Source organism: Thalia democratica, chromosome 5 (genome assembly GCF_965202585.1).
Source record: "Thalia democratica chromosome 5, ktThaDemo2.hap1.1, whole genome shotgun sequence".
Lineage (NCBI taxonomy): Eukaryota > Metazoa > Chordata > Thaliacea > Salpida > Salpidae > Thalia > Thalia democratica.
In genome coordinates this window covers 28,483,694-28,555,782 of record NC_139169.1, presented here as the reverse complement: position 1 = coordinate 28,555,782, position 72,089 = coordinate 28,483,694, and positions in this window count along the sequence as shown.

Here is a 72,089-nt window from a genome sequence, read left to right as displayed (position 1 = left end):
TTTGTTAGAGGTTGGTGCAGATTGACATTGTCAAGTTTAATAAACCATAAGTTAAATTTTTTTTTTAAATAATAATGATATTGTTAAGAAAAAAACTCATTTTTGAGAAAAGAAAGCTTTAATTATTTTCGTAATTAAAAAAAGTTTAATTAAAAAAACATTTATATAATTAAATATATTTTACCTGTATACATCATCATTAATAAAATTGTTGAATAGCATTCAGCCTGATTGATAAGTAGTAGTTTTTATAAATTAATACGCTTAAAGTTTTGTAATACAAGAACTTATTAGAATTCAATAAAGTACTAAAAGATAAAGTTTTAGATAGCTCAGTTTAAATAGTTAAGCTGTTAACAAATATATTTTTTATGCAACTTAGTAGAATAATTTTAGGATTGCTTAGTAATTAATTGATAATAAAGTAAAGAAGTCTTTAAGAAGTTAATAGATATCAAAATATCTCTGCCGGATTATAAAATAGTAAGATTTCTATTTTTTAGTGACGTCATTAGATGCACAAAAGCTCTGCATTACAAAACTGATTTACAGTTAAATGCTATCAGCGTTCATTAATTCTCATTAACTTAATAGACAAAAACATATAATTTTTAAGAGCCGTTGCAAAACGCTCAAAAGAAAACTTACAGTTTAAATTTTTAAGAATTATATAAGACCCTTAAACTATGTCTAACAAAGTTTATGTTTAAGTTTCAGTTACTGATTACATAAGTGATTAGCACTATTTTAACGTGATCTTTTTGTTAGAGAGTGCTGCAGATTGACATTGTCAAGTTAAAAAAACTACTAGTTTAAAATTTCTAAACAAAATAATAATGGTATACTTACGAAATAGAATTTTTTTTGATAAAAAAACATTAATTATTTTTAGATATAAAATAAAGATAAAGAAAAAAAAAAATGGATATTTATATAAATAAAATATCTTGTAATTTGATTCATCATCATTAAATAAACCGTTAAATAGCATTAGGCTTGATTTATAATTAGGACTTTTTATAAATTATTACGTTTAAAGTTTTGTAATACAAGAACTAATTAGATTTTAATAAAGTATTAAAAGTGTTGAGGTTTTGGTAGCTCAGTTTAAAATTTCTATCTATTGCGAATATTTATTTTATTTAAACTTCAAAATTTTTATACTTAAAGTTTTGTAAGACAAGAACTAATTAGACCTCAATAAAGTACTAAACAGATTGTGTTTTTGATAGCGCAGTTTAAATATTTATGCTGTTAAAAATATCTTTTTTATGCAACTTGGTAAATAGTTTTTAGGATTGCTTAGTAAGTAATTAATAAAAAAAAAAAGAAGTCTTTGAGAAGTTAATAGATTTCAAAAGTCTATTTGCAGGATTGGAAAAAAGTACAATTTCTATTTAGTGGTGACGGCATTAAAAGACACACAAGCTCTGCATTGCAAAACTGATTTAAGTTTAAATGAAATCAACCTACTTTAATGCTTATTAATTTGATACAAAAAATTTTTTATTTTGAAGAGTCGTTGCAAAACGCTCAATAAAAACTTAACGTTAAAACTTTCTAGAAATTATATAAAACCATTAAATTATATCAAATTAAATTATTTTTAGGATTGTTTATTCAGTTATTTATGATTAAAACAAGTCTTAATGTAGTTAATAGTTTCTAAAAATCTCTTTGCAGGAGTAAAAAAAAAAGACATTAACTATTTTTAGTGACGGCATGAGATGCCCGCAAGCTCTGCATTACAAAACTGATTTATTATTAAATGCTATGAACGTAGATTTATTCTCATTAGTTTGGTACACCAAAATATCTAATTTTAAATAGTCGTTGCAAAACGCTCAATAAAAACTTACAGTTTAAACTTTTAAAAAATTATATATATCCCTTAAGTTATATCTAACAAAGTTAAGGTTTTAGTTTTAGTCACTTATTGCATTAGTTATTCGCTTTGTTGTCACGTGGTCTTTTTGTTGGAGGGTGGTGCAGATTGACATTGTCAAGTTTAATAAACTAATAGTTAATTTTTTTGATTAAAATCATAATGGTTATATAAGGAAAAAAGCTAACATTGAGAAAAGAAGTTTTTAATTATTTTTATAATTAAATTATAGATAAATTTAAAAATATATATATGTGTATAAATTATTTTGTAGCTGTATACATCATCATCAAATATACCGTTTAAAAGCATTCAGCTTGATTTATAATTGGTAATTTTTATAAATTATTACGCTTAAAACTTTATAATACAGAACTAATTAGATATCAATATAGTACTAAAAAGATTGTGTTATTAATAGATCAGTATAAAAATTTAATCTTTTAACATAAATAGTTGTTATGCAAATTGGTAAAATAATTTTTTATTGCTTAATATCTAATTGATAAAAAAACAAACAAGTCTTAAAAAGTTAATAGCTTTTAAAATTAAAAATGCACATTAAAAACTTACAGTTTAAACTTTCAAAAATATTATAAAACCATTAAGTTATATCTAACAAATTTTAGGTTTTAGTTTTAGTCACTTATTTCGTTAGTTATTAGCAGTGTTGTTACGTTGTCTTTTTGTTAGAGGGTGGTGCAGATTGCCATTGTCAAGTCAAAAATTCCACTAGTTCGAAATGTTTAAATAAAATAATAGTAATATTATTACGAAAAAGACTAATTTTTGAAAAAAGAAAGCTTTAACTAATTTTAAAAATAAAATATAGATAAGTTAAAATTATATATATATATATAACTAAAATATCTTGTACCTTAAAATATTTTCATTTTATAAACCGTTAAATAGCATTCAGCTTGAATTTATAAGTAGTAATTTTTATAAATTATTACGCTTAAAGTTTTTTATACAAGAACTAATTAGATCCTAAATAAGTACCAAAAGTATTGAGTTTTTTATAGCTCAGTTTAAAAATTTAATCTGTTAACAAATATCTTTTCAATACAACTTGGTAAAATAACTTTTCGAATTACATAGTAAGTAATTGATGAAAAACAAACGAGAAATTAAGAAGTTAACAGTTTTCAAAAATATCTTTGCAGGAATTAATAAGATTACAATTTCTATTTATTGGTGACGCCACTGAAATGCACACAAGCTCTGCTTTATAAAATTGATTCATAGAAAAAACCTATCAGCTTACCCTAATTATTGTTAATTTAATACACATTAATATCTAATTTTTAAGAACCGTTGCAAAAAGCTGAATAAAAACTTACAGTTTAAATTTTTAAGAAATTATATAATATCGTTAAGATATATCTAACAAAATTAAGGTTTTACTTACTTTTTGCATTAGTAATTATCAGTGGTTTCGCAAGGTATTTTTTTTAGATGGTACTGCTGATTGACAGTGTCAAGTTAAAATAACCACTCGTTTGTATTTTTTAAAACAATCGTTATAGTAATATGAAGAAAAAAAGTATGAATTAAAAACAAAGAAAGTTTTAATTATTTTTATAAATAAAACATAGATAAGTCTAAAATCTATATATATTTAAAAAACATCTTGCACAAGGATACATCATCACTGAATACATCATTAAATAGCATTCGGCATGTTTTATAAAAAGTACTTTTTATCAAAATTTGCGTTTAAAATTTTCTAATACTAGATCTAATTGTATCTTAACAAAGTACTAAAAGTATTCAGTTTTTGATTGCTCAGTTTAAAAGTTTTATCTATTCATAAATAGTGTTTATGTACTTTGTATAATAATTTTTTGGATTTTTCAGTAAGTTTTTGATGATAAAAACAAGTCTTAAAGTAGTTAAGAGTTTTAAAAATATCTTTGCAGGATTTGAAAAAAGTACACTTTTTATTATTTGGTGACGTCATTAAATGCACCCAAGCTCTCCATTACAAAACTGATTTACAGTTAAATGCTATCAGCGTACATTAATTCTCGTTAATTTGATACACAAAAATATCTAATTTAGAAGAGCCGTTGCAAAACGCTCAAGAAAAACTTACAGTTTAAACTTTTAAGAAACTATATAAAACCCTTAAGATATATCTAACAAAGTTGAGATATTAGTTTTAGTCACTTATTGCATTAGTTATTAGCAGTGTTGTCACGTGGTATTTTTGTTATAGAGTGCTGCAGATTGACATTGTCGACTAAAAAAAAACCTCTAGTTTGAAATTTTTTCATTGAAATTATAATGGTTGTATAAGGAAAAAGGCTAACGTTCGAGAAAAGAAAGTAAAATTATTTTTTTAAACGAAATGAATAGAAAAATAAAAATAAATAAGTAAATATTTGTATTAATATCCAGTACCTGTATAAATCATCATTATATAAACCGTTAAATAGCATTCAGCTTGATTTATAGGTAGTAATTTTTAAAAATTTTTACGCTTAACGTTTTTTAATACAAAAACTAATTAGATCTCAACAAATTACTAAAAGTTTTGAGTTTGTGATAGCTCAGTTTAAAAATGTTATCTATTCATAAATATTTTTTTTAATTAATTTAGTAAAATGATTTTTTGGATAGTTTTATAAGTAGTTGATGACAAGCCTTTAATTAGTTAACAGTTTTTTTGATTCTCTTTCCAAGATTGGAAAAACATACAATTTCTATTTTTAAATGACGTCACCTAAATGCACACATGCTTTATATTACAGAACTGATTTATAGATAAAAGCTATCAGCTTACATTATTCCCATTAATATAGTACATAAAATATCTAATTTAGAAGAGCCGTTGCAAAACACTCAAAAAAAAAACTTACATTTTAGACTTTCAAAAAAAATGTATAAAATTTTTAAGTTATATCTAACAAAGTAGAGGTTTAGTTTAAGTTACTTTTTGCATTAGTTATTAGCAGTGGTGGCGCGTAGTCTTTTTGTTAAATTAAGCTGCAGATTGACATGGTCAAACTAAAAAACCATTAGTTTTAACTTTTTATAAAAATAATAAAGGTAAATTGAAGAAAAATGCTAATTTTCACTAAAAAAGCTTTAGTTATTTTTGATAATTTAAAATTAGATAGAATAAAATAAATCAATACTAGAATAAATTATCTTATACCAGTATACGTCATAATTAAGCACACTATTAAATAGCATTCGGCTTAATTTGGTCCACAAAATTATCTTTTCTTCAAGAGCCATTGCAAAACACTAAAAAAAATTGCTGTTTAAATTTCAAAACAAAAACTTGAACATGATTTTAATCTAATCAAGTTGAAATTATATACTTAGTCAGATAATACATTAGTTACTTTTATTAGTGATTTTTTTCAAAATGTTACTACATGTTTAACAATAGTGGAGTCATGCAAACAAATAATCAGTTAACCTAAAACTTGTCAAAAGGCTATGATTTTAAGCTTAAATTTTAAAAAGTATGACTCAAATTAAGTCGTAGAATTTAACTAAGACTAAAACTTTGATTAGATTAAATAAAACTATGTCAAAAAATTTTATTAACAGCATATCTAACAAAGCTGGAATAGAATCTTAGTTTTAGTCAGAAATCATGGAATTGTTAGCAAGTTCTATAAAAATAAATTTTTAACAAAACTTATATTAAGTTGAGTATAACTCATAAAATAAATAAAAATAATAATTATAAAATATGAGAATTAGTAAAAAAACATTATACAATGTATATAGAAAAATATTAACAAGTATTTCGTTAAATTACAAAAACTCTAATTTACTTAGTACAGTTAGTATTAGTTTTTCCATGTTATTAACCGCTATAATATATAAATATGCAATAGTAGCTACTTTAGTACTATGATCGGTTATTTGAACTTAATGCTAAGGGGTCGGCAGGCAGTTGGTGCTCGCGGGCCAAATTTCAAGTTTTAAAAATCTTCGCGGGCCGCAGTTTTAGTTTTAGTGATATTTAAATAATCTTTTGGTTATAGTTTTAGTAACAGTTTTAAGTTACTTTTATTCAGTTTGTTAATTTAATTTGCTTTTAGCTACTCATCGAATGCCTTTTAAATTATAAATATTTAAGGATTTAAATTTACATTGACTAATACAATTAAGTCTTAAAAAAACTATGTACTATCTTAAACAGTTAATAAGTTTAACTTAATACTTTTATTACTTAACTTACAACCTAACTCTCTATAAAAACCAATTTTGAACCACTTTACGGGTCACTTTTATACATTTTTTTTGTTATCAACCACTTTTCATATTTAAACAATATTTACCGTTTAAAATAACTTCTGCGTTTTTAATAGTTTGTACTGTTTAACAAATTCAGTAATTAGTTTACTAAAAAAAACTAATACCTATTTGTATTGTAATAGTCTAAAACAATTTTTTAAATTCAATGATTGTTCGAATAGCTTATTAGTAATTTATTAGTCTTTTACACGTTTGTCACTTTAACAGAAAAAATTTCTGAGTTATATCAAACCAGTCTTAATTTAATAAAAGTTGGACAAAGCTAAAAACTTGCTATTAATCATTATCATATACCTTACTATAACATTATTATTGATAAAAAGTAGAAAATATGTAAGTAGCCTAGAAGTATAATACAATAAATAAATTACACTAAAGTCAGAAAAACTGTTCGGAGAATTTGAATATTTACTCAAAGTACTTGAAATAAAAGTTTCACACAAAACTGAGTTTTAAAAAAAAATCTTAAACAGGTTAAACCAATTTTGAGTTTTCAAGTTTTTTAAGTAGCCTGTTTGTTTGGTAACCCTGTTTAAAATAAAGTTCACAAAACAAAGAAAAAACAAAGTTAATTAACAGTGAATTAAATATATACAGCAAAAAAAAGTATTGTTAAAAGTCATCTTGAATATACAATTAAGTTTCTTAAATATTTATAACGAAGATACAAAAATTAATTAAGCCATTAATAAAATAGAAAATTTAATTCTTATTCAGCACTATTACAATTTTTATCCGCAATAAAAGTATTGTGTTTAAAAATGGTAAATGTAAAATATAAGACGAACTATAAGAAGTCAACTATATTAGTTTAGGAGTCGTTGCAAAAATCGAAAAACAAATAAACAAGCTGTTTAAGCCAGTTTTAACAAAGCACATGACTATCTCCAGTAACTACAGACTGACTAGAAAAAGTTGCCATAGCATTTTTGAAATAGCTGAAGTAGTTACTAAAATGGAGATACGGTTTGGAATTTTTTTTTTTTTCAATTTTATTAGCGGTAGTAAATGATTTTTGTTTATTTTTATAATGTCAACAAGAAGTGGTATGGAGAAAATGTCTGAATATCACAAAGCCGCATAAATCAAATTAGATTTTAATCTATCTGTTAAGATGAGAGAACTGGAACAACAAATAGTGCTTATCTGAGAATTTTTATAAGAATGTTTTATTAACTTTGACACTTGAGAAAAATTTATAGATTTAATTTTAATTCAAAACACATAGGTAAACACATTTTAAAAGCAATGGTGCAGTGCACAATTATAACGGGTGTTGATCTTAAGTTTTTGTGAGAAACAGTGTTGCTACTGCAATTATTGCTAAATACAGTATAGTAATATGATTTTGTTTGAAAACTAGATCTTGGACTTATCTTCTTATCAATTAACTCATTTAGTAATAAACTAAGAAGTATTATGTGCGAAGACAACAAGTTTAATATTTATGAAGTTAACTGTTAAAGTTGTGAACACAGTTTTGTCAAATAAACTTCACCACCTACAGTTTTGAGAAATATTAGAAGAAACGGAAAGTCAATATGTTGTCCTAGTTTGCTTTTAGCTTCTTTTTTGCTTAAGTTTTTGCTTGATGTTAAAAACAGTCTACGAATAAAGGAATGAAATTGGATCTTTACTGAATATAAAAATAAAAACTGTAGCAGCTACAAGACTTAAAATATAAAAATATTATAATTAAAACCAAAACTATGAATATATCAAAACATACATCCTAAGTTTTGTTTGCCACTCTTTAAAACTAAAAAGCCAGCATTAGTGACCAAAAACTAGTTTGATACTTTAGATTTTGAATAAAAAAGCAATTCATGCTAAATATTATAAAAAATGCCTAAGTTAGTCTGAGATTTGAAAAGTTTTCAAAACTATGTCTGAATTTGTGGCAATGTTAAGTTGCTAAACTGCTCGAATTTGAACTATTTTGATTACCAATTTGTAGACTTAATAAATCTGCTATCCTTAGTTTAGTACATTTTAAATAAGATTTTTCTAAAAAATAGTATCTGTGTATATTAGTATGCAAACAAGAGAAATAAACATGACTTACTAAAATATATTGTTAAATAACTTATAAGTTATACCTATCAAAAAATATTTTAATTTATGTCATACTGTTTTAAAATAGTCTGCGTACACACTTAGTATTGCATCTTGAAGCAATAATAATAATAGATTATACTTAAATTAAAACTATTCTAACTAAAAATTAATTATAAAGTGGTTAAAAAATGCTTAAAAACATCCTTGTACATTGATGTGAATAGTAATCAATAAAATTCACAGAAAAATTCTAAACAAAAATGTGTCAAAAATCAAAAATAAATAAACGTAAATGTTTATTATTTTGTTGTTTTAAATGTTTTTGTGTACTCTTAAATACAACTTATAGTAAGAATACATCTATATAAAAAACTTAGGTATAAATTATATGTTAAACATAATACTTGAATTTTAAGGTAATATATTTAAGTTAGTAAATGGGCATCACTTTTGTACATAATGAAAACATTTGCGTTAAATTTATTTACTTGATATGAGTTATATAATAACTTACTGAATCCAAACATTTCTCACAATCTTTTTTCAGCTAATAAAGCTAATAACTAGCTGTTGTAATAAGAAAGTTATTATGAAACTGATAGAAAATCACTGGTCGAACACTATTTTGTATTTTCTACATTTTTAAGCAAAACCAGTAAATTATTTTAACTGTTTTAAAATTTTCTACAGGGACTTAAAACAATATTAATCAAATTAAACTAGATTACCAAAAAAGTTTAACTTAAAATATGTTTTTGCTTAGCGGGCCATATTTACATGCTCGCGGGCCGCATAAATTTCTCTCGCGGGCCGCATTCCATTCAAAATTAAAACGTGCTCGCGGGCCGTAGATTTACCCTTTGAGGGCCGCAAATGGCCCGCGGGCCGCAGTTTGCCGACCCCTGTGCTAGTACAAAAGTTATACAATTACAAATATTAGAAGTTTTTAAGCAGTATATGTGAAAATGAAAAACAATAAATATATAATAAAGAAAAAGTTACTTAATGGGGTTTTTTATATATGTGAAGTTTTTACATTTGAGTTATAAGTAATAAAGTGCTTTATTAGTTTATTTTTACAATTAGTTTGAATTTTAACAAAAAGGTTGTTCGTTAATTTTAACTACTTGTCGTTTAGCACTTAAATTATTAATTAACGTGTTAAATATTAAAACTAAAAGTTTACATACCCTTACTAAACCATTTAAAGAATTATTATGGCGTCACTAAGTGATAAATTTGCATAATTAATTAATTAAAATTAATAAAAAGTATTACGGTTTATTTTTGGTATAATAGAAAAAATATATATAAGGTTTTTTTTAGTAGGTAGCTGTCTAAATTGCACGAGCATACAAAATTGCAAGTGGGGAAAAAGTTGCACGATAACAAAAATTGCCGAAGATACTTTTGCACGAAGACTAATTTAAACGAGAGCACAAAATTGCACGAATATAAAACTGCACGTAGACAAAATTGCACAAAGGTTCACTTTTGCACGAAGACACTTTTGCGCAAACGTATATTTTTGCACGAGCAGACGATTTTGCACACATACACTTTTGCTCGAAGGGTCATTTTCGCACAAGTGATAGTTTTGCACGAAGGGTCAATTTTGCACGGGTTTTGTTTCCTTACCAGGGACGGGTCAGAATTGCGCGTAGAAATTTTTGCACGATGACGATTTTGAACGAAAAAAATTTATATAATATAAAAAATAAAAAATAAATTCAGACTTAAAAAATTAAATACCTAAATAATAATAATAAAAAAAAACATAAAATAAAAATAAAAATAAAGTATCAAGTAAAAAATAACATATCAAAAAATTTAAAATAAAATAAAAAATAATTTTAAAAAATAAGTAAATTAAAGAAAAAATAACAATTTAACTATAAAATAAATTAAAATAAAGCATTAAAAAAAATTCAGAATTAAAAAAATCAAATAAGTAAAATTATTAAAAAAAAATTTTTAATTAAAAAAAAACAAAATTTATAAAAACTTAAAATTATCAAATTAAGTAATAAACAGATTAAATAAAATTCCAAAAAAAAATTAAAACAAAAGTCAACATAAATGAATTAAATGATTAAATAAATTTGAAAGAATTAATAATAATCAAAAATTCAAAGTTAATAAAATAATAATTAAAGAAACATCAATCAAAAAAAAAAACTATATGAATAATAATAAAAACTAGAGTATAAAATTACATTCTAACCCTAATATACTTATGAAAAAAAATTTGTTTACATTTTTCTTGGTTAACAACAAAGATTTACTAATTGTAGCTGTTGTGTTATTTTTTTGGTTTCATTTTAGTCAAAAGCTTGTATCTCCTTTTTCTTCTAAAAGAATTAAGTAGCTTATGACAGTGTTTTTTACAAGTCTGCGTTAGATAAAGAGAAAAACCATAGTAGGAGAAACTTAATAGCTTATTAGAGTAAAATGCGTGCAAATACAGTAGACTACCGCTTAAGTACGCAAATTGAACCCGACCAAAAAGTGCGTACTTAGCACGGGTAGTGCGTACTTTTTGACGACATAGTATTATATGAAATTTAGTTGTTTGTTTTCTTTCTTACAACTAGCCACCAAATAATTAAGCCAAATAAACAAGTCTTTTTATTTTAATTAACATTTGATACATAATTCTAATCTGCAAGTTTTTTTAATAGATTTTAAAAGGATTAATTTTCTTATAAAAAGTTTCTACTTAATGCTAGTCAAGCTAAGTTTAGTTAATACATTTATTATAATTTTCCATTAGGTAAAAGGTGTTTGATTTTTTTCATATGAAAACGTTTCAGGACTGTTTTTGTGAGAAAATATATCAAAATTAGCCTTTCTTTTGCAGATATTCTGAAAGTTTTTGAATAAAAAAAAATAAGAAATTTAAAAAAAATGGATGAAAAGCGCCAAAAAATGACTCTGCTGAAAAGCAGCTTGTTTGAATTTTTATACGAAGATTTAATTTTGAATTCATGTCCAGGACAGGCAAAATTAAAAAATTAGCAAATAAGCTAAATCAAGTCCATAAATCTTATTCATAGTCAACAATCTAATTTAGTATACTTTTTTTTTTCAAGGGTTGAAGAGGAATCAGAAAACCAATCAAAACACGCCCTTGCTATATAAACTTGTCAGATTATACAACCAAACTTTAAAGATTAATATATTTGTAGTATATTTTACAACCACACCATTGACTATAATTAAATTTAAGCTTAAAAAATAAGAGATTCTACTTTTTACAAACTTGGCAAATCGAATGATTGTTTTTATTATAAATAACACAACTTAATTCCACACCAACCTAAAACAACTACTCTTTTGGATGTAATGAAAGTGTACATAAAAATTAAAACATAAAGTAAAAGTAAGAAGATTATATTTTAAGAAACATTAAAACTTGAACTTTTAATTATAAAACACTTAAAATTAAACTAAAATATCTAATTGAAACTAATAAATAAAACGAAAAAAAATCAATTTTAAGTATAATTTATGAAAGTACACAGCCATAACAGAACTTTCTGTACAAAACACAATAAAAATTTCATTGGACGGATTTTCTCCTTACTAAATTTATGTAATTGTCTCACTATTTAGCATGCTCTTTTTATCTGTGCAAATGTATCTTCGTGCAATTTTGTACGCTCATGCAATTTTAACACTTACCCATGTAATTTTTTTTTTTGACATATTTTATTTCATATATAAGTTTAGTATAATTTAAATTTAATTTAATTTTACATCAATACATGTTAAACTTTAATAAAGGATATTTTTATTAAAATAAAATTATTGTTTTATTTTTATTAAAAACTAATTTTATTAGTATTATTTTTTATACACAATAAATTAATTTCAATTAAAAAAAAAGCTAAATAAATTTAAAATTATATATAAATAAATTTAGTATGAACCTAAAATAATTAGTTTTTATACATTAAGGCATGTTTATTTTTTCTTATAAAATATAAAGGTTTTAATATATCTTTGTTTAGTTAATTTAAGTTAGTTTTTTCTTGTGCAAAATTTACCCTTTGTGCAAAACTGTCTATAGCGCAAAATTGACCTTCCGTGCAAAACTGTGACTGGTGCAAAATTTACCTTCCGCGCAAAATAGTCTTCGTACAAAAGTATCTTCGTGCAATTTCGTACACTCGCGTAATTTTGTTCTCCTGCAATTTAGTAACCTCGTGCAATTTTGATTTTGCACAATTTAGACCCGTTCCCTTTTTTAGTACGGTACATGTACTTTTGATTCTAATTTTTAAACAGTCTTACAGCTTAAAGGTAAAAATTTTATTACGGAATATTTTAATCTTAAGAGAATACTGCTCCAAAATATTTATACGCTATTGATATTCAATATCAGTAATATACTTGCTACAAAACCAATTAAAATTCAAAAAAATGCTACAAAATACTCTAAAAAAAAATTATTAACAATCGAAATCGTAGCAGCTTGTTTGATACAATTCTTCTCTCAATATACTGTTTTGTGTTAAAGTCTGCAAGTTAATTTCTTAAGAGCCTTTTAGAGTAGTTAAGTTAATTTAGAGCCTTTTATAAGTTTTAAGTTTATTGATTAATTGTTAACGTAATATTACAATTAGTTAAAAATTTTATTTAGTTAATTTACAAAATATGTTAAGAAAATAAGAGATATTAATTAGTTTTATAAGTAACTAAAACTAAAACCTCAATTTGTTTTAGATATCATGTAAAGGTTTTAGTTTTTATTAAGTTTTAACTGTGAGATTTTTTTTGAATGTCTTGCAACTCATCTAAAAAAATTTCAGTATTAGTTGTAATATAGTTTCAGTCAATCTTTTTAAAGTTATAGCTGCAAGTCAACTTTTTTCTAACTTTAAACTTTTTTAAAACGTTTAAATTAATTGACTACTTGTTAATTTTATATACAATCTTTAAACAATCGGTGAAATTTTGCTGCAAGCTCAACCTGTGTCAGCTACATTGTTGAATGTTGCAAGATCATAAGTTAGTGGTCAACACATAAACCAAAATCAATCTGTTTAAGCCAGATTATTAAAATATTTTTATAAGGCATTATTAATAAAATTACAAAACTTGTTAGTTATTTGTGTGTTTTATTGACAATTGTTTTAGTAATTATTCAAAAATAAATGTTTAAATATTGTAATATTTTATTAACAATACCTTAAGGAAATAAATAAATGCTATCTATCTTGGTTACATAAAATACTTAGGTTTCATTTAAAGAAAGTTAACTTTTTTTTTGATAAGTTTTACTATTGGATTGAGCAGTACTTTGCTAACAAGTTACATGCAAGTTTTAAATGTATTTGCCCTACATTGATAATAAAAAATTATTTTAAAAAATCATTTCAAAAATTTAAAATAATTATTTTCAATAAACTTGGCAATTACTTAGTAGTATAAATTTAATTAGCGTATTGTGGTGAACACTTTTTTCGGATTAGTTATTAAAATCTTAAGCTAGGTTACAAATTCATTTTACTGGTTGAAAAAATTCAAAATTAGCAATTAAATAAGGCCAATCAAAGTAAAAGCTCCTTATTGGAAGAAAAAACAAAATAATTAATTTAATAACTTATAGACCTATATCTTATTATTTAAGCTAACAACTTAAAAACTTCCGAAGGTGTTTTTAGTTTGATTTAAAAACATTAAGAAAAATAATTACGGTAATAGTTATAAAAAAACTAACTTTTCGAAATAATCGAAACTTAAAAAATCTTTTTCTACAAAATTTAAAAAATCTTAAACATTTTGCTAAAAAACTTTGTTAACAGTTGATAAAAAATAAGGAAAAAGTAAGATTTTTGTTATTATAAACATTACAAAAACAATCTGTTGTTGCCTTAGTTGTATTTTGTGTTTTTTTAGTTCTGATTAAAATATCAAAAAGTTTTATTTTTCAAGAATTTTGATACTACTTAATAATTATTATATGGGCATAATTGAAGTTTAAATTGATGTTAGAGCATTAAAAAAACAAATATTTACAGCTTGATCTTACTTTGTAGACTTTTAAGTAAACTATAAGTTGTTTTTAAATGTTCTTTGAATTGATTTTTGACATATAGTTAGTTAAAGTTGGAAATGTTTTATATAAGTATATTTTTAAATTAGATTTTGCTAACCTCGTTATTTCATATCAAATTACTTGCACTAAGTTTAATATTTTTTTTTTTGTTACTAGTTAGCTAAGTGTTAATTTCAAGTTATTAAATTAGTTTTTGAGTATATACAGAAACTACCATGGTTTAAAATTAAAAGAAATTAGCTATAGGTATTAAAAAAAGACGGATGATGTTACAGGTACAAGATATTTTTTAAAATAAATTTTTAATCTACATTTTATTAATAAAACACAATTAAATCTTTTTTTTTTAATTTAGCCTTTTTCTTCTTAATAATTTTATGATTTTTATCTAAAAACTTTAAACTAGGGGATAATATATCTTGAAAATTTCAATCTGCTGCATCCCCTAACAAAACGACCATGCGACGCCACTGGTTGAAAGTGATCGGGTTAGGAAGGAATGCAGGATAGAAATGATCGGCTCCCGGTAAAAAAATACTCAAAAGGCTTATTTTTTTGCAACAAATAAAGTTAACAGAAAAAACGAGTATCAAACTCAAAGGGCTGCCACTGTTTAAGTCTTCAAAAAAAAATCCTTGATTGACCTTTAACTGTCCTAAACTATTTTGAAAACGTTTATATACTGACGAGAAAATTTAACTTTTCAAAGTAAATAGAATCAACTTCTTCGACAAAAATGTTATAAAATAAAAAACATTAAAACTAAAAAAGATTAATTTCGTTAAAAATCTAGAAAAAAATTTGTTTTGAGATTATAAAAATCTTTAAAAAGTCCAAAAAATTTTTTTCGTAAAACAAAACTATACTGAGATAGCATTAGATTTTTAAAATTCAAAATTATTTTTGAGTTATCCAGAGTACTTTGAGTGTGTGGCTACCATGTACGTCTCTCAACCGAGCTAATAATTGTATAAAAAACTTTATCAAAACAACTATCAATGTTAAAAGAAGTTTAATTTTTAAAAAAATCTCAAATACCGTATAAAAAAAACTACAACTTGTTAATCTTATTTCAAAAAGTGTTAAGATTAATATATTTTTTAATTTGACTTCTATGTTGGAAGCTATTTGTTTTATTCTTAACTTTATCTGATTTTATATATTTGTATAAAGGTTTATTAGCATATTTAGGGTTCATTTTTTTAAGGGAATGACATTCAAATTCAAAAAAAAAAATTAAAAGACCTTTACTGAAAAGTAATATCTTTTTTATAAGATACTCGAACGTAGATATTGTTAATATGTTTAGGCCATCATTTTTATTATTGAAAAGTTTTAAAAAAATTTTTAGGTGTAGCTAAAAAAGCTTGAAAATATAGTTATTTCTAGTAGTTTTTAAATATCTTAAAAAATATTAAGAATTTTGCATAGTAAAATAAAAAATGCATATTTTTTAACAAGACCTACAAAGTTACTTTTTAATTTTTTCAAAACTATATAACTTTTTGAGATATGCTCTCTTAATTTTTTTTAGAAATCGAGTTGTTTGAATTTATTGTCCGAATTTGTATTGTCATTTAACCACTTTTTCATAATAACATTTTTGTTGAAAACACTTTTCTAAATAAAACTTTAAAAGTATTTTGTGATTAGCTTATGTAGAGGTTACTAAAATAAAAAAATTGATAAAAAATGATAATTACTAACAAATAAGTCAGATTTAAGCAAATATGCAAAATTAAGAACAATAATACAAATTTTAAGTAAATAAAAGTTTATAACAATAGAAGAAAAGCATGGATAGATAACAAAAAAAAAAAGCTTAAATAAATAATATATAAAATAAATAAATATAGATAAAGTTAAAATAAGCTTAAACAACTAGTTTAAAAATCTTAATAAAAGTAAATACATAAATAAAGATAGGCTTAAATAAAAAAATTATTAAAAATAAATTAGATAAAAAAAATTATACTTTAAATTAGGAAATATTATAAATATATATATATATATATATATAAATTTTAGACAGAAATATATTTTGCAATTCATTTATTTGTTAAGATAAAATTTTTCATTTTTAACTCATCAAAAGTTTATGTAGATAACTAAACACATTTGTGTAAAACAGTAAAATTAGTATAATTGTAAGATTATGCATCATAAAAGGTAAATGAAAGTATATGTTCAAAACTATGCTATTATAAAACTATTTAACAAAATTTAAAGTATAAAGCTAATGTACTAGTAGTTAATACCATTTATAGCATTTTCAATAAGGAGAACAAATTTATTCAAACTATCTTTAAAAACAAACAACAAAAACGAAACTAAGTAGCGAAATTACAATAATTTAAACAAATTAGAACTATAAGCAATTTTTTTTTACATAAACTTTGTTTATTAGTTTTTATAAACAAAGATTCTAAAACACTAAAGTGATACACATTACGACCGTTACAAACAATGGAAAACATATTATCGTTATAATTTTTTGAGCATTCTAAGTTAATTAACAAATGTGCCGATTGAATTTTTATTGGCTTGTTTGTCCCATAGGTCATCCAGTATCTTAAAGTATTGGTAACATGCTGGTCCTTTCTTATGTGGAATCGTGGCGAAATTCTCCAGATATACACACTATCACATTTACATTTGTACTTGTAAATTATGCTGCATTTTTCTGGTTTAGCAGTAAGATATTACTAACGATGATATGTTTTCCATTGTTTGTAAATGACGTAATATTTATCAATTAAATGTTTTAGAATCTTTATTTATATAAAATAATAAACAAAGTTTATGCAAAATAAAATTTGTTTACAATTGTAATTTTTTTGAATTGTTGTAATTTCACTACTGAGTTTCGTTTTTAATGTTTAGTTTTATGTTCAAAGAAAGTTTATATAAGTTTGTTTCCCTTATTGAAATTGCTATTAATGCTTTCAATTTCTAGTACTTTAGCTTTGTACTTTGAATTTTGTTGAATAACTTTATAATAGCATCGCATTGCGTATATAATTTTCTTTACCTTTTATGACGCATAATCTTAAAATTATATTTCGTTTACTGTTTTACACAAATATATTTACTTATCTACAAGAACTTTTGATAAGCGTAGATTAAAAAATTTTAAGTTCACAAAAAAATAAATTGCAAAATGAGTTTCTGTATCCGATTGCTATTTAATGTTAGTACCAAAAAGAAGTTATATAGTATATATATATATATATATAAGGTTTATTTAAAGATGCAAAACTCAAAGGACTCGAGTTTTGTGACTATTCACTCATCAGCTTCAAAACAAATTTAAAATAAAGCACAAAACAAAATCACTAATGAAAGTTAAAATTTTTTTGCATAAACAGATTATGACGTAATTTTGAAGCCATCAAAAATCATGCAAAACGGCTTGTGCAAAAATTAATTTACAAATCGACAATAAACTAGCAAAAATTCATATGACTTCAGTGAGTAACTATATATTAGGACAGATAATTGAAAGAGATAAACATAAAATTAAGATGCAAATCGAAATTTAGGTTATTTTAAAATGAAATTAAAACTTGATAAACTTTAAAAGCGACTTTTTTATATGTCTACAAGACAATACAAACTCGCTTCTTTTGTTTAGGCATCTCTTGTCTTTCAGTGCATATACAATGGCTGATGCTTCTTTGAGACACAGCCTACATATTGGGCTATTGCCGTCGGCTATAGGCTGTGCTGTTTTTATAACTTCCCAGGATATTTCGAAGTCTATGCCGCTGCGCTTTAAGCCACAAACATACTTCGAAAGTTCAGTGTCATTTTCATATATGCCACCTTTAAAGATTTCTTATGATTGGCATACCTGAATTTAAACTGAGTCGAGCACAAGCCGACATAGAACCTCGTCTCAACGCCAAAGTTAACTGTGGCCTTGTAGACGATGTTCTCTGAACGGCAATTACCCCTTTTCAAATTATATTTACAGTTACCAGCGCAGCCACATTGACTTTGAATTCCTGAGTTTTGATTTAAATTTTTTTGGTTGTGTGCCTTAATGATATTCTCTAAGTTTGCCGTACACGAATAACTTATTCGCATATTATGTTTGTTGAAAATTTTTGTTAGCGGATTTTGTTTATTGAAGTGTTTTTTGACTAGATTTATAAATTTTCTTCCAATATTAGTTTTTACAGAATTGCTAAAATAAAAATATTGTTTAATAATAATGCCCTCAAGGTGGGCTCAGTGTGAAAAATTAATTTATTAAGTTAAATAACTTAAATCTATATATATATATATTAATAAACTTTTATACATATCTAGAATTCGAATAAAAGTATTCTAAACACCTCAAAAAAATAAGATGAATTTCAAACAAAAATGGTAATAGTAGAAATAAACAAACATAGTGACTATATAAAAGAATAAAATCATTTTTCAAAAGTTTAGTTAATAAACCAATTTATATCAAGCTAAATTTTTATTTACAAAAAAAAAGTAATAAAACAAATGTTGTAACCAAATAAAGTGTTTTACTTGAGGTTATAAATATATTTATATCACACAAAACTATAGTGGCAATGTATTTGTTTTAAAATTTAAAAAAATAATAATGTGCATCGTTTTCTCGACGACCGTTTAAATTTTTTTCATTAAAAGACGTTCATTTAATTAAAAAATTTAAACCTAGTACCGGTACAAATCTCACTCTTTTATTTCTTAACATAAACAAATAAATCTTTGCAGATATCTTGCAGAGGGTTATCCATTTTTTTTATTTAGTTTAAATATTTTTTGAGATATGACCATCCAAACATTAACTTAAAAAATACACAATTGGTTGAATTTTAAAAAGATATCTTAGTACCACTGGACTTCTAACTCAGTCATTTCCAAACAAAAACAAATAAAACTTTACAAAAATGTTCTGTTATGTTTCATCCTTAGTTTACTCATTTATTTTTAATAATAACTTATTTATATTTTAAATTATAACCTTTTAAGCTTTTCACTGTATTTTCAACTTTTAGCATTTGATAAGTAAAGTAGTGTTTACAAATTTTAAAAAAATTCGTATTTTCAAAGGTCAAATAGTTTAATCTGCTCTAAGTAGGAAAACTAAGAACTAAACTAAAACAAATGTCTTAGTTTTTAAATATGAATTATTATTTTATTGTAGTATATGCATTTTTTTTTTATACTTTTTTATTAAAGCTTAACATCATTCATAAAATTATGCGTAAAAAGATTTTAATAGTTGAAAACCTAAAAAACATTAAACTGTGTAAACAATAAATGGAGTAATAATAGAATTTGAGTGTTTATTTTATTTTAATTTTTTAGTAAGGTTACAAGAAATTGCGAATTTAAGTTAATTAAAGCTTGTTTTATAAATTTATATCAAGCAAAAAAGATTGTGATAAACTTATTAAATATAATCCAATAGTTTAGAAACTGCCAGAACTAACAATGATATAAAATTTTATACACAACTATTGAAATTTTGAACTTTATATTTCAAATTTAAAGTTTTTATCAAGGTCACAGAAAATATTAAATTTTGGTTAACTTTAAGATTTGATACGAAAAATAATAAGCAAAAATTATGTTCTATACTTATTTATTATATGCAATAATATATAGGGTAGGGAAAGTAAAGATGATGTCTCAATGAAGACTGGCGACACTACAGTTGAAATTTTTGGCATAAGACCTGTTAGATTTGTAAAATACAAACAAGTTAACATTTATATGGTTGTGTTAAGGAAATGCCAAGCTATTAGAAAATTAATAGATTTTACAAGGAATGTTTTTTAAGCACAATAAAGTTCTGTTGTAAGTAAGTGTAAAAAATAAGACATTTTATGAAATTATACTTTAAATATTGATCATTGAAAATAATTATCTAGGCCAATTGCTTGGCTGGCTTGATAATGTTTTAAAATTATCAAGACAAGGTCAAGCAACACAACAAAAATGAACTTCGTTTGCAAAAAGTTAACTTGTACATAAATATATCAAATTTTTAATTTAAAATAATCATCACTATCAAATCATAACATTTAGTTTTTATCTTACAATCAATCACAGATAGATGTGCCTGACATCAACCAACCGCCAGAGTCAGACTACGAACCGGAATACGCTGATAAGATATACCAGCAGATGCTCCACAGGGAAACCCAACTCAGCGTCCCTAAGGATTACCTTCAAGGTTAACATGATAGAATGGTATAAAAAACTGATTATAGAGTTTGAATAATATTTTAAGTTAGTTGTGGTAAAAACGTATAAAACATCCGACTAAATAAAATCAACTGTCAGTTTCTTTTAACACTTATGCTCAAAAATGAAACTAAAATCCAGTTCGTTATTCTAACAGATAAAGACCTAGATTACAGATACCGTGTAGTTTTAATTGACTGGGTAATGCAAGTTTGTTACGTGTGCGGTTTGATGCAGGAGACCCTGTACGCTACGGTGGATATTTTTGACCGATACCTCGCGGTAAGTGGTTTTTGATTGGTTGAAAGACTTTTGCTGTTAGCTATTCGTTTGTTACCAAATAGATAAAATAGTTAGTTCAAAAAAGTTAGTAGTATGTTGATATTGTAGAAAGAAGTAAAGCTGTTAGTTCTATAGATTCAGATATTGTTCCTCAAAAAATTTTAAACAAGTATTTACTATAATTTTAGTTATATAAAACCTTTTCAATTTATTAATTAGTTCACAGGTAGAGGCTGATATTTTAATAATAGCTGATTTACAGCTCGTTGCATTGACTGCCATGCTTATTGCTTCTAAATTTAAAGAAAGATATGTTCTTCAGGTTGATTTTGCTAAAATTAATTAATAAGAAAACACCCAAAATATTTTATAGTTTTGTATCTCTTGGCCACTAAAAAATATACGGATCTATACCAGACAACCTTTGGTGTTTTATAAACTGTTGTAGAAATTTGTTATAACGCATGGGTTTTTTTTAATTTAAGATTTAATTTAGATGTCAAGGCTATTATTTCTATTTAAGAAGTATAATTTACAAACTAGAACTATTATACATATTCAAGAACCAAAAGGTAGTACTAAAAAAGCACATTTAGTACTAAGAATTTTTTAATTAAATTGTTAAAACTGTCCATAATACTTAACAAAGCATTATATTAAATTCAACAAACTGTTATATAATTTTTGCAGATTTCAGACATTATCTATTTTAGTAATAATGCAGTCACTAAAGCTGAAGTTCTTTGGATGGAGTTGAGAATATACAAAGTTATCAGTTTCAAGCTAAACAGGCCAAGCTGTCTCAACTTTCTAAGACGGAACTCATTAGCTGGTAGTGTAAGTTAAATCCTTGAATTACTTGAATAAATAAATAGTAACTAGTAAAACTTTTGTTGGTGATTGTTAAAAAAGCTTATGAGTTTTGTAATTCTTTGTTGAAAGTGTTGTTGAAATTATATTCGGTACAGATTGTACATTGAATTTTACAAACAATCCAAAGAAATTGAAAGTAATGATTTCAACTATATTAAAGAAAACACTAAACTATAAAGTTATGACTAAGTAACGTTCAAATAACAGGTCGAACCAAAACATCACTACTTAGCGAAATACTTGATGGAGTTGGCAATGTTGGACTACAGGTTAACCCATATATTGCCGTCGAAGATCGGGGCTGCTGCACTTTGTTTGACACTTTATTTAAGTTGTGGAGATGATTCTTGGGTGAGTTTAAGTTGTTTTCGTTTCAAATATAATCTACAACTAATCATGCACATCCTTATGATAATTTTCAGAGCTATTTTGCATTTAGTAATTTATTTATCACTATCAATGTTATTTAAAATAAGGTTGGTAGCAAAATTGTTTTATTTTGTTCTCAAAATGTATTAAAACGAATGAAAATTTTTAATTATCTGTATTGAGTAAATTATTTTTATAGTAAATATTGTAGTTTTCTTAAAAAAAAAACTAGACATGAAAATAAATGAGCTTAATTTATTATACTTAACTCATAAGTTTACACGATGAGTTGTAACATGAACAGCAATCTTAATACAAAAACATTTCGCAGTTAAGTCTTATTTACTGATTTAGAATACTAAGTCATGCAAATTTTGAGTATGTTATTTTATAAACTACAGTTCTCTCTTTAGTCATTGTAATTATCATGAAAACTAAATAATAATTTGTAATTTAAATTTAATAGTTTGCAAAAAAAAACACAGATTTGATAAAATAATTTAAAATAAATTTCCATTCAAAAAATAATTGTTAAAGTTACACAGACTCGCGCACTAGAATATTACAGCACTTACAATAAGGATGAGTTGATGCCGACTATACGTAGGATGTGCGTGTTACTGTATGATGCAACAAACCAGAACAATCAGTATTTAGAGTTTGTTTATTTTAAATACGGCCGAAGAAAAAACATGAGGGTATCAAGGGTAAGTTAATCTTCAGCATTTTACAGATTTACCTAAAAGATTAAAAAACACTTAAAGATCATAGTTTGTTTTTTACTTGTTGTTAGCAGTTGTAAGGAGTGTTTTATGTAGGTTCGTATTAAAATTGACAATAAATCAGGCGTTGGGTTGTGAAATTCAGTTGCAATCTAATGGCAGTTACCAGTGCTAAAGTGATTAGTTTAGTTGAGCTTAACTGATACAACAGTTCTTCAGGACTAAGCAAAAAATATAATATTAGAATAAGGAATAATACGATTTAGATTTTATGGTTAATGTAGTTTTTTTCGTGGTTGATTAATAAGAACATCAGAGCTTTGCGTATGATAACTATAGTGTAATTGCGAAGTCTAACCTAGGAAAGATTAATTCTAAGAAGAGTTTTACTAACAACATAATTTTGTTAATAGAGTGACATTGTAGTTGAAAACATTCGCATCATAGAAGAAATCGCTGAACAGTACAACTACGATGATTTGTAGTGAGGGCATATACATAGGGTAACAACTGGTTGCCACGAGAATACATAGTTACAGCTTGAAATTTATCCTAGTCGTTCAAAACCTCCTGATAAAAATGATTTGTCAAATAGTTTATTACAGTTTCTACCTCGATAAGCATTTTGTACATGTAGTAATGATAAGATCTTATATTTTAAAATATTACTGTTCTACGTTGAATTTTGTTTTTATAAATTATTTTTAACTACAAAGCTTTAAAGTTAATTATATTTTGCTCTAATGTTTAAAGTAAATGATTTTATATAGTTGTTATTTTATAAACAACTAAAAAAAATATAGTGATATAAATGGTATAAAAATTAATAAAGATGATAAAAATAGATGGTAATCAAACAAATAGAAAAATATGTAATTTGTTAATACGTAAATTGTTAATTACTGAAGTTATTTGTATCACAGATTAGTTTAAGTTTCAATAGTATTTTGTATTTACTGATTGTTATGCCGACCTTTACTTAGAAAATCCTTTTTTTATTTCTTAAATGCGCAAAAGGATATTATCAGTTGTTAGGAATCATATAAAGTATTTGGAAGTGACGATTTAGTAACGATTTATTTTCGATAAATATATTTGCAGCATGTTTTAAACCATATCGTGTACAAACTTTTATAATGCTACTCTTTTTGCTTACTTAAAACTAACAGACATCTAGTTTTGTGGAACGTTTTTTTCAGTTTCAACTAATTATAAAATGCAGCACATACTTAATAATTATCCATGATCTTTTTTTAATTTTTTGATTCTTCGCTTAACAACGTTTCACCAAAAGTTTCTGAGTTTAGGGAATTAAATGTTAATTGGGAAGGTAAATTCACACATAATTAAACGAACTTACTTAATCTAAAAAATATTTATTGTTGTTAAAGGAAGAGTTTGAGACTAGTATTTTTTTACCGTTTAACTTTTTTTTTCTAGTTTCGTATTAAATTTTTAACAAATTAAAAATTAACTACGAAAAAGGTTTTTGCAGTACTGAATGTTTAAACACACATTTTAAAATTACTTTATCGTATTTATAAGATTAACGATTAAATATGTTATGTAATTTATATATAGTATAATTCGTCACTTTAATAAAGCTAATAGAGTTGTTAATAGCTTATAACTTGGTTTAAAATAATTTTAAAATATATGTTTTAACATTGAGTACTGCAACAAATATTTTGTACTTAACTTTATTTTGTTTAAAATCTTTTATAACCCAAAGGAGCAAAATGTAAACTTTGTTTGTGAATACGCTCTAAGCATTAATCATTAATTAAGTATTTTAATCCTGACTAATACAAAAGTTATTTTTAATATAAAAGATTTAAATTGTGTATTATTTTTATATAAATGATTACCAAGAAGGTTACCCTAGTATCAAAATTTCACCAACTAGATTTCTTAAAAAATATTAAAAAACTTAAGTAGAGTTTATGCTAATAACTCAAAGTTTTAAGTAATATAATTTAAATAGCTTTAACAAACGAAATTGTTTTCCTACAGAATAGTTTAAAGGTACCGAGTAGCTTTATTAAAATCAATTAAAAACGCCATGTAAAATTTATGAACTACTCAAAAAACGCAAGTTATTTGAATACTAACACTTTGAAATATTTAGATATTTATGCGTAAATAATAAAAAAGTATTAAGAATGCTTCATTGTTAAACACAGAAAACAACATTTCGTTGTTTTAATTTGACCGATAAATTGTACAAATTGTAGAGTTAAAAATAATAAAACAGCTAAAATTAACACAAATTCTTTATTTTAACACATTATTACTTAGAATTAAAAATCACAACGTAATGCTAAAAATGTGTATTAAATGACATTTTGTATTGCAGATGAAAATACTATTCAAAGTATTCTCAAGTTGTAATAAGTATGTTTACCTAATATAACTATTACCCAAAAAAAATTATGTAAAACTTGAATATAGAGAAAAGCATGTATGTCTCGAACAGAAAAAGATGAAATAGCACAGTAAACAAAAACATTTAAGAAGTATGACAATAAAAATGCTATTATAAAAATTTTGATTAATTCATATTTGAACTTTTTATGTACTGCAACATATTTATAGTAACATTTTCTACAAACCTTTTTAGTAATTTTATGGTCAAATTATAGTTGTTTTTTAATACTGATTATGAATATATATCAAACCCTATGTAAATTAAATTGTGTGTATTTACCAACTATCTTAAAACCCTTTTTTCTTGTATAACTTAAAAATATTCTCTGAGCGTACCTTTTGATAACAAATAAGAAATTTAAAAAGATGACAGTACTATTTTTAAACACTAGCCTGTTTTGTGGCACTTTTGCAATACATAAATTAGAGTTTTAGGCTAAACTACGATTGAAATTTATTGCAACAGACAATAAATTATGTAAGCATTGGTAGCCTTGGAAACTCGAATAAATATTTTCAGGTCGGTAAAGCTTGAAAATATTATATACTAGTAAATACAAAGTCCACACAATAACGATCATTTCTACTTGAAACTGATGTTTAACATTTTATACGGGTCAAACTGTATTGTTATTTTAATAATAGATTTTAAGAATTTGCTTTTATTAGAACTATTTAATGTTGGATACACATTGTTTTTATAATGCATGTACTAATCAATTAAATTGTCATTTTTGTATAAAAATATGTAGTTAAGTATTAATTAATATATAAAAGTTTATTTTCAGTGTCGTTTTTTTATTTTAATAACAACTAATTAAATTTGTACTATTTTCAGACACATGAAAAATTAAATTTATTTATTTATATATTAATGATTTTATAAAAGAAAGGGACTTGTTCTATGCCTCCACAATCTGTATATTTTACTGTAGCTTCAATCAATGGATCATCTATATACAAACTTTTCGTGTTAAAAGTTTAAGAACGTTTATGGTTTGACTTAATATCTCCATAAATTAAATACTTAAGTTTATATCCCAGTTAATTTTCGAATAAAGCTTAAACTAGGAGTAATAAACGTACAGCCGAAATACCAGGATTATTTTAATCACAAAATGTCTGACAGGCGACGTTTCATTTAAAATAAAAATAACTTCTAAAAATCAATAAATTTGAGCTATTTCAAACAGATATACTTAAATGAAAGTTTGTTTTTATTAGTAATTAAATCTTAATACGTAGTAGTACTTATTAATAATCAATTCCAATGTTGCTTTAGAAAAAAAATCAGTTTTTTAGTGCGTTTACTTTTTTTCAAACTTGTCGTGCAAAAGTATTATATTTTTTAATATGGGATGTTGATTTAATAGAAAATTTTTAGGATTAATACTTGTTTCAAATACTTATTATTTATGGCATATTTTCAATAATGCTTCTACTATCAAAAAAAATAGTCTCTTTACTTTTAGATATATAAAAGATTTTGATTACCAAAAATGTTTCTTTTCCCTAAATGGATATTTTCAGCCATTTACATAGTTTATTCTCTGGTGTTTTAACAGAAGATAAAACTTGTCTCAAAGCCATTCACTTTTGAAGTTTTGTGGCATTTTGTTTTCTTGGTCTACAGATTTTGCTGTTAATTAAAAAAAAAACTTTTTTTAATATTGGCTATCTACACTTTTTTTAATATTTGTAAATACATACTTAGTTCCTTACCACAGATGTTTTTGTGTCTAAACTTTATTCCGACTAACGGAGTTTCACTGCTCTCAAATAAATTTAAGAACAGATCTACGGAGTCTATAAAATATTAACACACATTAGAATAAAAGCATGTATAATTATGTGTAGTGTTTATGTGAGTAGTAACTATAAACGAACTATATGGTTAAAAACAAGGTTTGGAATAAAAACATGAAATTATAAAATTGTCTACAAAAAATACAAATTTAATAAAAGCAAACACTGACCTCAAAAAAGCTATAAGAATATACAAGTTTTTAAAAATGAAAATTGAATTGAGTTAAGCAGAAATGTTACGTCATAATAAATTTAAAAAATTGATCAATAATTTATGCAGCTTAAAAGCATGAAGTATTAAATTTGTAAATGTTTTTGATTGTAAATGTGAATGTTGTGAAATAAATAAGTGCATAAGTAGACAGAGTTATATAAAGTAGAATCGTCGGTTGTGGGGATAAATATTCGATAAATCTTGCCGCTTGTTCAGAAGAAGGTCTTTATCTTTTGCTGCAATTACTGCTCTTTCTGTATTGCAAGTTGGGCAAATTCTACTTACTCTGTTGGATGCATGCTTGATCTTTGAAACAATACTCCACTCCATGCTTGGCCTTTTACCGTACCTGTGAAAAAGCTCCAGACATAATCCGATAAACGGGTGCTTTTTTTTCATTTATATTTTTAAAAGTATGTTTATGATTAGCATATCTATCCTTGAAACTACCTGCTGTACTTCCGATATAAATTTTATCTGGCCCCTTACTTTCAACTTTAACTTTATAAATTACATTTAATTTTTTATTATTATTAATTAAATCTTTTATATCATTACAATTTTTGTTTATCATTATCATTACCATTTTTGTTTAAATTTTGATACACTTTTGATAACTCATTTGAATTTTTATAAAAGATAACAAACTTTGTCAGTGATTTTGCATGCGGGATCACGCTTTGTTTTTACAAATGCATCGTTTTTACCACACTCCCTTGTTACAAAAAAAAAGGTTCGAGCAGAAAAATAATATCAATAACCAGTTACCATTTTTCAAATGTAATATTCGAATCTTAATCGTTTTTATGCTTAGCCACATACTACCAGACACTTGATTTTAGCTTCTTCAGTCTCTCTAGCATAAGATATATTGAGATCCACCTTGTATCCACATCTTGAACAAGAAGCAAGGTTTTTTGTTTTGTTTGTGCGTAGTCAATATTTACCTGAATTTTTTTAGCGTTTCGCTCGCTTTAGAATAAAATCTGAATGGCAAACTATTTTTGGTACCTTTGCTAATAGCAATTTTGTGTAATCGTCCTCAAACAATGAAGTCTTAATAAGTAGCTGAAGCGTATCGAAAAAACAGGGTACTGACGAGGTTTTTAACAATGTTAATGCCATACTATCAAAATCTACCCGCGTTCAAAATCCACCAGATTTTTTTTACATTTTATTTATTTACTAATTTATCTTATATATATTTTTTTTTTCACTATCACTGTTACCCCTAACCCTTACCCTCGTTCGGTAAGCGGTTCTCGAATTTGACTGAGTGGATTTTGATCGGGTGGATTTGAACGCGGGAGGATTTTGATCGCGGGTCGATTTTGAACGTGTCCTCATTTTAATATTTCTTGTATTGTCTCCCACAAGAAACGTGATCACGATCCAAAGTAATGTTCCAATTACTAAGCATATCCTGAATGTAATCACAAATGTTTTGGCCAGTGTGCTCACCCTCCATTTCCTGGCAATTCAAAACACGATGTTTAAATACAAAAATTTCATTTAACCAGTGCGCGGAAGAAATATATGATTCATTTGTCCTCGAATTTTTTAAAAAAATCCCTTGTAAATGACGAATACGAAGCATGTCACTAAGAGCTCAATTAAGCCTTGATCTCCAAGTTTTCAAAAACTACTCAATATTTTAAAAGTAACTAATTTTAAGTCTATTTTTAGTTTAAAGTTTAGTTTAAGGTTAAAAACTGTGTTAAGTTGTATAAACATTGAAAAGATACTGTAAAGCTATATTACAAGCGTTTTTTTAACCAAAAAATGTGATCATGACAAAAATTCTATAAAAAAATGAAAGATTTTTTGTATCAAATCGAAATTTTACTTCTAAAAATGCAAAAATTGTTTAAAATCTAGGTTTTTTAATGAATTTGTTCAAAATTCAGGTTTTCCCAGGTTTTTTTTTTCAAAGTTTCTCAAATTCAAGATTTTTCCAGGCTTTTTAGTCTAAATTGTCAAATTCGAGGGCTCCAGGTTTTTTAGCAACCCTGTTAGAAGAATGACATATCTTCAACTATTTTAAGATTTGTTTTCATTAAAATCTTTCACTCCAAAAAATAAAACATCAAGTTAAATAAATTTTGTGAGCTATAGATGTTGGCAGGCCTGTCCACCTGTCCATTTTACCCATACTTTTACTGTAGACGGGATGACTTTCTAGCACGTTTGTGCTTAGGACCCTCTGAGGGCAGCTTGGTATTCTTATTACTTAAATTGGACATAATAAATATAAAATACTTTTATACTAACTTCTTGTAATGTATCAGTGAATATTATCTATCAATAATAAAGAGTATTCTATAATACTTACTATAAATTAAGCAAGAAAGTTTGTGTGGTGTATCTATTATACAAATGAACCATATTAAAAAATATTTAAAAAATTCTTACTCAAAAATTTTAAGCTGCTTTTTAAACTTTTATAAACCAGTAGTCAAAAGTTTTCCGATGAAATAATGCATCACTGATTTTAAGCCTTATTTCTTATAACTGTAGCAAGCTCTAAGTATTCTCTTAATAATCAGAGTTCAATAACCAATAATGCAAGTAGATGCCGCATTTCATTATAAATTAATTAAGATTTTAATGTTAACAGATGTTTTTTTTCCTTAGAATATATTTTTTAAATAGAGTATTAAAATGTTTGAAGTTATAACATAGATAAAACAAATAAAATTATCAATAAAACAAATAATAAAATATTAACAAAAGTATATAGCTAAAAGTATGCAAGCATCTGTTTTAATTTGTACATTTAAGTTGCATTCATTACAACGAGCAAACATAAAAAATTAAACATATGATGAATAAATAAGAGCGGTTGTTCATTGAGCAGAGATTAATCACTTTAACTATGTGCTTAATTATATATGAGAGTTTAACAAATATAATTTATCATAGTTTTTATACTGTGTACATAACTCTAAATAAAACGTTGTAAGGCTTTTATAAGTGTGAAAAAATATTTTTTTTACACTCAAGCGTGAAGTTACTTACTATTTTTACATGTTATTTAACTTTTGACCAAAAACTAAGTAAAATTCAAAAAGTTTAAAGTGTTGTACTGAATCCAAAATTTTGGACTCGGCCGGATCCGAATCCGAATTTTATTTTTAAATAAGAATTTGGCCGAGTCCGTATCCGAGTCTTATTTTTAAATTTAGAATTCGGCCGAGTCCGAATCCGAATCTCATTTTAAAATAAGGATTCGGACTCGGCCGAATCTTGGATTCGGTAGATCACTAGTTTCCATATAGGGAAGTACTATTTTAAAAAAGCAAAAACTAGCTTTTTTAATCAATTTTGTCGTACAGATTTAAAAGTATTTAAGTTTGATATAAACTTAATAGTTTCTTTTGTTAAGTTTACTATTTAATTTCAGTCAAAAAAATTTCTCAAAGAAAAATTAAACAGTTTTTTTTCTACTTTTGTTTACAAAATATTGTTGATTGTGTGTTTGTAACTGTATGATTGTTGAAAACTACTTTCTGATTTAGCAAAAAACATTTTACAATAAATCAAATAGTTACAACCACAGTACAATGGAAACACGAGCGTTAACTCAGCTTGATTAGTATTTTTTTAATTTTTAAAAAGTGTCCAAACTTTAGATCTAATTATTTTCCTTATATTTAAATCTAACTAAGATTTTTTTTTGTTCTAGAGAACACTGTTTTGCCTTTAATTTAAAAAAATTCAACTGGATTGGGATTTGAATTTTTGAGTGGGGCCCCTTAGAAAAATATGATTATATTTATGGATTTTTACTCTAACAGATATTTTAGCAAGAAAATTGTTTTTTTTTTGTCTTTGAAATTTATAATCGAGCTTACTTGTATATACTATTAAAAAAATAAAAACTTAGAAAAAAAAAACAACGATCCTTGAGAACATAGCAAAATAAAAATATGAAAAAAAATAAAAATAAATATACCTTCTGGCTAAAACATCTGTTAGAGTAAAATTCCATAAAAAATCATTTATTATAAGGGGACCCACTCAAAGTTTAAACCCTAATTAGATAGATTTTTTTAGTTAAAAGTTTGTAAATAAAACAAGACACTATAATGAATTGAAAAACTTGTTTTAAAGCAATATAGTAATAAAATAGATATTAGATAAGCACTAATACGTATTAAAATTTAATTACCAACAAAAACACTTTTTTACTTCAGTATATCTACTACAAAAAAACTCTACTTTGTTTGTTTTTTTTTTTTTTAAATGATACGTCACCTGCTAGATAGTTGTGTTCGGGCCAGATATTTCCTTGAAAGATGTGCGTTTACCACTCCTAGCTTATTTTTTTCTTTCTAAAAGTAACTTGGTGTTAAACTCTAGTATAGAATTTGATGAACAAAACCAAAAAAATACAGATAGTTGTAAAAATTTTGAAATTAAAACTTTGTTAGCAAAAGATCCATTAAAGGAAGTTGTAGAAAAATTTACAGATGCTGTGTACGCAAAAAACAGCTCTTCAAAAAGTTTAAATTAAAACAGACAGACTAAAGAAAAGATAAAACGTTTTTATGAAATTATAAATCGCTTTACTAGAATGCACATAAAAAATGAAACGTTAGTAAAACATTTTACTATATAATTTAAAACAAAAATGACAATTTAATTGATTAGTACATGCATCATAATAATAATGCATATACAACATTAAGTATTCCTAATAAAGATAAATATTAAAATGAAATTGTTAACACATCTATACAGTTTAATTCATAAATCAACGTATTAGTCCCCGAAAAAATTGTTGTTACTATGTGAACTATGTATTTACTATTAAAGCAATATTTTCAAGCTTAACTAACCTAATAAAGCTTACTTGAACTTTTATGGCTACCAATGCTCACATAATCTCTTCGTCTATTGTAATAGATTTCAATCGTAGTTAGACCTAAAAATCAAAATGATGTATTAATTTTCAAAACTGTTCCATAACAAGCTGGTGATTAAGAATATTCTAAATTTTTGTTTGTTATTAAAAGGTCAGTTCAGAGAATATTTAAAGTCATATAAAAAAAAATGATTCTAACCAAATTGGGAAACTACATATAGTTTAATTCAACTAAGATTTGGGTTTTTACTTCATTTTTGGCAACTCAAAAATACAAAAATAACTTCACTACAAAATTTATTTAAAGGTTTGTAAAAGAGGTCGTACCACAACTATGTTATGTTACTACAGCTTAAGAATACTTCTAAAGTAATTTCTTCTGCAATATATAATCTCACTTAACACAATCTTTTAGTATAATGTTCTGATTTCAAAATTTGAGTAATAATATGTTAGAATAAACGATGTGTATTTATTCTTAACTTTTTTTATTACTTTTAACTTCTCAATTTTCACAATTTACAACCACTTAAAATACCAGTTCAAATAAAACAACTGAAGCGAAGTGTTGTTTATTGTGTTTAAAAATTAAACCTTCTTTATAAATTTTTATTATTTAGATACAAATACCTTCATATTTTTAAGTTTTGGGATTCAAATAATTGCTTTTTTGATCATTTTGTAAATTCTACGTAACGTTTTTAAATTATTCAGATGAAAAATAATTCGTTTGTTAAGACCTTTTAATTAAACTACTGTAAATGTTTAAACATTTTAGATAAACTCTACATAACAAATTACTATACTTTCATGAAATCTATTTTGGGAAATTCGAATAGTTAGGTAGAAATTACTTAATATTTTTAATCATTTATGTATAAAGCAACGTATGTACTAGTCAGAATTAAAATTTTTAATCAAAGATTACTGTTTAGAGCATACTCAAAAATGAAGTTTTTTTATTTAAATCTTGTGTTGAATTTTAAACTTACAAACGTATGTTTTGTATACTTTTCGTCGCTTTAAAAAAGCTTTTAGAGTCGTTAATTACTTAAAAATATGGTTTGAAATCATTTTATAGTGTATTTTATTAGTTTCAGTACAGCAAAAACTTAATTTGTAATTTACTTTTTTTTATATTAAAGATTTATATAAAACTAGAAAAAAAAAATTTAATGGTAAAAAAACATCAGTCTCAAACTTTGTTTCTTGCAACGATAAACGTTTTAAAATTAAGTGAGTTTGTTACATCATTTGTGATTTTACCTGTCCTAACAAAATTTAACTACTTAAACTCAGAAACTTTTGGTGAAACTTTGATGAGCAAAACATGAGAAAGTTAATGTTTTAACACAAACGATAAAGGATAATAGCTAAGTATATGCTACATCATTTAATTGGATCAATTTTTAAAAATGTACCACGAAACTAGTGGTTATTTAATTATTTCAGATAAAAAGAGTGCTATTGTTAAGACTTTATTATTGCAAGTTTATTGTCCATGTGTAGACGTAGGCATCAGAACCTAGGCTACTTAAACAGAAAGACATATAACGAAATAAATCAAAAGTAAAAATAAGACAAAAAGTTCATTGATTAAAATAAAGATGAAATATTATATTATTAAAATTTATTTGAACTTATAATTAAAAATAAAAAGCAATTTTTTTAACCACAAGCTTGTACTTGTTTACGCTTTGATGTAGAACTATCAATCATGAAAAATTAATTGAAATGACTAACAAAAAAAAACCTTACGCCCCAAGTACACTGAAAATAGACTATCCAGATAAATAATCATTTAAAATATTAAAAAAGACTTGTCAATAATAAATAGATAAATGGTGCTGCTTTAAAAATTAAACTATCATAGAAGTTAAATCCAAAATTAAATCAACGGTTGATAAAAAATACTTATTAATTTCACTTACAAATATTTTATTTAAATCAAACTTTTCTAACTTTAATCAAAATTCTTAAACTTTTTTGCAAAAAAATAATTAATTAGGAAGTTTTTTCTATTTTTGAACTGAACGACAAAAAAATGATAATGCCAAGCCTCATTGTTGAGATGATGTTTGCATGTAAACTTTTTGCTATTTCCTCTTAGTGAGTAATTAGTTCTATAAGGTTCAAAAACTGGTTGTATAGTAATTGTAGTTTCACCGTTAACTAGTTTTAAAAAAGTAATGAGGTCAAAATTAAGTCTCCTACATACTAAAGATTTAAAATTAAGTTTTGTTAGTAGATCAAGGTAAGACGTGTAAAAAATACTGCACCGATTAAAGATTAACCTAGTACATTTTCTTTGAACAGATTATATATGATTAATATTTTTTCTTAAGTATGGAAACCAGATTGGTGTGTTATATTCCAACTTTGAACGAATGTATATGAGAAACAACTTTTTAAGGATGTTTAAATCCGCAGACTTAAAGCTCTTTAAAACTTGAAAAGATGATGCAATTCGGTAAAGGTAGTTAATATACCGAATATGGTATAGTTCAATTTTTAATTTTCAGCAACAAAAATTCGGAGATCTTTAAACACTATAGTTGAAAAAAGGTTTGTATTATTTATTTTAAACTAAAAAGTAGATGTGTTGTGTCTTTTTTTTTTTGAATATTTAGAACTTTATGTTTACTAGGGATTAAGTTTAATTTTCTTTCCTTCAGCCAATTAAAAATTTTATTTAAGGAATTCTGTTAAGTTGTGTTCGATTGGCTAAAAATTTTTGTGTCATCTGCGAAGAGGTTACTGTTGCTGTTAACATCAACTTCTGAAGTTATTTTATTTATATAAATGATAAAAAGAAGTGGGCCAATAACCCCTCCTTGAGGGACTCCACTAAAAATAGATAAAAATTTTGAATATGTGTTTTTAATTCCTACTTTTTGAGTTCTATTGTTTAAAAACTCTTTGAATCAACTAACTAGACTGTTATGAAATTTGTATTGCGATAATGATTTAACTAATTCAGTATGAGAGACCGAATCAAAAGCTTTTTTGATATCTTTATATATTACTAAATTAGACTTAATGCTTAAAAAAGACACTAACCAATAGTGTAAGCAATCTAGTAGTTGAAAACAGGATGTTAGGTTAGGTAAAAAAAAAACATTTTTTTTAAGGAGAAATAAGGTTATTTAAAAAAGATGATCAAGTATTTTTATCGAAATTATATGTTAAACGATTCTGCAAAAGCTACTGACAAAGAAATTGATCTGAATTAAAAGAGTTGTATTTGCTACCTTTTGTGTGTATTGGTTTTACATAAGTAATTATCCATTGTTTTGGTACAGAAGATGTAGCCAAGGAACATTAAATTTTAGTGATATTGGAAAATATATAGAAAAAATAGTACGATTAATAAAAAACAAAGAAATGTTATCAGGTGTTCTTGTTATTTTAAATTAACTACTTCGTAATTTCTTATAAAAAATATTTGCATTCTTAGACAGTCTTTATCAATAAGTTCATATTTTTTGTTATCATTCTTAACTTTTTGAAAGGCCCTATTAAAAAAAAGAGTCTTTACCATAATCAGATACTATTAGTAAAATACTTTCGTCTAACAAAACAAAAAAGAAGGGTCTATCTTAAGCTTAGAGTTTACATAGCAGTAAAATTATTTGGCATTTATGTTCTGAATAAAACTTTTTTCATGTTCCATATTAAAAGTTTTAACTGCTTTTTGATATTCATACAAATCTTTTTTGTATTTCTGATTTATCTGATTTATATTGTTTATAGAGTTTTAGTTTTTTTTTATTTAAAGCCACGGTAAAAAAAAAGGAAAAAACATGCAAATAAAATTATTTTTACCAAATAAATCTTTATTAGATAGCTACTTCAAATTACTTAATATTATTCTTTACAACTACAAATAATCTTTTAATATTAGCCTATTTATGTTACGATATTTTATAGTAAAGTCTTTAACAATCAGTAAACACCTAATTTTTTGAATTCAAAACTTACGAGTTCATTTGTAAACAAATAATTGCTGTAGTTAAACACTAAAATAAAAGTTCTTTTACGATATTTACTTTAGTACAACTTATTCTTTTTATCTTAGCTTTAAAATCATTGTATATCAGTTTAGACGAAATAGTTATTTCTTAAATAATAGTTATAAAAAATTAGGTTATTTTAAATATTAAAGCAAACGGATTTTAATTTAAAAGCCTTATAGTTAAACATAGCTTAATATAGATAATTTATGACTATATGATAATTAATTTAATTTTAGACTAATGAAGTTTAAAAATATTTTATTACAACATGTTTTATTCTGTTAGGTAAAAATTTTAAATTTTAACATTAAAAAAAAAAAAAAAAAAAAAACTATGGCAAACTGATCAAACATAAGCAAACTATTTCAAACAGGAAGTTTGAAATGATTTAGGGAAGTTTTCGTACAGCCGCAAATATCCACTCTCGTGGCAACCAGTGCTAAGTTGTTACCTTATGCCCTCACTACAACTCATCGTAATCGTACTGTTCAGCGGCTTCTTTTATGTTTTGTATATATTCAACAACAAGCTCACTCTTTATACAATATTGTGTTATAAGTAAAACTCTTCTCAGAATTTAACTTTCCTATTTATTTATTTATTAATAACATTTTAGCTGCTTTTTCAGCAAATATTGTTCTTACATATAGTACGACAATCTGCAGCAGTTCGATCTAAAGCCCCGGTTTTGTTCGTGTTAGAAAATGTCAAGTTCACATAGTCATGTGGAACTGATGTATCAGTCAAACTGCTTTAACTACTTTAGCACTGGTTACAGCCGAAAAAATGGAACTGAATTTCACAACTTTCGTCTGAAATAGTGTCAATCTTAAAACATGCCTAGATCAGGGTTGCCAAATGTTTTTGAAAAATTTCTTCAAGGTTTTTTTTTAAGTACACATTTTTTGGTTTATTTTTAGTTTAAATTTAAGTTTAAAGAAATAAACTGTGTTAAATAATATAAAAATTTTGAAAAGATACTCTAAAGCAAGGTTTCCCAAAATGGGCCAAGTGGCCCCCTTGCGGGCCATGGCAGATACTCAGGGAACCACAGGCAGTAAAGGAGTCACAGTGGACCATGAGTCTGTGGTTCGAAACATGAAAAGCAAAAATAAATTCTTAGGTGTTTTTATTAGTATTTTTGAAACTTACACTAGATATTCTTGAGTTGCAGAAGAAAAAAATTGAAAAAGGTTTTAGTTGTTTTTTAATGGTAGTTGTTTGAATAGTCTTGTCAGAGGGGTCCATAGATTTTTTAATTTCTTTAAAGGGGGATATTTGAACAAATAAGGGAAACTTTACTCTAAAGCTACTTTGAAAGTGTTTTTGATAAAAAAAATGTTTGATGATAACAAAAATTTTTGTCTATAAGATAGATTTTTTGAGCTAAACTTAAGTTTTACTATTTAACATGTTAAAATTGTTAAACAATCCAGGTTGGATGGTTTTTGTTAAAAATTCCAGGTTTTTCGAGCTTTCAAGGTTTTTTGGAAACCCTGCTACAGATACCACATAAAAACTATAATTTTTAAGTGCTCTCAAAACTACTTATAATCTGTTAGGTAAATGTGTATAATCTTGAAGAAATACTTACCCTTGATACCCTCATGTTTTTTCTTTGGGCATATTTGGAATAAACAAACTCTAAATACTGGTTGTTCTTGTTTGTTGCATTATACAATAACACACACATGCGTTTAATTACAGGCATCAACTCTTCCTTCTTGTAAGTGCTGTAATATTCCAACGCGGGAGTCTGTGTAGTGTTCAGAATTAGTTTATGAATAAAAATAAATTAAAAATATTATTTCATATCTATAATTAGTTTTGCTCATGTAAGCTTTTATTTTAGTATTTGCGAGGTTTGTTCTATTTTTCTCGAAAATATTTTCAATGATTTAACAGAGAACAATGATTAAACAGAATTTCAAAACAATATGTTACAGGGTTGCGTGTTTTTAGTTTATTGGTCAGTAAATAAGATTATAGCATTAAATGTTTTATTTTTATTTTAACTTCTCATGTAAACTTAAGAGTAAAGTACAATGAAATAAGTTTATTTATTACCATACCTTGTTATTATATTAAGAAACTTTAAGTATCATTTATAAAAACAATTGCTCGCTGCAATTTAATAGCATATTTTCAACATATTTTATTACTTTCAGAGAATATAAAAAAGTGATAAACTATTTTACAAATCAATTTTAAGCAAATTGGTAGTGAAATAAAAAATTACTAAACGCTAGTAAACCCTGAAAATTGTCATTGGGGTATGCATCATCTAATGCATTTTACATTTTAAACAAATACAACTTTCACTTACCCAAGAATTATTCCCACAACTTAAAACTAGTGTCAAACAAAGTGCAGCAGCCCCAACTTTCGACGGCAACACATGTGACAATCTGTAGTCCAAAAGTGCTAGCTCCATCAAGTATTTCGCCAAGTAGTGGTGTTTTGGTTCGACCTGTTAAACAAAATTTACTTAGTTCGCGCTATATAATTTTTCTTGTTTAATCTGTTATCAATATGAAGATGAATTTTATACAATTCGTTATATTTTTAACAGTACAGACACTATCCTTATTTTGAGTTGATTATTCTAAAAATAAAAGAGCTTAACTTACATTACCAGCTAATGAGTACCGTCTTAGGAAGTTTAGGCAATTTGGCTTGTTGAGCTTGAACCTGATAGCCTTGAATATTCTCAATTCCATCCAAAGAACATCATCTTTAGTGACTGCATTGTCAGTAATATAAATCAAGTCTGAAATCTGCAAAGAATTGATTTTATTCAAAAGATTGATTCAAAAATGTGCATGCGCTCCAGTTTAGACTTTATTTAGCAGACTTTTTGTATAGGTTGTTTTTTTTTTCTAACCTCCTTAAATTTCCTTTTAAGCAGATATTTTTTACTTTTAAAAATTCTTGGAATCTTTTTAATGTGCATTAAAAGTATTTTCTTACACTTAATTTTAAAGTTACAACGGTCAACTATCAAGTACAAATTCGTACTTTCAATTATCTATTAATGCTACAAAATTGCTGCGAATGTTTACAGTTTTTCTTTTTAGCTTATTTTAACAATTTCTCACCTCAAAAACATATATTTCTTGAAATTTACAAGCAATTTGCATGGCAGTCACTGCTACAAGCTGTAAATCAGCTCTTATCACAATATCAGCTTCTACCTGTGAATTAATTAACAAATTGAAACGATATATTTTAATATAGTATACATTGAAATATATGTTTAAAATTTTAAGAGGAACATACTATATAAAATATATGAATCTATAGAACTAACGGCTGTTCTTCTCTCTAAAGTACTAACATACTGCTAATTTATTTGAACTAACTATTTTTTCTAGTTGGTAGCAAACAAACGAGTATCTAACTGCAAAAGTGTTTTTAACAAATCAACAACCACTTACCGCCAGGTATCGGTCAATAATATCCACCGTAGCGTACAGAGTATCTTGCGTCAAAGCGTATGCGGAACAAACTTGCATGATCCAGTCAATTAAAACTACACGGTATCTGTAATCAAGGCCTGTATCTGTCAGAATAGAAATTGTTTAATTTAATTTTTGAGCATTAGTTTTTAATAAAAACGTGCGAATTGAATATTTTATTTGCTTCAAGGTTTCGGCGGCAAAAAAAAATACGACCTTTTAAGTATAATGAAACAGTAAAAGGTTTACTATTTTATTATACTTTAAAAGGCCGTAACTTTTTGCCACCGAAACCTGGTAGCAAATAAAATATTCAATTCGCACACTTTCTCTAATAAGCTCTTTATAATTCAGAAAATCGAGCAATATTTTTAGTTTAGACAAGTAACTACAGAGCATAAGTGTCAAAAGTAAAGTAACAATAAGTTAGTTAGTAGGAAGTTCTAAACTTTTGTATCACAGTTTTCGCAAAAACTTGTAAAAACTTTAGACACAATTATTTTTCACCAACTAATTTTTAAACAACAAACTTTGCATATAATGTTTTGGTACACTGAGCTGGGTTTCCCTCATGAACAGGTGCTGGAAAAAGTAATCAGCATTTTCCGGCTCATAATCCAGTTCTGGCGGCACGTTGATGTCAGCCACTTCTTTCTGTGATTGGTTGTCAAGCTAAAATTCAATTGCTTGATTGTTTAATGATTTTTAGAAATTTCTGAATTTATTTGTTTGTGTAAAATTTATGAATTTAGGCAAAAGAAGCGACTTTATACTAATTTAGGTAAGTTGTTTTAATATATTTAAGTAAATTTTCAGATAACCTATGTTTGACTTATGTATAACCAGTGTAGTATTTACAATCACTGTTTTCTAATTATGTCACAATGCTCATCTAATTATGTCACAATGTTCAACTAATTATGACACAGAAACACTTTGTAATACTTACTAAAGTTTACTAGCAATCTTTATTAAGTTTTCAACAATTTAGCTTTAACTCAACATGACAATTTAATTTATGGACTTTTTATTAAACGAAACTAACAGGTCGTTTGCCGAAGATTGCAATAGTTTCATCAGTCTTCATGAAGTTCTTATTTTTACTTTTCAATTTTTCCTCATTTGGAACGAACGTATAAACGTGCTCAGCTTCTTCTTGGTGGGCAAGTATCTTTGGAAGTGTCTCTCGGTGCTCTTTTAAAAATAAATCGTGAGAAGTCTCAGTAGAACTACTATTCTCTTCAAGTGCAGCCGCTGAAAAATCGACTCTAGCTTTTTCGGTATCTTTTATCACGATCTCATCTTTAACGGGCTTTTCGTCATGATCAGCATCCATCGAAGTATGATTTTCGTCATGTTCAGAATCCATCGAAGTATGCTTTTCGTCATGTTCAGCAGCATCCATCGAAGTACGCTTTACTTCATATTCAACATCCATCGAAGTAAGATTTTCGTCATGTTCAGCAGCATCCATCGAAGTACGTTTTTCTTCATGTTCAGAATCCATCAAAATATGATTTTTGTCATGTTCAGCATCCATCGAAGTATGATTTTCGTCAAGTTCATCATACATCAAATTATGAACTTCATCATATTCAGCATCCATCGAAGTATGATTTTCGTTATGCTCAGCATCACGCTTTTTTAATTGTTTTGCCCCTTTTTCTCCCGCTCGTTGGTTCTATTTAAAAAAGTTGATGTTTAAATTTCAACACAAGTTGAATTTAATATTGTTATAATTTATATTGTTTAAAAACTTTGATTGCCTTACTTTGATAAATTAATAAAATTAATAAATTTTTCATATATGCTTTTTCCTGAAGTTTGATATGCTCATCTTCAAAAACGATGCGTAATGACTTCATTCGCAAAAAGTCCGAAGAGTTATAAACTACCTAAAACGCGTTAAATCTCTCACAAAATTTTTCAATTTTGTACGATTTTTAATTTTAAGTGAAAATTATTTTCTAAAATTAAAATTCAATAATGTTTTGAGGTAGTTTATGCTCCACAAACTACATGAAATCATTTATAGTGCCTACTGTAATTATTAAAAATATATAAAACTCGATTGTTATAAATGAATTTTATTACTCTTTAGATCAGGGTTTCATAACCTTTTTTTTCCAAAGGGCCCCCTCCAGGAACGAAAAAAAACTATGGCCCCTTCAACAATATTACTCAAATTACCATTAAAAGCACCTAAACGTTTTTTTTTTGCTGTTCATCATCAAATCCAGAATATTTAGTGTAAGTTTCAAATTATCACATCATGGCCCCCCTTTGGTCCCTTTACTGCTCATGGCCTCCAAGGGGGCCACTTGGCCCACTTAGAGAAACCTTGAGTAGATAAATCCCATAACAAAATATTAAAATGGTAACAAACTTTTGATGATCGGCGGTTCATTTTACTGCAAAACGTTATAAAGTTTTTATCTATTTCTTTATGGTAAACAAGACTTTAAAAGGTATCCGTGGTGTGCAACTCGATAACCGACAGGTTCTTTGTGCACCAGTTTTTAGGACCAAGTTGAGCACTTTTTTGTGTTTCAATAAACTGTACTTTAAATTCCAACAATATTTTAGCAAGTATAAATAGTTATATCTTGTTTCTTGGAAGCAATAAATTTTCAAGCAGAGTATAAAAAAGTACATACATAAACACATACTACTTAAATAAACTTAAACATTTAAAATCTAATACCTGCTGATTTGGAGCAACGATTCCTAATGGTCTCTTCTTTGCTTCACGATGTTTCTTTTTCTGTCTAACAAATCTTTTAATACCCGGTTGAAGACTTGGCTTAGTCGCAACCTATTTAAAAAAGATAGTATTTTTAGCTTTAATTTTTTCTTTATATATTTAATAACAAATTTTATTGTCGTTAATTAAACCAAACACTTACTTACTTTAATAGTGATTTTTTTTTTGTAAATTAAGTATAAACAAACTTTATCAAATGGTTTTGAGCAGTTGATAAAAATATAAAATTATTTTTGGTAGATTACAACTATGGAAATGCATAAACATATTTTTTAAAACTTGTCTATTAAATTAAACTAACAATATTTAACTAAAACTAAAACATTTAAACAACTATAGTTTAGTTTGTCCGAAAATCAAACTAACAGCTAAATTAATCTTTGTCTTCGGGCACATTTTATCCTTCAGTACTTTTATTAGAAGTAATTTAAAAAATTCTGCATAAAATTATAACTATTAACAAACTATTTAAACATTCAACTTGTATCAATACTCTAAATGTGACTATTATTATCGTATATGTCTTTTAGCTTGAGTTACAACTTTATAAACTCAACACAAAAGCTAGAAGTCAATGAGAGTAATAAATATATACACAATGGGAAATTAAATATCATAAAGTATAATTTAATCAAGTACAGCTTAAAATAATTAACCTCACTTATAATTATAAATAATTAAAATTAAGAAGACCTAAGCATAAAAAACTTTTAAGCTGAAACATAATTTAAGTAAACATTATAGTTTAAAACCTAGTTGAAAATAAAGACACCAAGTTTATTACAAAATAATTCAATTACATAATTCAATTAAACTAAAGCATGTTAAATATTGTATGAAATTAAGTGATTTTTTATTTAAACAATATGGTGAAACACGTTTTTAAAGGTTATAATTTAATATGACGTTTCTAAATCGTGCTTCTTTAAACAACAAAAATGACTCAATGTACTAGAGCTTCATTATAATTCTTGTTAACAACTTTTTTGTATGGTAAACTATATAAAAGAAAAAACTTTTTAATAAACAGAAATCTTTAAACCTACTTTCACACTTAATAAAACATAAAAATAAAACTGATTTTAAATTATCATACTGTTAGTAAACTTATTTTCAAACTAACTTTTGTATAAAATATTGACACAAATATTTTGTGAAAAGTTAGAATTCAATAGCTGTTGATATGTTTAAAAGGTTAGAAAACATATATAACTTAAACATCTCTAAAAAAATTGATGAGTCAAAAAATAAAGTCATATTAAGTACAAAAAAGCTAAGCTAATGAAACCAAACTAAACTTTGTACGTTTTTGTAACTAAACTAAACTTTGTAACCAAACTAAACTTTGCTAATATCCTTTCGTGCAAGTTTTTCATCTTGTGAAATTTTGAACCCTTGTGCAGTTTTGTCTTATTGTGCAATTTTGTCTTCTTGAGCTATTTTTTCCTCTCCTGCAAATTTGTCTTCTCGTGAAAATTTGTCCTTTCGTGCAATATGGTCTTCTTGTGCAAGTTTGTCCTCTCGAGAAATTTTGTCTTTTCGTGTAATTTTGTCCGCTTGTGAAATTTTGTCTTCTCGTGCAATATTGTCTTCTTGTGCAAATTTTCTCATGAGCAATTTAGTTCTGTCGTTCAAACTTGTCCTCCTGTGCAATTTTGTCCGATTGTGCAATTTTGTGCACTTGTGCAGTTTTGTGCGCCCCTGCAATTTTGTCCTCTTCTTAAATTTAGAGCATCTATGCAATTTATCTCGTGCAAATTTGTCCTCTCGTGCAATTTTGTCTACTTATGCAAGTTTTTCCTCCCGTGCAAACTTGTCCTCTTGTGCAATCTTGTGCTCTCGTGCAATTTTGTCCTCTTGTGCAGTCTTGTCCTCTCGTTCAATTTAGTTTTCTTATGCAATTTTGTCTTTTCGTTCAAATTTGTCTTCTCGTTTAATTTTGTCCTCTCGTGCAAATTTTTCCTCATGTGCAAATTGTCCTTTCGTGGAATTTTGTCTTCGTGTGCAATTTTGTCATTTAATTTAAATCTGTCTTCTCATTCTGTTTTTCCTTCTCAAGCATTTTTTCCTCTCTTACAATTTTGTCTTCTTGTGCAAATATGTCCTTTCGTGCAATTTTGTCTTCTCGTTCAATTTTGTCCTCTCTTGTGCTATTTTGTTTTTTCGTTCAAATTTTACCTGTATACTTCATCATTAAATAAATCGTTAAAAAGCATTTAGCCTAATTTATAAGTAGTACTTTTTATAAATTATTTTGCTTAAAGTTTTGTAATACAAGAACTAAATATATTTCAATAAGTACCAACAAGATTAGGTTACAACTAGCTTAATTTAAATATTTAAGCTGTTAAAAATATATTATTTACGCAACTTGATAAAATAATTTTTAAGATTGTTTAGTAAATGATTGATAGAAAATAAACAAGTCTTTAAAAAGTTAATAAATTTCAAAAATCTCTTGGCCGGAATAAAAACAAGTACAATTTCTATTTTTTAGTGACGTCATAAGATACACACAAGCTTTGAATTACAAAACTGATTTACGTTTAAATGCTATCATCTTACACTAATTCTCATTAATTTGGTACACCAAATTATTTAATTTTAAAGGTCGTTGCTAAACGCTCAATAAAAACTTATATTTTAAACTTTTAAGAACTATATACAACCCTTAAGTTATATCTAACAAAGTTGAGGTTTTAGTTTTAGTCACTTATTGCATTAGTTATTAACAGTGTTGTCACGTAGTCTTTTTTATGTTAGAGGGTGGTAAAGATTGACATTGTCAAGTTAAATAAACCACTAGTTTGAAATTTTTAATTAAAATTATATAGATATTATTACAAAAAAGACTCTTTTGTGAGAAAAGAAAGCTTTAATTATTTTTATTATAAAAGATAGATGAATAAAAAAATATATTTACATAAATGAATTAATTTTTACATATATACATCATCTTAAATAAACTGTTAAATATTATTTAGCTTGGTTTTTAAGTAGTTTTTTTTCAAAATTATTACGCTTACAGTTTTGTAATACAAGAACTTATTAAATCTTAGTAAATAACAAAAAGACATAGTTTTAGATAGCTCAGTTTAAATATTTAAGCTGTTAACAAATATATTTTTTATGCAACTTGGTAAAATAATTTTTAGGATTGCTTAGTAAGTAATTGATATTAAAGTAAACAAGTCTTTAAGAAAATAATATAATTCAAAAATCTCTTAGCCGGATTTAAAAAAAAAAAAGATTTCTTTTTTTTTAGTGACGTCATTAAATGCACACAAGCTATGTATTAGAAAATTAATTTATTATTAAATGCTATAAGCATACATTAATTCTCATTAATTTGGTACATCAAAATATCTAATTTTAAAGAGTCGTTGCAAAACGATCACTATAAACTTAAGGTTCAAACTTTCGAGAAACTATAAATAACCCTTAAGTTATATCTAACATAGTTGAGGTTTTAGTTTTAGTCAATTATTGCATTAATTATTAGCAGTGTTGTCACGTGGTCTTTTTCTTAGAGGGTTGTGCAGATTGACATTGTCAAGTTAAATAAACCACTATTTAAAAATGCTTGATTAATATCATAGATGTTATATTAGGAAAAGATCTAACTATTGAAAAAAGATGGAAGTAATTATTTTAATAACAAAAATATAGATAAATAAAAAATATATATATAAGTTTAAAATTTTTTGTAGATGTTTACATCATCATAAAATAAACCGTTAAAAAGCATATAGCTTGATTTATAATCAGTTCTTTTTATAAATTTTTACGCTTAGAAATTTTGAATACAAGAACTAATTATACCTCAATAAAGTACAAAAATGATTGTGTTTTTGATAGCTCAGTTTAAATATTTAAGCTGTTAACAAATATCTTTTTTATGAAACATGGTAAAATACTTTTTAGGATTATTTAGTAAGTAATTGATTTAAAAACAAACAAGTCTTATACTAGTTAATAGTTTTCAGAAATCTCTTTGCAGGATTCAATAAAGGTAAAATTTCTGTTTAATGGTGACGGCACTAAATAAACACGAGCTCTGCATTATAAAACTGATTTACAATTAATGGTTATCAGCTTACGCTAATTCTCATTAATTTGATACACAAAAATATCTAATTTTTAAGAACCGTTGCTAAAAGCTGAATAAAAACTTAGAGTTCAAACTTTTACGAAATTATATAAAACTCTTAAGTTATATCTAACAAGGTTGAGATTTTAATTATTTACTGCATTAATTATTATCAATGGTGTCGCTAGGTCTTTATGTTAGACTGTGCTGCAGATTGACATTGTCAAGTTGTAAAAACTACTAGTTTGAAATTTTAATTGAAATCTTAATAATAAAGTGAATAAAAAGGATTGATTAAAAAAAAAAGCTTTAATTAATTTTATAAACAAAATCTAGAAAAACTTTAATATATAGATGTATTGAAAAAGATTTCTTGCACCTGGATCTATCACCATTTAATATGACAATAAAAAACATTTCTATGTTTTATAAGTAATACTATTTAGGAAAAATTAAGCTTAAAGTTTTGTAATACAAGAACTAAATAGATCTCTACAAAGCACTAATAGTATTTAGTTTTTGTTAGATCAGTTTAAAAGTTTTATGTAGACACAAACATTTATTTTTTAGTTTAATAAAAAAATATTCAGGATTGTTAGTATGTAATTAATGACAAACAAACAAGTCTTTAAATAGTTAATAGATTTCAAAAATCTCTTTGCCGGATTATAACAATTTCTATTTTATAGTGACGTCATTAGATGTACACAAGCTCTGTATTACAAAACTAATTTATTATAAAATGCTTTCAACATACAGTAAATCTAATTAATTTGGTACAACAGAATTATTTAATTTTGAAGAGTCGTTGCAAAACGCTCAATAAAAACTTACATTTTGAAATTTTAAGAAAATATATATGACCTTTAAATTATATCTAACAAACTTGAGGTTTTAGTTTTAGTCACTTATTGCATTAGTTTTTAGCAATGTTGTCACGTGGTCTTTTTGTTAGAGTTTGGTATAGATTGAAATTGTCAAGTTATAAATACCACTAATTTGAAATTTTTAATTAAAATAATAATGATATTATTACGAAAAAGAATTATTTTTGAGAAAATAAAGCTTTAATTATTTTTATAAAAAAATATAGATAAATTAATAAATATATTCACATAAATAAAATAATTTTTACCTGTATACATCATCTCAAATAAACTGTTAAATATCATTCAGCTTGATTTATGATTAGTACTTTTTATAAATTATTACGCTTACAGTTTTGTAATACAAGAACTTATTATATCTCAATAAATAAGTAGTTTTTTTTTTTCAAAATTATTACGCTTACTGTTTGTAATACAAGAACTTATTAAATCTTAGTAAATAACAAAAAGATAAAGTTTTAGATAGCTCAGTTTAAATATTTAAGCTGTTAACAAATATATTTTTAATGCAACTTGGAAAAATAATTTTTAGGATTGCTTACTAAGTAATTGATAATAAAGTAAACAAGTCTTTAATAAGTTAATAGATTTCAAAAATGTCTTTGCTGATTATAAAAAGTACGATTTCTATTTTTTAGTCACGTCAATAAATGCATGCAAGCTATGCATTAGAAAACTGATTTATTATTAAATGCTATCAACATACATTAATTCTCATTAATTTGGTACACAAAAATAACTAGTTTTAAAGAGTCAATGCAAAACGCTCAATAAAAACTTACAATTTATACTTTTAAGAAACCAAATACAACCCATAAGTTATATCTTCAAAAGTTGAGGTTTTAGTTTTAGTCACACATTGCCATAGTTATTAGCAGTGTTGTCACGTATTCTTTTTGGTAGATGGTGGTGCATATTAACATTGTCAAGTTAAATAAACCACTAGTTTTAAATTTTTGATTAAAATCATTATGGTTATATTAGGAAAAAAGCTAACTATTGACTTAAGAAGACTGTAATTATTTTTACAATTTAAATGTAGATAAATTAGAAAAAATTTATATATGTATAAATTTTTTTTAGATGTACCCATCATCATTAAATAAACCGTTAAAAAGAATTCAGCTTGATTTATAATCAGTTCTTTTTATAAATTATTACGCTTAAAGTTTTTGAATACAAGAAGTAATTAGACCTCAATTAAGTACTAAAAATATTGTTGTACTGTTAGTTCAGTTTAAATATTTAAGCTGTTAATAAATATTTTTTTTATGAAACTTGGTAAAATACTTTTTAGGATTACTTAGTAAGTAATTGATTCAAAAACAAACAAATCTTATACTAGCTAACAGTTTTTAGAAATCTCTTTGCAGGATTCAACAAAAGTACAATTTCTGTTTATTGGTGAATGCACTAAAATGCAAACAATCTGTGCATCATAAAACTGATTTACAGTTAAATGCTATCAGCTTACACTTATTCTTATTAATTTGATACACAAAAATATCTAATTTTTAAGAACCGTTGCTAAAAGCTGAATAAAAACTTACAGTTAAACTTTTAATAAATTATATAAAACTCTTAAGTTATATCTAACGAAGTTGAGGTTTTAGTTACTTACTGCATTAATTATTATAAGTGGTGTCGCTAGGTCTTTTTGTTAGATGCTGCTGCAGATATATATTGTCAAGTTAAAAAACTACTAGTTTGAAATTTTCAACTGAAATCATAATGATACCATCAAAAAAAAGACTAATTTTGAGAAAAGAAAGCTGTGATTAAATTTATAATTAAATATAGATAAATTAAAAAAAAAATTATTTAAATAAAATGCTTTTTACCTATATACATCATCATTAAATAAACTGTTAAATAGCATTCAGCTTGATTTATAATTAGTACTTTTTATAAATTATTACGCTTAAAGTTTTTTAATACAAGAACTAATTCAACTTCAATAAAGTACTATAAAGATTGTGTTTTTGATAGCTAAGTTTAAATATTCAAGTTGTTAACAAATATCTTTATTATGAAACTTGGTTAAATACTTTTTAGGATTACTTAGTAAGTGATTGTTTTTAAAACACACATGTCTTAAACTAGTTAATAGTTTTCAGAAATATCTTTGCAGGAATCAATAAAAGAACAATTTCTGTTTAATGTTGACGGCACTAAAATGCAAATAAGCTCTACATTATAAAACTGATTTACAGTTAAATGCTATCAGCTTACACTAATTCTCATTAATTTAATACACAAAAATATCTAATTTTTAAGAACCGTTGCTAAAAGCTAAACAACTCACAGTTAAAACTTTTAGAAATTATATAAAACTTTTAAGTTTATCTAACAAAGTAGAAGTTTTAGTTACTGACTGTATTTATTATTAAAAGTGGTGTCGCTAGGTCTTTTTGTTAGATGCTGCTGCAGATTGACATTGTCAATTAAAAAAAACTACTAGTTTAGAATTTTAAATTGAAATCATTATTTTAATATGAACAAAAAGGATAAATTTTTAGAAAAAAAACTTTAATTCTTTTTATAAATAAAATATAGATAAACTTAAATTAATAACGATATTAAAAAAAATTTCTTGCACCTAGATTCATCAACACTAAAAATATCATTAAAAGCGTTCAGCATGTTTAATTAGTAGTACTTTATATAAAAAGTTACGCTTAAAGTTTTGTTATACAAGAACTAGATAGATCTCTACAAAGTACTAACAGTATTTAGTTTTTGATAGATGAGTTTAAAGTTTTATCTTAATAAAAATATTTATTTTTTAACTTGCAAAAATTATTTTCAGGATTGTTAGTGAATAATTAATGAAAAACAAACAAGTCTTCAAATAATCAGAAGTTTTCAAAAATCTCTTTGCCGGATTGAAAAAAAGTATAATTTCTACTTTTTAGTGACGTCATTAGATACACACAAGCTCTGCATTACAAAACTGATTTATTATTAATTGCAATCAGCATCTATTAATTCTCAGTAATTTGGTACACCAAAATATCTAATTTTAAAGAGTCGTTGCAAAACGCTCAATAAAATCTTACAGTTTAAACTTTCGAGAAACTTTATATAACCCTTAAGTTATAAATTACAATGTTGAGGTTTTAGTTTTAGTCACTTATTGAATTAGTCATTATTAGTGTTGTCACGTGGTCTTTTTGTTAGAGGGTGGTGCAGATTGACATTTTAAAGTTAAATAAACCATTAGTTTAAAATTTTCAATTAAAATAAAAATGATATTAATAAGAAGAAACTCATTTTTGAGAAAAGAAAGCTTTAATTTTTTTTATAGTTAAATATAGATAAATTAACAAATCTATTTATATAAATTAAATATTTTTTACCTGTATGCATCATCATTAAATAAACTGTTAAATAGCATTGAGCTTGATTTATAAGTAGTACTTTTTATAAATTATTACGCTTAAAGTTTTGTAATACAAGAACTTATTAGATCTCAATAAATTACTAAAAAGATAAAGTTTTAGATAGCTCAGTTTAAATATTTAAGCTATTAACAAATATATTTTTTATGCAACTTGGTAAAATAATTTTAGGATTGCTTAGTAAGTAATTGATAATGAAGTAAAGAAGTCTCTAAGAAGTTAATAGATTTCAAAAATATATTTGCCGGATTATAAAATAGTAATATTTCTATTTTCAGTGACGTCATTAGATGCCTACAAGCTCTGCATTACAAAACTGATTTAATTGCTATTAGCGTACATTAATTCTCATTAACTTAATAGACAAAAATATGTTTATTAAAAGAGCCGTTGCAAACCGCTCAAAAAAACTTACAGTTTAACCTTTTATGAATTATATAAGACCTTTAAATAATGTCTAACAAAGTTTATGTTTTAGTTTTAGTTACTGATTACATGAGTGTTTATCATTATTTTAACGTAGTCTTTTTGTTAGAGAGGACTGCAGATTAACATTGTCTAGTCAAAATAATACTAGTTTGAAATATTTAATAAAATAATAATGGTATTCTTACGAAATAGACCCTGTTTTTTTTTTATAAAAAAAAGCATTATCGATTTTAAAAAATAATATAATATAAAGAAAAAATAAAGGATATATATATTAATAAAATATCTTGTTCTTTGATTCATCATTATATATATACCGTTAAATAGCATTAGGCTTGATTTAAAATTAGGACTTTTTATAAATTATTACGCTTAATGTTTTGTAATACAAGAACTAATTAGATCTTAATAAAGTACTAAAAAGATAAAGTTTTAGATAGCTCAGTAAAAATATTTAAGCTATAAACAAGTATTTTTTCTATGCAACTTGGTAAAATAAATTTTAATATAGCTTAGTAAGTAATTGATAATAAAGTAAAAAAGTCTTTAAAAAGTTAATAATTTTCCAAATTCTCTTAGCCGGGTTATAAAAAAGTACGATTTCTACTTTTTAGTGACATCATTAGATGCACACAAGCTATGCATTAGAAAACTGATTTATTATTAAATGCTATCAGCATAAATTAATTCTCATTATTTTGGTACACCAAAATATCTAATTTTAATGAGTCAATGCAAAACGCTCAATAAAAACGTACATTTTAAACTTTTAAGAAACTATACATAACCCTTAAGTCATATATAACAAAGTTGAGGTTTTAGTTTTAGTCACACATTGCATTAGTTATTAGCAGTGTTGTCACGTGGTCTTTTTGATAGAGGGTGGTGCAGAATGAAATTGTCAAGTTACATAAACCACTAGTTAAATTTTTTTTTATTAAAACCATTAGGGTTATATCAGGAAAAAAGCTAACTATTGAGAAAAGAAGGCTGTAATTATTGTTATAACTAAAATATAGATAAATTAGAAAAAATTTATATATGTATAAAATATTTTTAGATGTATATATCATCATTAAATAAACCGTTGAAAAGTATTCAGCTTGATTTGTAATCAGTTCTTTTTAAAAATTATTACGCTTAAAGTTCTTGAATACAATAAGTAATTCGACCTAAATAAAGTACTATAAAGATTGTGTTTTTGTTAGCTTAGTTTAAATATTTAAGCTGTTAACAAATATCTTTTTTATGAAACTTGGTAAAATACTTTATAGAATCACTTAGTAAGTAATTGATTTAAAAAAAAAGAAGTCTTAAACTAGTTAATAGTTTTCAGAAATCTCATTGCAAGATTAAATAAAAATACAATATTTGTTTATTGGTGATGGCACTAAAATAACACAAGCTCTGCATTATAAAACTGATTCACAGATAAATGGTATCAGCTTACACTAATTCTCATTAATTTGATACACAAAAATATCTAATTTTTAAGAACCGTAACTAAAAGCTGAATAAAAACTTACAGTTTAAACTTTTTAAGAAATTATATAAAACTCTTAAGTTATATCTAACAAAGTTGAGGTTATACTTACTTACTACATTAATTATTACAAGTGTTGTCGCTAGATCTTTTTGTTAGATGCTGCTGCAGATATATATTGTAGTTAAAAAACAACTAGTTTGAAATTTTTAAATGAAATCATAATGATATCATTACAAAAATAGAATCGTTTTTGAAAAAAGAAAGCTTTAATTATTTTTATAATTAAAAATAGATAAAGTAAAAAATATTTATATAAATAAAATATTTTTAACCTTCATACATCATCATTAAATAAACTCTTTAATAGCATTCAGCTTAATTTATAATTAGTAATTTTTATAAAAAACTACGCTTAAAGTTTTTTAATACACGAATTAATTAGACCTAAATAAAGTACTAAAAAGATTGTGTTTTTGATAGCTTAGTTTAAATTTTTAAGCTGTTTAAAAATAATTTTTTTTTGCAACTTGTTAAAATAATTTTTAGGATTGCTTAGTAAGTAATCGATAATAAAGTAAACAAGTTTTTAAAAAGTTAATAGATATTAAAAATCTCTTTGCCGGATTATAAAAATGTACGATTTCTATTTTTTAGTGACGTCATTAGATGCACATAAGCTCCGCATTAGAAAACTGATATATTATTAAATGCTATCAGTGTACATTAATTCTCATTAATTTGGTACATTGAAATATCTAATTTTGAAGATTCGTTGCAAAACGCTCAGTAAAAACTTACAGTTTAAACTTTCAAGAAATTATATATAACCCTTAAGTTATATCTAACAAAGTTGAGGTTTTAGTTTTAGTCAATTATTGCATTAGTTATTACCAGTGTAGTCAAGTGGTCTTTTTTTTAGAGGTTGGTGCAGATTGACATTGTCAAGTTTAAGAAACCACTATATACAAATGCTTGATTAAAATCATAATAGTTATATTAGGAAAAAGCTAACTATTGAGAAAAGAAGGCTGTAATTATTTTTATAATTAAAATAAAGATAATTAAAAAAATAAAAATATGTATAAAATAGTTTGTAGATGTATACATTATCATTAAATAAACCGTTAAAAAGCATTCAGCTTGATTTATAATCAGTTCTTTTTATAAATTATTGCGCTTAAAGTTTTGTAATACAAGAAAAAATTAGACATCAATAAAGTACTAAAAATATTGTGTTTTAGTTAGCTCAGTTTAAATATTTAAGCGGTTAACAAATATGTTTTTTATGCATTTGGTAAAATTATTTCCAATATTGCTTAATATCTGATTGATGAAAAAACAAACAAGTCTTAAAGTAATTAAGAGTTTTCAAAATAAAAAACACTCAAAAAAACTTACAGTTTATACTTTGAAGAAATTTTATAAAACCCTTCAGTTATATCTAATTAAGTTTATTTTTTAGTTTTAGTAAGTTTTTTTATTAGTTATTAGCAGTGTTGTAGGGTGGTCTATTTGTTAGAGTATGGTTTGGATTGACATTGTCAAGTTATAAATACCACTGGTTTGAAATTTATAATTAAATGATAATGATATTATAACGAAAAAGACTCATTCTTGAGAAAAGAAAGCTTTAATTTTTTTTATAATTAAATATAGATAAATTTAAAAAGAAATTGTATGAATAAAATATTTTATACCTGTATACATCATCATTAATAAAACTTTTAAATAGCATTCAGCTTGATTTATAAGTAGTACTTTTAAGAAATAGTTACGCTTAAAGCTTTGTATTATAAGAACTTATTAGATCTAAATAAAAAACTAAAAACAAAAAGTTTTAGATAGCTGAGTTTAAATATTTAAGATATATATTTTTTATGCAACTTGGTAAAATAATTTTTAGGATTGTTAAGTGAGTAATTGATAATAAAATAAACAAGTATTTAAATAGTCAATAGATTTAAAAAATATCTTTGCCGGATTATATAAAAGTGCAATTTCTATTTTTTAGTGACGTCATTAGATTCACACAAGCTCTGCATTAGAAAACTGATTTATTATTAAATACTATCAGCATACATTAATTCTCATTAATTTGGTACACCAAAATATCTAATTTTGAAGAGTCGTTGCAAAACGCTCAATAAAAACTTACATTTTAAACTTTTAAGAAACTATATAAAACCCTTAAGTTATATCTAACAAAGTTGAGGTTTTAGTTTTAGTCACACATTGCCATAGTTATTAGCAGCGTTGTGACGTGGTCTTTTTGTTAGAGAATGGTGCACAATGACATTGGCAAGTTAAATAAACCACTATTTAAAAATCCTTGATTAAAATCATAATTGCTATAAGAGGAAAAAAGGCAGCTATTGAGAAAAGAATGCTGTAATTGTTTTTATAATTAGAATATAGATAAATTAGAAAAAAATTATATATGTACAAAATATTTTTAGATGTATACATCATCATTAAATAGACCGTTAAAAAGTATTCAGCTTGATTTATAATCAGTTCTTTTTATAAATTGATACGCTTAAAGATTTTGAATACAAAGTAATTAGACCTCAATAAAGTACTAAAAGGATTGTGTTTTTGTTGGCTCAGTTTAAATATTTAAGCTGTTAACAATAACTTTTTTATGAAATTTGTAAATTAAATTTTAGGATCACTTCGTAAGTAAAACAAGTCCTAAACTAGTTAATAGTTTTCAGAAATCTTATTGCAGGATTAAAAAAAAGTACAATTTCTGTTTATTCGTGACGGCACTAAAATGCACACAAGCTCTGCACTAAAAAACTGATTTACAGTTGAATGCTATCAGCTTACTCTAATTCTCATTAATTTGATAAACAAAAATGTCTATTTTTCAAGAATCGTTGCTTAAAGCTGAATAAAAACTTACAGTTCAAACTTTTAAGAAGTTATATAAAACTCTTAAGTTATATCTAACAAAGTTGAGGTTTTAGTTACTTACTACATTAATTATTATAAGTGGTGTCGCTAGGTCTTATTGTTAGATGCTGCTGCAGATATATATTGTCAAATGAAAAAAAATAATAGTTTAAAATTTTTAATTGAAATCATAATGATACCATTAGAAAAAAAGACTCCTTTTTGAAAAAAGAAAGCTTTAATTATTTTTATAATTAAATATAGATAAATTAAAAAAAATTATATAAATAAATCGCTTTTTACCTGTATACATCATCATTAAATAAACTGTTATATAGCATTCAGCTTAATTTATAATTAGTTAATAATTGTTAAATTAAGAAAAAGCCAACTATTGAGAAAAGAAGGCTGTAATAATTTTTACAATTTAAATATAGATAAATTAGAAATATATATATATATATGTATCAAATATTTTGTAGATGTATACATCATCATTAAATAAAACGTTTAAAAGTATTCAGCTTGATTTATAATCAGTTCTTTTTATAAATTATTACACTAAGTTTTTGATTACAAGAAGTAATTAAACCTCATAAAGTACTAAAAAGATTGTGTTTTTGATAGCTCAGTTTAAATATTTAAGCTGTTAATAAATATCTTTTTTATGAAACTTGGTAAGATACTTTTAAGGATTACTTATTAAGTAATTGATTCAAAAACAAACAAGTCTTAAACTAGTTAATAGTTTTCAGAAATCTCTTTGCACGATTCAATAAAAGTACAATTTCTGTTTATTGGTGACGGCACTAAAATGCACACAAGCTCTGCATTATAAAACTGATTTAGACTTAAATGCCTTCAGCTTACGCTAATTCTCATTAATTTGATACTAAAAAATATCTAATTTTTAAGAACCGTTGCTAAAAGCTGAATCAAAACTCACAGTTTAAACTTTTAAGAAATTATATAAAACTCTTAAGTTATATCTAACAAAGTTGAGGTTATACTTACTTACTGCATTAATTAATATAGGTGGTGTCGCTAGATCTTTTTGTTAGAAAGTGCTGCAGATTGACATTGTATATACTACTAGTTTTAAATTTTTATTGAAATCAAAATGGTAATATAAAAAAAAGTTTAATTTAAAAAATTAGGTTTAATTATTTTTATAAACAAAAAAATAGATAAACTTGAATATATAATTGTATTAAAAATAAATTTCTCGCACCTGGATCCATCAACATTATATATACCATTAAAAAGTATTCGGCATGTTTTATGAGTTGTACGTTTTATAAAAAATTAAGCTTAAAGTTTTGTAATACCAGAACTAAATACATCTTTACAAAGTACTAACAGTATTTAGTTTTTGATAGATGAGTTTAAAGTTTTATCTAGACACAAATATTTTTTTTTTAACTTGCAAAAATAATTTTCAGGGTTTTTAGTAAGTAATCAATGACAAACAAACAAGTCTTAAAATAGTTAGAAGTTTTCAAAAATCACTTTGCCGGATTAGAAAAAAGTAAGATTTCTATTTTTTAGTGCATCATTAGATACACACAAGCTCTGCATTACAAAACTGATTTATTATAAAATGGTATTAGCTTACAATATTTCTCAGTAATTTAGAACACAATAATATCTACTTTAAAGAGTCGTTGCAAAACGCTGAATAAAAACTTACAGTTTAAACTTTCAAGAAACTATATATATCCCTTAAGTTATATCTAACAAAGTTGAGGTTTTAGTTTAAGTCACTTATTGTATTATTAGTTATTAGAAGTTTTGTTACGTAGTCTTTTTATTAGAGTGTTGTGTGGATTGACGCAGTGAAGTTAAAAATATCACGAGTTCGAAATTTTAAATTAAAATAATAATGATATTATTACGAAAAATACTTATTCTTGAGAAAAGAAAGCTTTATTTTTTTTATAAATAAATCTAGATAAATTTTAAAAAGAAATTATATACACAAAATATTTTTTACCTGTATACATCATCATTAAATAAATTGTTAAATACCATTCAGCTTGATTTATAAGTAGTACTTTTTAAAAATTATTACGCTTAAAGTTTTGTAATACAAGAATTATTAGATCTCAGTAAAGTACTAAAAAGATAAAGTTTTAGATAGCTCAGTTTAAATATTAAAGCTGTTAATTAATATATTTTTTATGCAACTTGGTAAAATAATTTTAAGGATTGCTAAGTAAGTAATTGATAATAAAGTAAACTATTTTTAATAAGTTAATAGAATTCAATTATATCTTTGCCAGATTATAAAAAAGTACAATTTCTATTTTTTAGTGACGTTATTAGATGCACACAAGCTCTGCATTACAAAACTAATTTATTTTCAAATGCTATCAGCGTATATAAATTCTCATTAATTTGGTACACTAAAATATATAATTTTAAAGAGTCTTTGCAAAACGTTAAATAAAAACTTAGAGTTTAAACTTTCAAGAAACATTATACAACCCTTAAGTTATATCAAATAAAGTTAAGGTTTTAGTTTTATTCACTTACTGCATTAGTTATTAGCAGTGTTGTCACGTGGTCTTTTATTTAGAGGATGGTGCGGATGGACATTGTCAAGATAAATAAAGACTTATTTTAAAATATTTGATCAAACTCATAATGGTTGTTTTAGAAAAAACTAACTATTGGGAGAAGAAGGTTGTAATTATTTTGATAACTAAAATATAGATAAATTAAAAATATATATATATGTATGTATAAAATATTTTGTTGAGTTATACGTCATCAATAAATAAACTGTTAATAAGCATCCAGCTTGATTTATAATTAAACCTTTTTATAAATTATTGCGCTTAAAATTTTGTAATACAAAAAGTAATTAGACCTCAATAAAGTACAAAAAGATTGTGTTTTAGATAGCGCAGTTTATATATTTAAGCTGTTAACAAATATATTTTTTATGCAATTTGGTTAAATAATTTTTAATATTGCTTAATATCGAATTGATGAATAAACAAAAAAGTCTAAAAAAAGTTATCAATTTTCAAAATAAAAAACACTCAAGAATTTTTATAAAACCCTTAAGTTATATCTAATAAAGATTAGGTTTTAGTTTTAGTCACTTATTGTAAAAGTTATTAGAAGTGTTTTTACATGGTCTTTTTTGTAGAATGTATTGCAGATTGAAATTGTCAAGTTTAAAATACCACTAGTTTGAAATTTTTAATTAAAATAACAATGATATTTTTACGAAAAAGACTTATTTTAAAGAAAAGAAGTCTTTAAGTATTTTTATAATTATATCTAAAAAAATTTAAAAAATTTTTATAAAATTAAAATATTTTTCACCTGTTTACATCGTCATTAAATAAACTATTAAATAGCATTCAGCTTGATTTATAAGCAGTACTTTTTATAAATTATTACGCTTAAAACTTTGTAATACAAGAACTAATTAGATCTCAATAAAGTAATAAAAAGAAAAAGTTTTAGTGGGTCAGTTTAAATATTTAAGCTGTTAACAAATATATTTTTATGCAACTTGGTAAAATAATGTTTAGGATTGCTTAGTAAGTAATTGATAAAAAAATAAACAAGTCTTTTAATAGTCAATAGCTTTCAAAAATCTCTTTGCCGTATTATAAAAAAGTACAATTACTATTTTATAGTGACGTCATTAGATGCGCACAAGCTCTTCATTACATAACTGACTTAATGTTAAATGCTATCAGCGTATATTAATTCTCATTAATTTGGTACACCAAAATATCTTATTTTGAATAGTCGTTGCAAAACGCTCAAAAAAAAATTACAGTTTTAACTTAAAAAAAATTGTAAAAAAACTCTTTAGTTCTATCTATTTAAATTAAGGTTTTAGTTTTAGTCACTTATTGCATTAGTTGTTAGCAGTGTTGTCACGTATTCTTTTTGATAGAGGTAGGTGCAGATTAACATTGTCAAGTTAAAGAAACCACAAGTGAGAAAATTTTGATTAAAATCATCATGGTTATATTAGAAAAAAGATAACTATTGATAATAGAAGGCTGTAATTCATTTTATACTTAAGATATAGGTAAATTATAAAAATATATATATTTATAAAATATTTTTTAGAAGTATACATCATCAATAAATAAACCGTTAAAAAGCGTTCAGCTTGATTTATAATTTGTACTTTTTTTAAATTATTACGCTTAAAGTTTTGTAATACAAGAACTAATTAGACCTAAGTAAAGTACAAAAAGATTGTGTTTTTGCTAGATCAATTTAAATATTTAAGATGTTAACAAATATCTTTTTTATTCAACTTGGTAAAATCGATTTTTATATTGCTTAATATTTATATGATGAATAAACTAACAAATCTTAAATAAGTTAATAATTTTCAAAACTAAAAATACTCAAAAAAACTTACAGTTTAAACTTTTAAGAACTTTATAAAACCGTTCAGTTGAAACTAATAAGTTGAGGTTTTAGTTTTAGTCATTTATTGTATTACTTATTACTAGTGTTGTTACGTGGTCTTTTTGTTAGAGTGTGGTGTAGATTAACATTGTCAAGTTAAAAATACCACTAGTTAGAAATTTTCAAATAAATAATAATTAAATTATTACGAAAAAAGCCTCATTTTTGACAAAAGAAAGCTTTTATTATTTTTATAATTGAATCTAAATAAATTAAATATATATATATATATATATAAAATATTTTTTACCTGTATACATCATTATTAAGTAAACTATTAAATAGCATTCAGCTTGATTTATAAGTTATACTTTTTATAAATTATTACGCTTAAAATTTTGTTATACAAGAACTTATTGGAGCTCAATAAAGTACTACAAAGATTGTGTTTTTTAAAGATCAGTTTAAATATTTAACCTATTAACAAATATATTTTTTATGCAACTTGGTAAAATAACTTTTAGGATTGCTTAGTAAGTAATTGATAATAAAGTAAACAGGTCTTTAAGAAGTTGATAGATTTAAAAGATTTTTTTAACGGATTATAAAAAAGTACAATTTCTTTTTTTTTTTTGACGTCATCAGATGCACACATGCTCTGCATTACAAAACTGATTTATTATTAAATGCTATCAGCGTACATTAATTCTCATTAATTTTGTACACCAAAATATCTAATTTTAAAGAGTCGTTGCAAAACGCCCAATAAAAACTTAGAGTTTAAACTTTCAAGAAACTATATCCAACCCTTAAGTTATATCTAACAAAGTTGAGGTTTTAGTTTTAGTCACTTATTGCATTAGTTATTAGCAGTGTTGTCACGTGGTATTTTTGATAGAGAATGGTGTAGATTGACATTGTCAAGTTAAATAAACCATTAGTTAAATATCTTCAATTAAAATTTTAATGATATTATTAAGAAAAAACTCATTTTTAAGAAAAGAAAGCTTTAATTTTTTTTATTATTAAATATAGATTAATTAAAAAATATATTTATCTAAATCAAATATATTTTACCTGTATACATCATCATTAAATAAACTGTTAAATAGCATTCAGCTTGATTTATAAGTAGTACTTTTTATAAATTATTACGCTTAAAGTTTTGTAATACAAGAACTTATTAGATTTAAATAAAGTACTAAAAAGAAGAAGTTTTAGATAACTCAGTTTAAATATTTAAGCTGTTAACGAGTATATTTTTTATGCAACTTGGTAGAATAATTTTACGATTGCTTAGTAAGTAGTTGATAATAAAGTAAAGTTAATAAGTTTAAGAAGTTAATAGATTTCAAAAATATCTTTGCCGGAATGGAAAATAGTAATATTTCTATTTTTAGTGACGTCATTAGATGCCTACAAGCTCTGCATTACAAAACTGATTTAAATGCTATCAGCGTACATTAATTCTCATTAGCTTAATAGACAAAAATAAATAATTTTTAAGAGCCGTTGCAAAACACTCAAAAGAAAACTTACAGTTTAACCTTTTAAAAATTATATAAGATCCTTAAATAATGTCTAACAAAGTTATGTTTTAGTTTTAGTTACTGATTACATAAGTGATTAGCATTATTTTTTTATAACACGATCTTTTTGTTAGAGAGTGCTGCTGATTGACATTGTCAAGTTAAAAAAACTACTAGTTTGAAATTTAAAAATAAAATAATAATGGTATTCTTACGAAATAGACTCTTTTTTAATAAAAAAAGCATTAATTATTTTTATAAATAAAATAAAGATAACGAAAAAAAAATGGATATATATATGAATAAAATATCTTGTACTTTGATTCATCATCATTTTTAAATAAACTGTTAAATAGCAAAAGTTTTTTTTTTATAATTAGGACTTTTTATAAATTATTACGCTTAAAGTTTTGATATACAAGAACTAATTAGATCTTAATAAATTACTAAAAGTGTTAAGATTTCGATAGCTCAGTTTAAAATTTCCATCTATTGCGAATATTTATTTTATAACGTGGTAAAATTATTTTTAGGATTGTTTATTCAGTTATTGATGATAAATACAAGTCTTAAAGTAATAGTTTCTAAAAATCTCTTTGCAGGAGTAAAAAAAAGACAATTTCTATTTTTAGTGACGTCACTAGATGCACGCAAGCTCTGCATTACAAAACTGATTTATAATTAAATGCTCATAAATTTGGTACAACAAAATATCTAATGTTTAAGAACCGTTGCTAAAAGCTGAATAAAAACTTACAGTTTAAACTTTTAAGAAATTATAAAAAACTCTAAAGTTATATCTAACAAAGTTGAGTTTTTAGTTACATACTGCTTAAATTATTATCAGTGCTGTCGCTAGGTCTTTTTGTTAGATGCTGCTGCAGATTGACATTGTCAAGTTAAAAAAAAACTACTAGTTTGATACTTTTGATTGAGTTCATAATGGTAATATGAAGAAAAGGATAAATTTTTAAAAAGAAAGCTTTAACTTTTTTTATAAACAAAATATAGATAAATTTTAATAAATAAATATATTTAAAAAAATTCTTGCACCTGGATTCATCACTACTAAATATACCATTAAAAAGCATTCGGCATGTTTTATAAGTTGTACTTTTTATGAAAAACTACTCTTAAAGTTTTGTATTGCAAGAACTAAATAGATATCTACAAAGTACTAACAGTATTTAGTTTTTGATAGATCAGTTTAAAAATCTTATCTAGTCACAAGTATTTATTTTTTTACTTGGCAAAATAATTTTTAGGATTGTTAGTAAGTAATTAATGACAAACGAACAAGTCTTTAAATACTTAGAAATTTTCGAAAATCTCTTAGCCGGATTAGAAAAAAGTAAAATTTCTATTTTTTAGTGATGTCATTAGATGCACACAAGCTCTGCTTTACAAAACTGATTTATTATTAAATGCTATCAGCGTAGATTAATTTTCATTAATTTGGTACACCAAAATATCTAATTTTAAATAGTCGTTGCAAAACGCTGAATAATAACTTACAGTTTAAACTTTCAAGAAATTATATATAACCCTTAAGTTATATCTAACAAAGTTGAGGTTTAGTTTTAGTCACTTATTGCAATAGTTATTCGCTTTGTTGTCACGTGGTCTTTATGTTAGAGGGTGGTGCAGATTGACATTGTCAAGTTAAATAAACCACTAGTTAAATTTTTTTGATTAAAATCATAATGGTTATATTAGGAAAAAGCTAACTATTGAGAAAAGATGTTTTTAAATTTTTTTATTATTAAAATATAGATAAATTTAAAAATATATATATGTATAAAATATTTTGTAGCTGTATACATCATCATCAAATATAACGTTAAAAGCATTCAGCTTGAGTTATAATTGGTACTTTTTTATTAATAGTAGTAATTTTTATAAATTATTACGCTAAAAGTTATGTAATACAAGAACTAATTAGATCTCAATTAAATACTAAAAGTATTGAATTTTTTATAGCTCAGTTTAAAAATTTAATCTATTAACAAATATCTTTCGAATGCAACTTGGTAAAATAACTTTTAGGATTACTTAGTAAGTAATTGATGAAAAACAAACGAGAAATTTTGCATAGTAAAATAAAAAATGCCTATTTTTTCAACAAGACCTACAAAGGTACTTTTAAATTTTTTCAAAACTTTATATCTTTTTGAGATATGCTCTCTTAATTTTTTTTAAGAATTCGAGTTGTTTGAATTTAAATTGTCCAAATTTGTATTGTCATGTAACCACTTTTTAATAATCACATTTTTGTTGAAAACACTTTTCTAAATAAAACTTTAAAAGTATTTATTAGCTTATGTAGTGGTTACTAAAATTCAAAAAATACTAATTACTAACAAATAAGTCAGAATTAAGCTAATAAGCAAAATTAAGAACAATAATACAAATTTTAATTAAATAAAAGTTTATAACAATAGAAGAAAAGCATGGATAGATAACAAAAAAATGCTTAAATAAATAATATATAAATAATAAAAACATAGATAAAATTAAAATAGCTTAATTAACTAGTTTAAAAGTCTTAATAAAAATGAATAGATAAATAAAGAGAGGCTTAAATAAAAAAATTATTAAAATAAACTAGATAAAAAAAGTTATACTCTATATTAGGAATATTATAAATATATATATATATATATATATATATATTAATTTTAGACAGAAATCTATTTTGCAATTCATTTATTTGTTAAGATAAAATTTTTCATTTTGAGCTTATCAAAAGTTCATGTAGATAACTAAACACATTTGTGTAAAACAGTAAAATTAATATAATTGTAAGATTATGCATCATAAAAGGTAAATGAAATTATATGTTCAATGCTATGCTATTATAAAACTATTTAACAAAATTTAAAGTATAAAGCTAAAGTACTAGTAGTTAAAACCATTTATATCATTTTCAATAAGGAGAACAAATTAATTCAAACTATCTTTAAATATAAACAACAAAAACGAAACTAAGTAGCGAAATTACAATAATTTAAACAAATTAGAACTACAAACAATTTTTTTTTTGCATAAACTTTGTTTATTAGTTTTTATAAACAAAGATTCTAAAACACTAAAGTGGTACATATTACGACCGTTATAAACACTGGAAAACATATTATTGTATAATTTTTTGAGCATTCCAAGTTATTTAACAAATGTGCCGATTGAATTATTATTGGCTTGTTTGTCCCATAGGTCATCCAGTATCTTAAAGTATTGGTAACATGCTGGTCCTTTCTTATGTGGAATTGTTGCGATGTTCTCCAGATATATACACTATTATATATTTAATAGACTTTTATACATATCTGGAAAGTATTCGAATGAAAGTATTCTAAACACCTCAAAAAAATAAGATGAATTTCAAACAAAAATGATAATAGTAGTAAAAAACAAACATTGTGACTATATAAAAGAATAGAATCATTATTCAAAAGTTTAGTTAATAAACCAATTTATATCAAGCTAAATTTTTATTTACAAAAAAAAGTAATAAAACAAATGTTGTAACCAAATAAAGTGTTTTACTTAAGGTTATAAATATATTTATATAACACAAAACTATAGTGGCAATGTATTTGTTTTAAAATTTAAAAAATAATAATGTGCATCGTTTACTCGACGACCTTTTGAAATTTTTTCATTAAAAGACGTTCATTTAATTTAAAAAATTTAAACCTAGTACCGGTACAAATCTCACTCTTTTATTTCTTCACGTAAACAAATAAATCTTTGCAGATATGTTGTACAGGATTATTCATTTTTCTATTTAGTTTAAACATTTTTTGACTTATGACCATCCAAACATTAACTTAAAAAATACACAATTGGTTGAATTTATAAAGATATCTTAGTACCGCTGGACTTCTAACTCAGTCATTTATAAACAAAAACAAATAAAACTTTACAAAAATGTTCTGTTATGTTTCATCTTCAGTTGACTTATTTATTTTTGATAATAACTTATTTATATTTCAAATTATAACCTGTTAAGCTTTTCAAAGGTCAAATAGTTTAATCTGCTCTAAGTAGGAAAATTAAGAACTAAACTAAAACATATGTCTTATTTTTTAAATATAAATTATTATTTTATTGTTGTATATGCATTTTATTTTTTTTATACTTTTTATTGAAGCTTAACATCATTCATAAAAGTATGCGTAAAAAGATTTTAATAGTTGAAAACCTAAAAATATTAAATTGTGTAAACAATAAAGGGAATGATATTAAAAATTTGAGTTTATATTTTATTTTTTAGTAAGGTTACAAGAAATATCGAATTTAAGTTAATTAAAGCTTGTTTTATAAATTTATATCAAGCAAAAAAGATTGTGATAAAATTATTAAATATAATCCAATATTTTGGAAACTGCTAGAACTAATAATGATATAAAATATTATGCACAACTATTGAAATTTTGAACTTTATACTCACATTTAAAGTTTTTATCAAGGTCACAGAAAATATTAAATTTTGGTTAACTTTAGGTTTTGATACGAAAAATATTAAGCAAAAAATATGTTCTATACTTATTTATTATATGCAATAATATATAGGGTATGGAATGTAAAGATGAGGTCTCAATGAAGACTGGAGAAACTACAGTTGACATTTTTGGCGAAAGAAATGTTAGTTTTGTAAAATACAAACAAGTAAACATTTATATGGTTGTGTTAAGGAAATGCCAAGCTATTAGAAAAATAATAGATTTAACAAGGAATGATTTTTAAGCACAGTAAAGTTCTGTTGTGGGTAAGTGTAAAAAATAATACCTTTTATAAAATTATACTTTAAATATTGATCACTGAAAATAATTATTTAGGCCGATTGCTTGGCTGGCTTGATAATGTTTTAAAATTATCAAAACAAGGTCAAGCAACACAACAAAAATGAACTTCGTTTGAAAAAAGTTATATTGTACATAAATATATCAAATTTTTTATTTAAAATAACCATCACTATTAAATCAAAACATTTAGTTTTCATCTTACAACCAATCACAGAGAGAAGTGCCTGACATCAACCAACCGCCAGAGTCAGACTACGAACCGGAATACGCTGATGAGATAAACCAGCAGATGCTCTACAGGGAAACCCAGCTCAGAGTGCCTAAGAATTACCTTCAAGGTTAACATGATTGATTGGTATAAATGACTGATTATATAGTTAGAATAATATTTTAAGTAAGTTGTGGTAAAAACGTATACAACATCCGACTAAATAAAATCAACTGTCAGTTTCTTTTAACACTATGTTCAAAAATGAAACTAAAATCCAGTTCGTTATTCTAACAGATAAAGACCTAGATTACAGATACCGTGTATTTTTAATTGACTGGGTAATGCAAGTTTGTTACGTGTGCGGTTTGATGCAGGAGACCCTGTACGCTACGGTGGATATTTTTGACCGATACCTCGCGGTAAGTGGTTTTTGATTGGTTGAAAGACTTTTGCTGTTAGCTATTCGATTGTTACCAAATAAAAAAATAGTTAGTTCAAAAAAGTTAGTAGTATGTTGATATTGTAGAAAGAAGTAAAGCTGTTAGTTCTATAGATTCAGATATTGTTCCTCAATAAACTTTAAACAAGTCTTTACTATAATTTTAATTATATAAAATCGTTTCAATTTATTAATTAATTCACAGGTAGAAGCTGATATTTTAATAATAGAAGATTTACAGCTCGTTGCATTGACTGCCATGCTTATTGCTTCAAAAGTTCAAGAAAGATATGTTCTTCAGGTTGATTTTGCTAAAATTAATTAATAACAAAACACCCAAAACATTTTATAGTTTTGTATCTCTTGGCCACTAAAAAATATACGGATCTATACCAGACAACCTTTGGTGTTTTATAAACTGTTGTAGAAATTTGTTATAACGCATGGGTTTTTTTTTTTAATTTAAGATTTAATTTAGATGTCAAGGCTCATATTTCTATTTAAGAAGAATAATTTACAAACTAGAACTATTATATATATTCTAGAACCAAAAGTTAGTACTAAAAAAGCCTATTTAGTACTAAGACTTTTTTTAATTAAAGTGTTAAAACTGTCCATAATACTTAACAAAGCATTATAATAAATTCAACAAACTATTATATAATTTTTGCAGATTTCAGACTTTATTTATTTTAGTAATAATGCAGTCACTAAAGCTGAAGTTCTTTGGATGGAATTGAGAATATACAAAGTTATCAGTTTCAAGCTAAACATGCCAAGCTGTCTCAACTTTCTAAGAAGGAACTTATTAGCTGGTAGTGTAAGTTAAATCCTTGAATTACTTGAATAAATGAATAGTAATTAGTAAAACTTTTGTTGGTGATTATTAAAAAAGCTTATGAGTTTTGTAATTCTTTGTTGAAAGTGTTGTTGAAATTATATTCGGTACAGATTGTACATTGAATTTTACAAACAATCCAAAGAAATTGAAAGTATTGATTTCAACTTTATTAAAGAAAACACTAAACTATAAAGTTATGACTAAGTAACTTTCAAATAACAGGTCGAAGAATGTATCACTACTTAGCGAAATACTTGATGGAGTTAGCAATGTTGGACTACAGACTGTAACATATATTGCCGTCAAAGGTCGGGGCTGCTACACTTTGCTTGACACTTTATTTAAGTTGTGGAGATGATTCTTGGGTGATTTTAAGTTATATATGTTTCAAATATAATCTACAATTAATCATGCACATCTTTATGATAATTTTCAGAGCTATTTTGCGTTTAGTATTTTATTTATCACTATCAATGTTATTTAAAATTAGGTTGGTAGCAAAATTGTTTTATTTTGTTCTCAAAATGTATTAAAACGAATTAAAAATTTTAATTATCTGTATTGAGTAAATTATTTTTATTCTAGATATTGTAGTTTTTAAAAAAAAAACAACACATGAAAATAAATAAGCTTAATTTATTATACTTAACTCATAAGTTTACACGATGAGTTGTAACATGAACAGCAATCTAAATACAAAAACATTTCGCAGTTAAGTCTTATTTACTGATTTAGAATTCTAAGCCATGCAAGTTTTGAGTATGTTATTTTATAAACTACAGTTCTCTCTTTAGTCATTGTAATTATCATGAAAACTAAAAGATAATTTGTAATTTAAATTTAATAGTTTGCAAAAAAACACAGATTTGATAAAAGAATTTAAACTAAACTTCCATTCAAAAAATAATTGTTAAAGTTACTCAGACTTCTGCACTAGAATATTACAGCACTTACAATAAGGATGAGTTGATGCCGACTAAACGTAGGATGTGCGCATTACTGTATGATGCAACAAACCAGAACAATCAGTATTTAGAGTTTGTCTATTCTTAATACGGCCGAAGAAAAAACATGAGGGTATCAAGGGTAAGTTTTTCTTCAGCATTTTACAGATTTACATAACAGATTAAAAAACACTTAAAGATCATAGTTTTTTTTTTCTTGTTGTTAGCAGTTGTAAGGAGTGTTTTCTGTAGGTTCGTATTAAAATTGCCAATAAATCAGACGTTGAATTGTGAAATTCAGTTGCAATCTAACGGCAGTTACCAGTGCTAAAGTGATTAGTTTCGTTGAGCTTAACTGATACAACAGTTCTTCAGGACTAAGCAAAAAATATAATATTAGAATAAGGAATAATACGATTTAGTTTTTATGGTTAATGTATTTTTTTTCTTGGTTGATTAATAAGAACATCAGAGCTTTGCGTATGATAACTATAGTGTTATTGCGAAGTCTAAAACCTAGGAAAGATTAAATCTGAGAAGAGTTTTACTAAAAACATAATTTTGTTAATAGAGTGACATTGTAGTTGAAAACATTCGCATCATAGAAGAAATCGCTGAACAGTACAACTACGATGATTTGTAGTGAGGGCATATACATAGGGTAACAACTGGTTGCCACGAGTAGTTACAGCTTGAAATTTATCCTAGTCGTTCAAAACCTCCTGATAAAAATGATTTGTCAAATAGTTTATTACAGTTTCTACCTCGATAAACATTTTGTACATGTAGTAATGATAAGATCTTATCTTTTAAAATATTACTGTTCTACGTTGAATTTTGTTTTTATAAATTATTTTTAACTACAAAGCTTTTAAAACAATTACATTTTGCTCTAATGTTTAAAGTAACTGATTTTATATAGTTGTTATTTTATAAACAACTAAAAAAATTATAGTGATATAAATGGTATAAAAGTTAATAAAGATGATAAAAATAGATGGTAATCAAATAAAATAGAAAAATATGTAATTTGTTTATACGTAAATTGTTAATTACTGAAGTTATTTGTATGACAGATTAGTTTAAGTTTCAATAGGTTTTTGTATTTACTGATTGTTATGCCGACCTTTCCTTAGAAAATCCTTTTTTTATTTCTTAAATGCGCAAAAGGACATTAGCAGTTGTTAGGAATCATATAAAGTATTTGGAAGTGACGAATTAATAACGATTTATTTTCGATAAATATATTTTCAGCATGTTTTAAACCATATCTTGTGCAAACTTTGATAATGCTACTTTTTTTGCTTACTTAAAACTAACAGACATCTAGTTTTGTGGAACGTTTTTTTCAGTTTCACCTAATTATAAAATGCAACACATACTTAATAATTATCCATGATCTTTTTTTAATTTTTTGATTCATCGCTTAACAACGTTTCACTAAAAGTTTCTGAGTTTAAGGAATTAAATATTAATTGGAAAGGTAAATTCACACATAATCAAACAAACTTACTTAATCTAAAAAATATTTATTGTTGTAAAAGGAAGAGTTTGAGACTAGTATTTTTTCACCGTTAAACTTTTTTTTCTAGTTTCGTATTAAATTTTTAACAAATTAAAAATTAACTACGAAAAAGGTTTTTGCAGTACTGAATGTTTAAACCAAATTTTAAAATTTATTTAATCGTAATTATAAGATTAACGATTAAATATGTTATGTAATTTATATGTAGTATAATTCGTCACTTTAATAAAGCTAATAGAGTTGTTAATAGCTTATAACTTGGTTCAAAATAATTTTAAAATATACGTTTTAACATTGAGTACTGCAACAAATTTTTTGTACTTAACTTTATTTTGTTTAAAATCCTTTATCACCCAAAGGAGCTTAATGTAAACTTTGTTTGTGAATACGCTCTAAGCAATAATTATTAATTAAGTATTTTAATCCTGACTAATACAAAAGTTATTTTTTATATAAAAGATTTAAATTGTGTATTATTTTTTTATAAATGATTACCAAGAAGATTACCCTAGTATTAAAATTTTACCAACTAGATTTCTTAAAAAATATTAAAAATTTAAGTAGAGTTTTTGCTAATAACTCAAAGTTTTAAGTAATATAATTCAAATAGCTTTAACAAACGAAATTGTTTTCCTACAGAATAATTTAAAGGTACCGAGTAGCTTTATTAAAATCAATTAAAAACGCCATGTAAAATTTATGAACTACTCAAAAAACGCAAGTTATTTGAATCCTAAAACTTTGAAATATTTATAAATTTATGCATAAATAATAAAAAATTATTAAGAATGCTTCATTGTTAAACACAGAAAACAACATTTCGTTGTTTTAATTTGACCGATAAATTGTACAAATTATAGAGTTAAAAATAACAAAACAGCTAAAATTAACAAAAATTCTTTGTTTTAACACATTATTACTTAGAATTAAAAACCACAACGTAATGCTAAAAATGTGTATTAAGTGACATTTTGTATTACAGATGAAAATACTATTCAAAGTATTCTTAAGTTGTAATAAGTATGTTTACCTAATATAACTTTTACCCAAAAAAAAAGTTATGTAAAACTTGAATATAAAGAAAAGCATGTATGTATCGAACAGAAAAAGATGAAATAGCACAGTAAACAAAAAACATTTAAGAAATATGACAATAAAAATGCTATTATAAAAATTTTGATTAATTCATATTTAAAATTTTAATGTACTGCAGCATATTTGCAGTAACACTTTTTTACAAACCTTTTTAGTAATTTTATGGTCAAACTATAGTTGTTTTTTAATACTGATTATGAATATATATCAAACCCTATGTAAATTAAATTGTGTGTATTTTACCAACTATCTTAGAAGCTTTTTTTCTTGTATAACTTAAAAAAATTCTCTGAACGTACCTTTTGATAACAAATAAGAAATTTAAAAAGGTGACAGTAATATTTTTAAACACTAGCCTGTTTTGTGGCACTTTTGCAATACATAAATTTGAATTTTAGGCTAAACTACGATTGAAATTTATTGCAACAGACAATGAATTTATGTAAGCATTGGTAGCCTTGGAAACTCGAATAAATATTTTCAGGTCGGTAAAGCTTGAAAATATTATATTCTAGTAAATACAAAGTCCACACAATAACGATCATTTCTACTGGAAACTGATGTTTAAAATTTTATACGGGTCAAACTGTATTGTTATTTTAATGATAGATTTTTAGAATTTGCTTTTATTAGAACTATTTAATGTTGGATACACATTGTTTTTATAATGCATGTACTAACCAATTAAATTGTCATTTTTGTATAAAAATATGTAGTTAAGTATTAATTAATATATAAAAGTTTATTTTCAGTGTAGTTTTTTATTTTAATAACAACTAAAATAATTTGTACTATTTTCAGACACATGAAAA